The sequence below is a fragment of the Uloborus diversus genome, unplaced genomic scaffold (genome assembly GCF_026930045.1).
Source record: "Uloborus diversus isolate 005 unplaced genomic scaffold, Udiv.v.3.1 scaffold_1176, whole genome shotgun sequence".
Taxonomy (NCBI): domain Eukaryota; kingdom Metazoa; phylum Arthropoda; class Arachnida; order Araneae; family Uloboridae; genus Uloborus; species Uloborus diversus.
In genome coordinates this window covers 1-60,179 of record NW_026557850.1, presented here as the reverse complement: position 1 = coordinate 60,179, position 60,179 = coordinate 1, and the positions used below count along the sequence as shown (strand labels likewise).

At 33.7% G+C, this 60,179-nt stretch overlaps 1 protein-coding gene across 2 annotated transcripts; it reads right to left on the bottom strand.

Moving 5' to 3' along the window:
• Positions 1-15,427: 15,427 nt before the first annotated feature.
• Positions 15,428-43,701, bottom strand: LOC129232345 (ubiquinone biosynthesis protein COQ4 homolog, mitochondrial-like). Of its 2 annotated transcripts, none has more exons than XM_054866495.1 (7): positions 43,440-43,701; positions 43,127-43,264; positions 41,801-41,897; positions 37,946-38,048; positions 31,527-31,750; positions 29,666-29,843; positions 15,428-15,711 (listed from the first exon to the last, which is right to left on the bottom strand). In XM_054866495.1, the coding sequence occupies exons 1-6, from the start codon at positions 43,540-43,542 to the stop codon at positions 29,690-29,692; spliced, it is 819 nt and encodes a 272-aa protein (XP_054722470.1). In that variant the 5' UTR covers positions 43,543-43,701; the 3' UTR covers positions 15,428-15,711; positions 29,666-29,689. The 2 variants fall into 2 exon arrangements, with proteins under 2 accessions (XP_054722470.1, XP_054722472.1); XM_054866497.1 differs by having other exon boundaries at positions 15,428-15,587.
• Positions 43,702-60,179: the final 16,478 nt, after the last annotated feature.

The window sequence follows — 60,179 nt, the reverse complement described above, 5'->3', positions numbered from 1 at the left end:
ACAATGATTTCCTCCAAAAAGGGGCAAAAGACCCTTTTAGGAACATTCGCTTGCAACCAAAAAAGAAGATGCACAACTAGACCCCACTAGGAGTCCACGTAACAAATTTCAACTTTCTAAGACATACCGTTTTTCAGTTATGCGAGATACATACACACATACGCACATACATAAGTACATACGGACGTCACGAGAAAATTCGTTGTGATTAACTGGAGGGTTGTCAAAATGGATGTTTCGGGTGTGTGTACGTTCCTAGGTATATATCCACGTGTGGTGTGGTCGGGTCGGGAAAAAAAAACTCAACATTCATTCGGGGGTGGGAAAAATGGAAATTAAGGCCGATTTTTTAGTGAAATTTTTTTCGAGAATACAATACTTCCTTTTTTGTAAAAGGAAGTAAAAAAACAGAATTGCCAAAATAAATAAAAAGTTATTTATTAGTGTAATCCGGAAAACGATCCTTCAGTGTTTTGAAAAGAGTAAAAAACTACTTGAGAGATGCTATGCAGCAAGAACGGTTGTGACACTTGGGAATGTTGGCAATAGAAAAAACAGAAATCAACTTGGATCATTGTGTAGAAGTCTATTCCAGGCGAAAGAACAGGCGCTTAACATTATTTTAAAATGTTAATACTTAATTAATAACATTCAGAACATAATTATTTGTTTTGCTTTGAATATCTGTTTACGAAACATTACCTAGCACAAACAATAACTTTTAGTTCATGTATTCATTGTTTAGATATTAGTAAATCATTTGTTTTACTTTTACTGGTTTAATGAAATTATTACCAAGTGTTTGTAACATCTCGAAATACTTTGGGTTAAATAATGTAAGCCTAATTCATGTCAAACTGTTTCTTCTGGGCAAGTTATTGTGTACAAAATCCATCAAAATCTTAAGAGAAACGCGAGTTAGAGAGTTAGACTTACGTCAATTTCCACTTCCTATCTGCTTCAGTACACTCAAAACCAGCCCTAACAAAATTTTATACTTTTTGTCTTTTTCATTTTTTGCTGCCGCTAAAAGTCCCATGGCTTTTAGATGTCTTTTTTTTTTTGCCCCGCACCCCCCCCCCCCCCCCCCCGTCCATTTATAAGCCCAATTGCCGCCACTATAGTGCCTAGAAAGAGTAGTGTGCCGACCGGCGCTTTTTTCCCTGCGATTCTTGAAGACGAATTGTATGAAAACCGCTAGATGGCAGTGCAGTCGAGGTGCACGTTCAATTTCGCGATGTTTACATTAGTAGACGCGGGATTTTGTTACAATTTAGTTCCGCGTTTCTCTTTTTTACCTTTATTTCGTGAATATTTCATGAAACAGCGTTTAAGGCTTTTAATGGAGGTATCAAAGTTGAAAGTGGGTACAAAACATGTAAGGAAAAAGTTACGCTTTTTAAAGCTCCAGCAGATGAAGAAAAACTAAAGTGGAACTCGTTAATTCCCAGGTTAGATAAAGTTTTTGATAAATATTGCTCAATTTGTGCTCTGCATTTCGAAAAACATTTTATTGAAACGTATTTAAAGCATATTATAAATGGTGAGGAAATTTTGATTCCTCGGGGAAAAACCTTTTTGAAAGATGAGGCAATTCCGACATTTTTCCCAAATCTGCCAACATACTTTACTAAAAAATTACCAAAGAAAAGGTCCATCAGGAATTATGCAGTTAAGAAAAATGTTCCCTGTTTGAAAAAAATAAAACTTGATCTTTCCGCAGATGAAACTGAAATAACCACGTATAAATCTATTATAAATGAAATTGTTCATATTAATTTGCCTAACGAATATTGGGTTCGTATGAAATTTAAAAAATCTCCAAATATTGTAGTTTTTGTATATAATGTAAATTATGTGGAAAATTATATTAACGATAAAAAGATCATTATTGAAGTAGACACAAAGACAAGGATGTTTTCAAAACAAAATTTTACACAATTGACTAAAAATTTGATACTTATATTTTAAGGCAAATGTATTATCAGTCGAGATGGCTGAGGGCGCAGTTTGTTGTTGTTTTTAATTCCACTTGGGAGACTCAAGCCCCATTCATGTAGCCAGCATGAGTTTAAAGCAGAAAGGAGCGACTCCTGAATCAATGAGACCCCTAAATGAGAAAGAGCCCGACTTGGGCACGGTATATGGTAGCACCACCTCTACAGTTTATAGGTCTGGAGAATAGGTTGGAAATCTCCAGCAACGCTACGCCTGTTAACTGTTAGCGACCGACCATAAGACTTTCGGACAAACGTCATCAACGAGCACGTAAGTTCTATTTAAAAAAAAAATTTTTTTGAATTTCAGCCTTTTAAAATCCGAATTTCTCGCCAATTGGCTATGTTCATTCGCTCTTCCCATGTTACGGTTCCACGTCATGATAATTTCGTAATTAACTCGTCCATCTTATGATATTTTGCTGCGGAAACTGTTCTTAAAATTGAAATTAAAAAAAAACAAAATCGAATTTTCGAAAAATCGCTTCGAGGTGCACACCCCCGAGCTACAAACTAACTTTATCAAATTTCATGAAAATCGGCCGAACGGTCTAGGTGCTGTCCGCGTCACAGAGATCCAGACAGAAATCCGAACAGAAATCCAGACAGAGAGACTTTCAGCTTTATTATTAGTAGAGAAATAAGAGACGCGCAGTTATTGAATACTTAGGGGCCATTCATTAATTACGTAAGGATGATTTTGGCAATTTTTGATCCCCCTCCCCCCATGTAAGGGTCCGTAAGATTTTTCACCCCCCCCCCCCTCCTGTTCTTACGTAAGATTCCATTTTGTTTTTCAAAATGATAAAATAACCAATCTTGGAGTCGTTACATCACAGTAATCGTTATTAAATTAAACCTTTTGCGTAAAGAAATAGTTAGTGAAAAGTTAGAATCTAAACTAAATGTTTTTTCGACATTTTTTTTTTTTTTTTGTTTTTGTTTTGATGTAATATTAATTAAAAATAAAACATGCCATACACAATGCGACTCTTTTATTTTATTTTACAGTATTCATTCTTTGTAAAACAAATAAAAAAACATCTTATCCTAACACGTTTCTTACCTTCCAGACGCAAATGGAACATAATCTCTGCCAAATCACTTGTTGACCGCGCAATTTCTAATGTGAAATACCGACTTGGAAAATATTACGTAAGAATGAGTTTGACCCCCCCCCCCCCCAAAGGTACGTAGAGGCGTTTCCAACCCTCCTCCCCCTCGGGACCCTTACGTATTTAATGAATGGCCCCTTATATTCTACTATTTCCATTGAAGATAAATTAGCATAAGGTAATTTTATATTCTTCAAAAAATAAATGAACACCCATGTAACAAATAACACTTATTACAGAATTTGTCCTTTGCGCAGAAATAAGTTCAATCCGAAAAACGGGGCTTTTAAACTGCGAAATCAGCATGCAATCGCTGATTTAAAACGAGTCTGATTGAGGAGCATAACGTACTCCTCGAGCGTAGCGCCATCTGGATTTTCCTCAGCTCTGACCTCACTTTTTCCCCGTCGATCGGCACACTACTCTTTCTAGGCACTATACCGCCACTGACAAACAGAGTGCCCTACTTATAATTGCTATAAAAAGTAAATATTAGCTAAGAAACAGAAAATCCCTCTAATTAATCAGTTATTCAAAATTCTCCAGCGGAAAGATGAAATTAAAAAAAAAAGTGCATTTGTAAAGAAGGATTTCGTCAGCCAAACTTATAGAGGCCCGGAAAATATAGGATATTTTCTTGGCTGCATTTAGTTTGGCCAATCTGTTGTATACCTTTGAAGTTATTGATAACAAACCAATAAAATTATTTATTTAAAGCTCTTCTAATTGACATAGTTAGAGACTTCGGAAAAGGGTCCAATAAGTTTAGCTAATGATTCCCAAACTGTACTCTGAGGCTGAGAAAAATATTTTTTTAATTGAAAAAAGTTACTACATGCCTAAATCGAGGAAGCGATGCAGCCATTTCATGAGGCAAAGAAATGACTCTCACTTTCTCAAGTGATACTAATTTCTGCCTTAAATCCATACTCGCAGGGTTTGAGTATCCTAAGTGGCATTAATAAAAACAGAAATTAGGCATCAATTATGAAACCTATGTAATACTTTGCAGCACTCTTGCAGTGTACATAAGGGCAATGCAATGAAAATATACCAGTTTCATTTATTTTTGCCTGATAGTAATGATTAGTTATACTGTTACTTAGGGAAGGGTAGTATCGGAAACTCTTAATTCCAAAAAGGTCGAGCCAAATTTTGTTTAGGAAACTTAGTTTTTACATTGTATTGTAATAGTAAAACCAAATGATAGTTGTAAATTTAATGTTAACAGTATTTTGAGTTGTTTTGTAAGATTTTTTTTTAAAACTAATATTGCAATACTTGAATCTAATCAAGGAGGATAGAAGAAAGGGGGGGGGGGGGAGACAAATGTGCGGCACTTTCATAATTTTTATTGTCGGAGCAAAAAATATGCTTTATTTATCACAAACAATATAAAAAGCCATATATTTCGGGGGGTTTTCAACCTTTCCGTTTTTTATTTATTTTTGTTGTTAGTGAATGCATTTTTATAATGTAGAGTAGTTATTTATTTCCCCGGATTACCACACAATTTCAGAAGCTTAAATGCTCTTAATTAATGAAAAAGTATGTCTAAAACAGTGCTTAGTTAGAATTCGAGTATAAACATGTAACAAATAAATTATACTTAAAAATGTGGATGCTTTTAATCTTAAATATTGAACATTGTATGAAAGAACTACAGAATGTACCTAGTACAGAAAATGTCTTTATTATACACAATAAATATTGATATATTGAAAGTAAAACAAATGTATGACAAAAATTTTAATTTCTCAAAAAATACCGTTAAAATAGCCAAAAAAAGAAATTTAAATAGTTTTTTTATTATATTTCTTCAAGAGCTATCTTCAATAAGTTTAGTTAAAAAAAAGTCTGCCTTGTAGTTCAAGATTTATGTATTGCTAAAGTGAGGTGCAAAAGAAAACCTAATGCACACATAGTGATGTGGATCGGGTAAATACCCAGCGGGTAGGTAAATATTTTTTGGGTATTTACCCGGGTATTTACCTAAGGCCTGGGTAAATACCCAAAAACTGGGTATTTAATAAAAAATGCAAAAAAGCGAATGAGAATTTTTTTTTAAAAATCTAAATATGAAATAATTGGTAAAACTGATATATACATATGTATTACACAGTTTATAAAATTTTTATTGGAAGACTTGATGAAATCATGAAAGAAACATATCCTGAACCAAAGAACCTTTCTTTTCAATGTCATAATTGGAGAAGTATAAGCAATTCATTATGAACTTCAGGATTTTAAAATCACAATCTAGGTTAGTCATATCCAAAATGAAAAAAAAAAAAAAAAAAGGAAGCATGAGGGATGTTTGGAAGAATAAACTGAGAAGTTATTAAGAAACTATGGTGTTATTTATTTTATTGATATCTAAGTGATATCAGGGAAAATATAAAAAGTTTTCACATTAATAAACAAAAAAAAAAAAAAAAAAGCAAAATTTTCTTTTCTGTTGCCTTGCTCATTTGTATTTGCTCTCCTGTAGGGTGGGAAGGTAATTATTTTTTTGGGTATTTATCCGAAGGCAGGGTAAATCCCCTAGTAATTGTGCATTTTGCAAAAAATTTTTAGGTAGTATTAAAAGGTGATCTATTATCTTTTTTAAACATAAACCCTAAAATAAAAGATTAAAAATTTTAAATGAACTTTAAATGTTTATGTATATTATGTGTGTGTGTATATATATATGTGTGTGTGATACAGAATACACCTGAACAATTGAACTAAGTTTGAAGGAAATTTCTGCATAAGATATAGGTAAATAAATTGTAATAATAAATTGAGCGACATTTCGTTACATTTTGATGTCATGCAGGGACATATTACTGGGTTATAAAAGACTAGGACCTTAAAAAATTGATGTTTGCTTTTTTTTGTAACCAGTTAAGCTTTTTTTTCTTTTTGTAGAATGGCTTTTTATATCTGAAATTTGGCTATCAACATTGATTAGGCATATCCAACACATTTAATGTGAATATCATATTAGATTGCTAAGCTGTTTCACACAATAATTCTTTAAATATGTGATCAAAATACAATTTTTGGGCAAAAATTTATTGTTTTGTATATGGTTGGTTGTATATATACATAATGGAATACATACAGAAAAGTATTTTGGATGAATATAAATTTTTGAAATAAATACCCGGGTATTTACCCATTTTGGGTATTTACCCAGGTATATACCCTGGGTATTTACCCCTAAAAATAAATACCCGGGTATTTTACATCACTATGCACACATATCTAGGTATAACAGTGCTCGCAAAAGTGAATATTAGGAATTATTACGTTTGAAAAATAGCATAATATCTCATATAATAAATTTTAAATTTTGATTGCTATCTTTTAAAAACACTATTGTCAATAGACTAAGATCCTACACTTAGGCTGACCTACCTTCATCGTGTGAATAAACAAAACATGTTAGGGTTGAATGCCCACAACCCTAAATCCCTAAATTGCTCTTTTTGAAACAGTCCCCCCCCCCCCCCCGATAACTGCCTCATGTATACCCGAAAACTTTTTTATCACAAATCAAGAGTAAAAGATATAAATAAAATGCTAAAGTATGGTTGAGGTGACAAAATTATATCATGAGTGAAGTTCGAACTTTCAAAAAATTTTTCACCTGAAATAAATTTTAAAACCAAACGAGCTGATGTGTGCATCACATGACTTCCTTTTACTCCAATTTAATATCATTTCCCAATCATTGGCAATTTTAATGTGATTCAATTGTTTACTCTCTAAATATCACCAACAATGGCCAAATTGAAACCAAATTTTAAAAAAAATCGCTAAATTTGTCACCAAGTTGGCAACAAAACTTGGCGACCAAAAGACTGGCGATATATCGCCAAGTGTTCGACAAATTATAACACCACATGAGTTTAAATCGAAATTAACAATTATTTCCCACCAAAAACGGGCAAAAGACCCCTTTAGGAGCATCCGAATGCAACCAAAAAGGAAGGTGCACAACTAGATCCCACTAGGAGTCTACGTACCAAATTTCAACTTTCTAGGACGTACCATTTTTGAGTTATGCGAGATACATACACACATACGCATATACATACGTACATACAGACGTCACGAGAAAATTCGCTGTAATTAACTCGGGAGTCGTCAAAATGAATATTTGGGGTGTCTGTACGTTCCTAGGCATATATCCACGTGTGGTCGGATCGAAAAAAAAACTCAACATTCCTTCGGGGTCGAGAAAAATGGAAATTAAGGCTGATTTTTGAGTGAAAATTTTTTTGCGAATACAATACTTCCTTTTTTGTAAAAGGAAGTAAAAACTTTAAAATGAAATATAAAAAAATGTTTTTTAATTTTAAAGACTTATTTCTATAAACTTAATGGGCGCTAACAAGTATGAAATAAATTAAGTATATCGTTTCTGGATTAAAACGCTAAAAAATCAGTTGCTCTTAATATCTTTATATTTAGGGTAATTCTAAAGCAGTCAAAATAAATTAATTGAAATACATACTAAAAAGCCAAGAAAACCAGTTTTTCTGTTGTTTTCGAGAAGCTTACAGCCATTTTTAGCAGTTTTTAAACCTAGGATATAGGTTTTGATGTATTCCAACCTGTTGTTTATCATTTCAAAATTGACAGAAGAAACAGGTTTTTTGAGCCCAATTTGCGAAGTATTGTAAGAGTTTAAAATATCAAATAAATCATTAAAAATATTGATAAATTTAATGGTTGCATCAGAATCACTGAACTCTTCAAGATCCAATTCTTTATTGCAGAAATCTATAGCATCTGCAGTAGATTTGCTAAATGTTTGGGCTACCAACCTTACCTTTATTTTCTGTTTAACATAATTAATATAGGCTGGTCTCCACTTATTACCAAGATTCAACCCGTCATCTTCCAGAACATCATTCAAGTGTTTCACAAATTTCCAGTCAACAATATTATCATCCCCATCAACAAGGCTTCCATTGTTCCCCAAAGTATTCTGCACTAATTTTAGCATGTGATCAGGGTCAAGAAATACATAAGCATTTTTGCCTGTTTCAGGATGCTAAAAGTATAGTGTTAAAGATCCAGGCTCAAAACTGCAACCTAAATGTGACACAGTGCTAAAATTTGTTGACATTCCATCAAACGTTACAGACACAACATTCACTTTTACAGAATGTAAGATTTTGAAGCACTGAAGCAAAAGATTTTCTTCACTTTTGCTGATAATCCATCAGTAAGGAAATACCCTACTGGAAGTTTAAAATGGGCATTAAACAGCAACAACCATTAACACTAATACTTCCTTAGCAAGGGGCAAAGAGTCATCATCTGAAAGGTCATGCTGCAGAAATGTACCTATATCAGCATACCCATGAAATGAGTGACCATCAAATTCAACGTTTCCTGATAGACATTTCATCATATGCTAAGGAAAATATGAGTTAATTATTAACTTTCATCAGTTCTTCTAAAGCATTAATAGATTCCTTAAAGAAGTCTGGTGATGCATCCACTTTTGCATATCATTTAGATATTGTTCTAGCATGTGGTAAACAAGAGTGAAAAGTTTCTCATTCATATTCATATGCACATGGTGAGAAAAAATGTAAAGTAAGGGCAAATAACGAAGCTCTTTGGAGTACTTCTTCTGTGTTGGCTCTACACTACATTTTGCTACTTCATTCTTCATTAGTTCTAAACTTGGGCTGGCAGTCCTAAGCAGAGTTTCCAGAGAATCTTCATCCATAAAATGTTTCTTCTGAATTACTTTGAGTACATCTTTCATCGAGTTGATTGTCTGTCTTCTTCTATGATGTTGTAAGGTTTTCATTTTTTTCCTATACTCGCTAATTAAGGAAACGATTCTTCAAGTCGATGTTTCAACCCTTTTATGTTTTTTTCTTGATGAAACACAACATCCACATCTTTAATGGGTAATGTTGGTAATTTAATGGGTAATCAATTTTATTTATGAAAGTATTTTCAACTGCTTCCACTGCATCTAGAACTACTTCTTCAGCATCAATGAGTAATGGCCCTATATCGCATGACATAGAGGAAGAAACACCTTGCTCAAAGTGATTGATCAGTAATAAATTGTTCCTTTTCACATGAGATTTTCTTTTTTTTTTTTCAATTTCTGAAATAAAAACAGCAAAATAAATGTATGAGTTTAAAAAAAAAATTGTGAAAAAGAAATTATTGTGATTTTTCCCCCTTTTTTCCCTGGAAATAAGTTATATCAGGTAAAAATGTAAATGTGTTTAACAGTTGAAAATTTAAATGTACACAATGTTGTTTTTTCTCAGAAAAGTCTCTAACATGGAAAAAAGGTACATTTACTAACGATCTGATGTGTGCATCACATGACTTCCTTTTACACCACTTTGATGTTATTTCCCCATTATTGCAATTTTAATGTGATTCAATAGTTAACTCTCTAAATATCACCAACAATGAACAAATAGAAACCAGATTTTAAAAAAAAATCGTCAAATTTGTCGCCAAGTTGGCGACACAACTTGGCAACCAAAAGACTGGCGATATATTGCCATGTGTCCACCAAATTATAACACCACTTGAGTTTGCATCAAAATTAACAATGATTTCCCCCAAAAAGGTACAAAAGACGTCTTTAGAAACAATCGAATGCAACCAAAATGGGAGGTGAACAACTAGACCCCACTAGGAGTCTACGTACCAAATTTCAACTTTCTAGGACATACCGTTCTTGAGTTATGCGACACACATATGCACATACATACAGACGTCATGAGAGTTCTCTTTGTAATTAACTCGGAAAATATCAAAATAGATATTTCGGGCGTCTGTACATTCTTAGGTATATATGCACGTGTGGTGGGGTCGAAAAAAAAACTTAACATTCATTTGGGGGTAAGCAAAATGGAAATTAAGGTCGATTTTTGAGTGAAATATTTTTCCTGAATACAAAACTTCCTTTTTTGTAAAAGGATGTAAAAAATGGATTCTCAGATTAAAAGACTCTTTAAATTTCTGTCAATAATGATAGAAATAAGTTTATTGGCAAAGAGGAAACCATAAATACTTTTTTGTTTAAAAAAAATTTAGACAGATTTTTTTAAAAACTGAATCCAATTCGGGTCTTTCTTTGCACTTTTCACGCCGATTGCTTATGTATTTATTTTTTGTCTAATGATTTCTTGCTGGTGATAGAATCTGTATGTAAGTACCTGGCATAGTATATGTTTTGTAAAATTTTAACAAGTAAGTTTTAGTAAAGCTTTAAAAAATGAATACGTAAGTAAATAAAAATGAAGCATCACAACATCGCGATGTAATGTTGGCGAAGCATCGCAATGTAGAAATTCCTACATCACCTAGCCCTACAATGCAATTAGTGCAGTTTGAACAAAATGGTTATTTTGGTTGACCACAAGAAATAGAAATTAGAAAGCATAATGTACAACTATCCGAATATTTGTGATCATTATCTGTATATTTTAAATTTATTATTAAGTGGATTCTATGATACATGTTTGATTAAATATCTTTTGATACTCAAGAACTGACCTTTTAATAAATAGTTTAACAAAAAACAATCTTACTTTATGAAGGTAAGATGGAAAAGCTGAAAAGACGTTTGGTACTGCTTTTTCTTTATACGGAGAAGAACAGGATTGCTACGATCGATCTGATCTTCAGCAAAGTGCATGCTGCATAGTAGACTCACTGATGAATGCTGCCAGTTTTCTCTTCTACATGCAGCAATCCAGGCATCTTTTACACCAAGTTTTTTGGGAAATTTGAAAGAATTTATAAATTTTAAGTATCTTAAGCAAAACTTATCTAAATGGTTATAGAAAAAAAAGCAATTACATATTCTAAATCAGCTTATCTCAACATTTATTGATCCGCAAACCCTGGCTTTTTTTTTTTTAAATCGTGCACTAGTTGTGGTTTCTTTTCTTGTATTTTATTTTTCTTTTAATTATTTTTTGCCAACAAACAACATTTGAGAACTTTTAAATTAATTTGTTATGTTATCAGTGAGGGGTCCCCCCCCCCCCCCGCTTTTTTCGTTTGAAAAAAACACGGAGATGATCATGAAACATTCGTGAACATTTTTCGAGAACAACTGAGGTTTTTTCTTTTTCACAAAATAATTATAAGAATAGAGTACAAGCAAGGAAAAAAAACTTGGGATTAAAGAACTGCTTTGAAAATGTTTTAATGTTAAGAACAGAATTAGTAAATATTGTTATAACTGTACATAAGTAATAAACATTACTACAAAGCACAGAAAACTACAAAAATTAATCACAAAATTCATAATAGACCTCATATGGGATATTATTATAATAAATATTGTTATGGTATGTTCTCTCTACCTTTTGTTTTAATCGTTTAACCGCCGAACTATTGACGGAAGATCAAATTTGAGTAATTTTTTGAAATTATGTTTATTTATGTCTAGTAAATACAGAAATAAAATAAAATTTCCAGAAAAAAAATGTTTACTATGCTTTTCAGTGTGTTCCATTTTTGGAAAATTGGCGCTTTGCATGAAGTTTTTTTTTCAGAGAATTTTTTTAAACTAAGAGGTTTTGAATGCGGTTTTTATCTTAGCATACTTTATTACGGAAAAAATAATATTTTAAATTGCATTTATGTACATACCAGAATTCAGAAAATCCAATACAGAAATATCTAATGCCCATGATATGAAAGGAAGCATTGCTGGTGAAGTCGTTTGTCGCAATGGAACCATTTTTTAGTGGTATTTTTTTTGCACACCGCACAACGTCCTTGGGATGCAGATGCAATATAATGTCCGTCAGACATTCTTGATTGTTTATGTAAATGACAACGAGGCCCTGGATGACTTTCCACTCGTACTTTTCTTCTTAGGAGGTGAGTTGTTATTTCTCTTCGGAACTCTAAATGCTTCATCTTGACTTCGTGTAACTCACAATGAAGTAACCAACTAGCTACAACTGAAATATTCAGAGCATTACTAAAAAGATTCCACCACCATTTTTTACTCCTCAAATGAGGTCTGTAGCTCCCTAAATGTTTATCCAAGACGTCCACACCTCCCATTCCTTCATTGTATCTCTTGAGAAGATGAGGTTGTGGCACATCTATTTTGCATTTCGGCGCATTTGAGTAACGTTTTACAGATGCAAGTGGCTCATGTGTATAACAATTAGATGCTACTGTAACCACTGCATTATCATTCCAGCTGCACATGTACACTGATCCATCAGATCGATAGTCAAAATTTCCTCGATCTTCTTTAGAAAGGGCTTTTTTGGATTTCAGTGGACAATGGCCAGTTCGGTTTTCACGAATTGTTCCTGTTGCTCGTACACATTTTTTTGATAGCTGAGAAATTTAGTCATTTGATGTAAAAAAGTTATCAAAGTATACTTCAAACTTCATGCTTAGACGTGTCAGTCAAAACTGATAATAGATCATTTACAACTCTGGATCCTACTTGCACATCAGGGGATCCTTCTTTTTTGCCTGAATAAATCTTCATGGAATATGGGTATCCACTTGAAAAGCACAGCATCCAAATTTTGAAGCCGAATCTTATTAGTTTTCCTCTAATAAACATTTTACATGAATGCCGACCGTAGTAAGGAACCATAGATTCATCTACGCTCAATTTTTCATGAAATACACCAAAGTCATGAAGGTTTTTACACAATTCTTCGTAAATAGGGTATACTTTTCCAAATTTGTCATTTTGTTTTAATTCATGGTTGTCCATCAAATGAAAGTTGTTTTTTATTTTTCGAAAACGATTTCGAGGCATAACTGTTGGTACAATTGGCACAGATGTATCTTCTGCACTGCTCCAATACATATCTTCAGAAGGAACGGAATGGTACCCACTCAATAGCAGCAAACCAAAAAATTGTAGGATTTCATCTCTGTCAACATCTATTGATTCTCCTTTTTGCAATGCATACAAATTTGTCATATTTGCTAAGTGTTCAACACACTGCAAAGGTAAAAAATTTAAAAAATAAATCAATTGGAGATAAATCCACTATATTTGGAAATGTGTGTCGAAGCAGTTCAATACCTTCTGACAAAATCAGTTTCTGAAAATTAGCTTTCTTCTCCCAAGTTAAATCCATTTTCATTCTTTTTCTACTTTTATTTCCTGATAATTCCAACTTTTTCTTTTTTTCCATTTTCATTCGCTTTTTACTTTTATTATCTAATGATTTCAGACTTTGTTCTTCCTCCGATTTTTTTGTTAAATTTTCACGAGAGTTGACGGAAAAAATGTCCACCTGTCCACATACATCAATTGGTGTAATAGGTTGTAACTCGTCTTCTAGAATGTCTTCTTCCTCAGTGATATTGCCTGGTTCATCAGGGGGTAATTGGCATATATCTACATCTGACAAATCCGAATCTGACAATGTCTCTAAATAAGCCACAGCTTGTTCTACAGTAAGAAATCTTGCAGACATTTTTTAACATTTATGAACAGTTGGTATGCATTAAACAGAATTTCGTTTCGCTCAAAAACAAAGCTAACGAATTATTGAACTGCATTTAAAATATGAAGAATAAACGATCACTAATATTATTTTTTATTATCACGTGACAATGCAGCTGTCCGAGCAGTTGTGGATTCGGAGCCATATAGTCAGTCAAACAGTACTGTTATTTTCTTTGCTAACGAAACATCATATCCTTTCAAAATATAAACTTACTTGGTTTTGCCAACATCTACATCAGAGTACATTCAAAATGAGAAGAAGAAAGAAACATATATTACGAAATATGAAATTTCCCCTTTGAAGTCGAACGATTTACTTCTTGGAAATTTGACTCCATAAAAGCGACAATGTTCCAAAATTAGAACATGCTATTTTGAAGGGGTACACCTTTTGGAAATACACATTTCTACAAGCATCATAAAATTACACATTCTTGGCACATTTCTACAAGCATCTTAAAATCATACATTGAAGTATTTTTCACAACTATAATAAATATCATCACATTTTCTGAAAAAGCCAATTTTTGGTAAATTTTATAAGAAAAAGTTGCAAAAAGCTAAAAAAAACACTCATCTTTGAAAAATCGCAATAAATAATTGAAAATATATAAACAATCAAGCAGGAAATCAAAAAATACTTTGAAATAAGACTAAACTGTGTTAAAAAAAACTTGTTTAACATTATTTCTTGGGAAAATTTTCAGTTAAATATGATGTTCCGTTTTAGGAACATTGGCGGGTAAACGGTTAAGGAGAATTTTTTTGAAGTAGACAAGCAAAAATCGCTGAGGACCAGCTGGATTTTTCTGTAAACCAGTGCTGGTCAGCTGGTTAAGAATCGCAGTTCTAAACTATTCACTTTATTGTTACTAAATTAAGAAATGCTTTTCTAAAACATGAGGATGCCAAGTAGCAGTTTTAATAGTGAAAATCATAAATTTGAAAAGATTGTAGCAGTTCTTTCAACAGTTGCAATATAAGTAATTAAATAAATAAAAGTTAATAATTAAATAAAATAAATGAAAAAAAGTATTCTGAAAATTCCAACAAAAACAAAGCATGCATTAAAAATTTCATATTATAAAACATATTATAAAAAGTAATTTTCTGATCAAATTGAATTTTATGCATTTCACTTAGATTTATTTTAGCGAATTTTTTTAAATGAAAAAACACGATATAAAATTCAAAAAATATGTCAATGCAAAAAAAAAAAAAAAAGTCATATTTATGTACGTTATTAGTGCTTTATACAAATCTAAGACACAAATACTGCTAAAATCGGAAGCTCCTATAGCATTGTCATTTGTGCATTTTTCAGCAGCACAGGAATATTAACAACAATGTACTAGGATCACTAAACACTGTAATTGTAATAAATTTGCTACAAGTTTGTGGTACAGCAAAAAATTATATAAGAATATGAAGCTAAGTAATAATTTCAAGAGCATTTCAGCCACATATCTTTGTTGGTATGTGAAATCAATCAAAAGGTTTCAACAAGTATTAAAACAAAAATTGGAAACTTACTTATGGAAAGATATTCCTGGAATCTTCTTTCCCGGTCTGTTTGTACATCCGTACGCACAATGCAAGAAGGCATATTAATTAAATGAGCAGAAATAATTCACTATTAAACACAGCATTCTAGGCAAAATAGCACTGATAAAGCCTTTTAAAGTCGAATGTTTTTGGTAGACTTCCTCTGGTAAAAGATCAAAAATAATTGCAGTACATTTCAACTCAACCAACTTATTTTACTGTTTTTCTTTAAAACACCAGTCTTACTTTTATGTAGTTAACTGCAATGTTTTTTATTTAGTATTTCAATTTCTTTACAAAAATTAAAAAATCAAATGACAAATATCTCATTCTTTGGCAAGTTTTTATTGCTGTATCATCTTTAATAACAACATTTGCAGCTCTTTGCATCAACTCCTGTGCTACAGATCCTTGTGTCGGGTATCCATCCACATTCTGCAAAAACGAAAATATACTACTCGTTTTTACATTATTATTTGTACATATGGATTGGAGCATGTTGCCTTTAAGATCATAACATACTCCAAAAAAAAGAACATCTAATCTCAATAGCCCATGTCTGAAAAGGAAAGCAAGATATAGGATAGGTTATGGAACAGTATGCAGTTTTATTATAGTATAGCTATTATAATTCTATGTTTTATAACCTCTACATTACAAATTTTCATCTTTTTACGGAGTAACTTTGGGAATGAGAAATTTTCAATGTTAAGAAGAAGCAAGTTTACAGCTATCTTTTGGCTTTGGTTGACAAAAACCTAACTATACAAAATGTTTATATAATATTTGTTTCACTATCTGTTTGTTTAGTAACATTTAAAAGCAGTTTGAAATAACATCTGTAATCTTGAGTTTTACCAATTAAGTAGAATGTATTGTTCTTAATGACATGCTAAATATAATATTCCAGGATTGATATAAACTCATTTCCCTTGTTGTTTCTAATGTTTTTTGATTTGTGTAAAGAACTGTTGTACAGAACGCCCTCTTGTGGGAGAAACACTTTGCCAGAATGAGAAAGCGCGAGAGAGAGACGGGAGTCGGATGCTTGAGCGAGTAGTGTTCCAGACGGGAACTCTGTATAGAACATTATGTTATGGTTCCAGATGGGAACATTCAGTGTTAACTTTTGTGGTTTTGTGTTTGAGTGTGTTTGTACTTGTATTTGAATTAAGTGTGAAATTAAATGTGAGTGTCGTCAAAGAGAAGGACTTGTCTTTTTTGTGTAAGCAACGAGAGTTGGAAGATCTATATTTACATGGGGGCCCGTCCCGGATCGAATTAGGATGGAATTAGTATAGAATTCGGATATAGTTCCGGAAAGTCTCAAGAAGTGGCCGTGAGTACTTTTTACTGATTTATTTTTACTGTGTGTATCCAAGTTCTGTAATTTTGAAATATGGCGTACCTAGCCAGAGTTAGAAAAAATGATCTTCTTACTCTAGTTCACGAGCTTGGGCTGACAGTATGTCAAAACCCTAAAGTAGCAGATCTAAAATAATAACGAGTGATAAAGAATATGATGAAGAGTTTACTAGAGCTATTCTCGATCGAATACAGGATGAAAAAGAAGAAAAAGCAAAATTGGAACTCGAGGATAGGGAATATGAATTAAAGAGATTAGAATTAGAATCTAAACAGCTTACAAGTTTAACACCGTCACCTCAAATCGACATTTCTAAGCTTATGTCTCGTTTCGATAAAAACAGTGACTTGAGCATTTATTTTTCATTATTTGAAAAACAAATAAGTCAATTGGACATTCCAAAAGACAATTGGGTAGTTTACATTTTAGGCCTTCTACCATTAGACATTGCTAATTTAGTAGCGCGAGAACCGGACCCACAAGCCAGCGATTATGAATATGTTAAAAAGATCTTATTAAAGCGATTTAAACTTTCACCAGAGCAATTTAGGCAGAATTTCTTCACTCATAAAAAAGAAGCAAATGCGTCTTGGCGTGATTATGCTTACGAATTGAACAACTTTCTTGAAGAATGGATTAAGGGATTAGACATCGACAACTTTGAAGAATTAAAAGATCTTTTTGTTGTTGATCAAATTAAGAGAAGAATTCCGTTTGAAACTAGAAATCATTTTGTTGAGGAATTGCCAAAATTAAATAAAGTAACCGATTTAGTAAGTAAACTAGATGAGTATGAGACTGCAAGATTTCACCTTAAAAAACCGACTTCAACAGATCCAAAATCCTATGAAATTCAAAATAATTTGAAATATGAAGGTAAACTCAAACCATCGTCAGCTCGTTCGCAAGCAAGCTCTTCAAACCAGCACATCAAATGTTTTGGTTGCAATGCTATGGGTCACAAAATTGCTCAGTATCCTAACAAAGCAAGGGGAATTAAGTGCCAAAAATGCAATTTTTGACACCGGATCAGACTTGTCAATTGCCAAATCCGATTTTTATGAGCATCTCGGATATTGTTGTTGATAATTTTAAAATTCATGTGAAACTGTTTGTTCTTAAGAATCTTTGTTGTGATATTTTAATTGGAATGGATGTAATTAGCAAACTTAATATTTCATTGTTGGGGTCTACTTTAAAGGTTCTAGGATTGCGAGAAAATTATCCAGTTAATCTTTTTTCCATCAATGTATCCATGTCAAATCAGCTAGCAGAAAAAAGGGATCAAAGCGAAATGACCTTGGCAGGGAGAAGAAATGATCCGCTCATTTCAGTTGAAGAGGGCATAATTAATTCAAAAGCCGAAGTGCAAGGTCAAAGTTTTGTAGCTGAACCCAAGGAGGGAAAAAGGAGAAACCCAAGTGAATCTTTAGTAGTGGGTGTAGAAGATATTGAAATAAATGATAGTAAATCACAAAATGATTGCGTCAACGTTTTAGCTACACTTGTTAACGGGATAAATATTCATGAATTAGATTTGACTCATATTGCTAATACACAGTTGAGAGCAGAGGTCTTAGAATTAATTAAGTGTTATAAACCACTCAAGATAAAGAATTCCGAAGTGAAAATGAATATAATTTTGACAGACGATAAACCTGTTAATTTATCTCCCGGAACAAAAAATTGTTGATGATCAGATTGAGGAATGGTTATGAAATGGAGTCATAAAACATAGTTCTTCAAACTATAGCGCCGTTGGTATTATGTCGTAAAAAAGACTTATCATACAGACTATGCATTGATTACTGTGACAACAAAGCTTGTCACAATTTTCACAAGAAATGGATTTTACACCATAAATCAAATAACGCCACGCACCCAACCTAGATGGCAGCACGGGAAGGATGCTTCAAGAGAAAACCAGTTTCTCTCCCTAACTGAAGAGAGAGATTTTTTTATTACCTTTGGCTGGCGTCTCCCGCTAGGATGGCGGGAAAGATTCTAGGATGGCGGGAAAGATTCAGATTCGAGAGGAGGCCTGGAGAAGAAGGAAAAAGAAATCCTCCGCTATGATTATTGTTTAACAAATAACTTTATTTTTTAACTTAAGTCATCATTATTTAACCAAGGAAAAGAATAAGGAAAACGGGCATCTGATACTCTTCGAAGGAGCTGAAAGCTTGACTCTGTGGAAGATGAACTCCGATCCCAACGGAATGAAACCTGCAAGCTACAGGCCCTGGTGGGCAACCCCCTGTTTGTTTTATTAAAGATGAATATCTAACCTCAAGGAGCCGGCAGCCCTTCCTGCGCCCGGAGCCCTCATCTGGAAGAACATTCCAAAATCCGCTCATCTACGACGGGAGACGCCAGCCAAAGGTAATAAAAAAATCTCTCTCTTCAGTTAGGGAGAGAAACTGGTTTTCTCTTGAAGCATCCTTCCCGTGCTGCCATCTAGGTTGGGTGCGTGGCGTTATTTGATTTATGGTGTAAAATCCATTTCTTGTGAAAATTGTGACAAGCTTTGTTGTCACAATTACCAACAGTTAAACAAAAAAATTATAAAGGATAAATTTCCGTTGCCTTTGATTGAAGATGTCTTGGATCATCTTGAAAAAGCTAAAGTATTTACAACGTTAGATTTAAAGAATGGGTTTTTCCATGTTGACATTGACCAGAAAAGTACCAAATACACTGCCTTCGTGACAACAAAGGGTCAATACGAATTTTTGAAGGCTCCATTTGGTCTTTCCGTATCGCCGAATGTGTTCCAAAGATATATTTTTGATATATTCAGAGATTTAATGCGCGACAACACAGTCATTATTTATATGGATGATTTAATTATTCCATCAGAAAATGAAATAGAGGGACTTATTAAATTGAAACGAGTTCTTAAAATAGCTTCCGAGTATGGAGTAGAGTTCAATTTCCGAAAATCTCAGATTTTAAAGAAAAGAATTGAATTTCTCGGCTACATAATAGAAAACAACACAATTCAACCATCTCCGACGAAAATACATGCAGTTCAAAAATTTCCTCGACCAAAAACATTGAAGCAAGTTCAAAGCTTTTTAGGCCTTACAGGATACTTTAGGAAATTTATTCCGCATTACGCGCAGATAGCCAAGCCCCAAGCGATCTTCTGGGAGGTAACAAACCCTTCAAATTTAATTGTGAACAAGAAGAATCATTTGTTAAACTTAAGGAAATGTTGATGCAGAAGCCAGTTTTACATATTTTTACCCAAGGAGCCCTTATAGAATTACACACGGACGCTAGTAGTCATGGGTTTGGAGCAATTTTATTACAACAATCGGAAGAAGGACAATTTCACCCAATTTATTACTTCAGTAAGAAAACATCACCCGCACAAGAAAAGTATTGCAGTTATGAATTGGAGACCCTCGTAGTAATAGAAGCTCTTAAAAAGTTTAGACACTATCTACTGGGATCAAGATTCAAAATAATTACATATTGTAGTGCTTTTCAAAAGACATTGGACAAGAAGGATCTTACCCCAAAAATAGCACGATGGGTAATTTTCTTACAAGAATTTGATTTCGAAATTAAACATAGGGAGGGTGAACGAATGAAGCATGTTGATGCTTTAAGCCGTAATGTTGCTTGCGTAGTAACGCGTTCGCAAGATGCAATTACAACACAGATTACAGCCGCTCAAGAACTTGATGACTACGTTAAAACGCTTAAAACACTAACTGAACAAAACGGAGAACAAAACGGTCATTTTCTTAAAAATAGTGTAGTGTATAAATACGAAAACGGTAGAGAATTGTTAGTTATACCTGAAGCTATGAAATTGCAAATTATACAAAACATACACAATCAAGGACACTTTTCCGCATCGAAAACTGAGGAGGTACTTAAGCAAGACTTTTATATTCCTAATGCACGAAAATTAGTAGAGACTGTAGTAGCTAATTGTGTAAGCTGGTATCTTATGCAATAAGAAGCGAGGAAAAGGGGAAGGAATGCTAAACCCAATCCCTAAGAATAATGTTCCCTTAAACACTTATCACTGTGATTTTATAGGACTTCTTCCGTCCACAAACAAACGGTACCAGCATATTTTTACAGTGGTAGATGCGTTCACAAAATTTGTATGGTTTTATCCAGTAAAATTCACATTGTCTCAAGATGCTATTGAAAAACTGCAGTTACAGAAAAATGTATTCGGTAGTCCATCGCGGATAATATCTGATAAAGGTCCAGCTTTTACATCTCAGATGTTTGAAGATTATTGTACTGATGAAGGTATAGAGCATGTTAAAATAACGACAGGAATTCCTCGTGGGAACGGACAGATTGAAAGAATTCACGCAATATTAATTCCAGTTCTTTCAAAACTTTTTCTCGATAACCCGCAGCACTAGTACAAACACGTAGCTACAGTTCAGAGAATCATTAACAGTAGCACAACCAAGAGTACTAAGTTTACACCATTCGAACTTTTAACCAGAGTAAAGATGAAAAATAAAGAAGATGTGAGAATTCAGAAGTTGTTAGAAGATGAAACTGTTAAATGTGTTATGGCAGACAGAGAAAAACTACGAGAAGAAGCTAAGAACAATATCTTGAAAATACAGCAAGAAAACTGCCGTCAGTTTAATCGAAAGAGGAAAAAACCTCGCGAGTATAAAACAGATGACCTAGTAGCCATCCAGCGCACTCAATTTGGTCCTAGATTGAAACTGAAAATGAAATTTTTCGGACCGTATCGTGTGACAGCAGTGAAGCCTCATGATCGCTATGATGTCGTGAAGATTGGACACCACGACGGACCAAACAAAACTAGTACAGCAGCTGACCACATGAAACCCTGGTCTACAAATATCCTTTAATGTCATGTTTAATTTGTTTTTTCTTATCTTTTCAGTTTTTCTTTTAAATAGATGTTCTGTAGATGTGATGCTGACGAGGACGCCAGTATTGCAGGATGCCCGATGCTGTGAACTTTCATTTTGCAGTGTTGTTTTTTGATTTGTGTAAAGAACTGTTGTACAGAGCGCCCTCTTGTGGGAGAAACACTTTGCCAGAATGAGAAAGCGCGAGAGAGAGACGGGAGTCGGATGCTTGAGCGAGTAGTGTTCCAGACGGGAACTCTGTATAGAACATTATGTTATGGTTCCAGATGGGAACATTCAGTGTTAACTTTTGTGTTTTTGTGTTTGAGTGTGTTTGTACTTGTATTTGAATTAAGTGTGAAATTAAATGTGAGTGTCGTCAAAGAGAAGGACTTGTCTTTTTTGTGTAAGCAACGAGAGTTGGAAGATCTATATTTACATATATGAGAATAGTAGGGTAACATTGGTACAAAATCAAGTTTCCTACTGTTTTTGATAGGGATAAAGCACTGTTCCAATGTTACCCCAATCAATGGGGTAAGATTGGGACAAATTATTATTATTATTTTCATCAAATACCATAGCAACTAGAGTTATTCTTTTGCCATATCTAGTAAGAGGAATACTCATCTGACATATTAACGCATTTTAAGCCTCTTTATTTTGAAAATAAAGGTGGGAAAAGAGTAAAACTTTGAAAAGTGTCTCAAAGTTACCAAATCTTAATGTATTATGAAATGTACTGTAGTAGCAGTAGACAAACAGATAATTTAAAACTAACAAGCTGGTGAGAGCTGAATTTCAATCTTGGTTACAAAAAGTTCCCTAGTTGTCAGTATGGACCAAAGGTCTCTTTCTTATACTGCTGTGGGAAGGTGAAGGGAAATGAGTTTTTAAAATATACAAACATGCCATTTTTGATTTCGCTAAAAATTTTACAGTGGTTTCTTTGGATGACTTTAAAAGTTTTTTTTCTTTTCTTCCAAAAAAATTTTTGTGACCCACAAAAATACCGAAAGTCGGTCCTGACTTAAGGTTTTTCTCAAACCGACATTTTTTAATATTTAATTATCTCCGCACATTGAGCATCAGCAAAAGTAATCTTTGTGATTACAACATGATATTTAGGTCCTCAAATGAAATATATTGTAAATTTTATGGCTGATCTTCAGTGGAATCTGGCAGGGATGGCGAAACTGTGCAGAAGTAAGTGAAAATGTCATGTTTGAGGCCTCTTGGTTCCAAGCACTGAGGTCCAATCATAGTTTCTGGGCGCAATTTGTGTAATAATATATATAAATTATTAAGTAGCTCATTAAATACATGGTTAAGGCTCACTGCTGCAAAAAATAGCAGTTTTGTCATCAAAATATGATAAAGTGTACTTTTAGAGGCCTGTATCTCAGTGCAGAGGGTCAGTATAGAACTTGACACCTGCATTTCAAACTAGAGTGTATGTTTTTTCCCAAACAAGTAACAGAACTATGGGCAATGGTCTTGCAGGTTCATAAAATGCTCATCAAGATGAGGAAACTGCACACGAGTTAACGACGCATCCAGTTAGTTGTACTCTAGGTATATGCTTTGTCTTGCATTTTTTTACTGTCCCACTAGTTAGTTAGGCAACCATACCCTTGTTTTATAATGCCAATTATTGCTTTTATCATAAGTAATAAAATATGACTTAGTAATTGTTTGCTATCATGGTAGTTAAGTGCAGAGAAAACAGTTTTTGTCACTACAGCCTAAAATGGAAAAAAATAAGTCATTATCAAATGCAAAAGCTATCTTAACTAAAATATTTAAAAATATACCTAAAACACCTTCAAAAAAGCATTACAAATTTCTTGTTTTTACCACTATAATAACCTTTTTTTTACTTTGCTTCCAGTTATAATGTTATAAAGTATGCGAGTAAGCATAATCAGTCTACTTGCAAGTTTATAACTCTTTTAAAAGTCTATACTCTTTTTTGATCATAAAATTATGAACGATATTCGAAATGATGAGCGATTTCTGGTACAAATTGTATAAAATAAATCTAATCAACTACTTATACAACTACTTTTGAAATGAAATATAATGTGAAAAATACAAATTTGCATGAACCTTGTGCATTCTGTTATACCCCTTTCAAATTAAATCTCAATAATCACCATAGTGCCAACCCTGAGCGAAAGTTTAAACGCGGATATGTTGATTGAATTGAAAACTGAAAAGTACATTTGTTTCGAAATGCGTATTGTGTTCTTGAAAAGAATTTGCCCATAGTTCTGTCACTTGTTTGTGAAAATACATACTCTAGTTTGAAATGCAGGTATCCAGTTCTACACTGACCATCAGTGCACTGAGATAAAGGCTTATGAAAACTGCACTTTTTTAGCATTTTTGATACAAAAACTGCCAATTTTTGCCAGCGTAGAGCGTGAGCCATGCAACTAATGAGGGTATTGAATAATTTATATATATTATTACACAAATTACTTACAAAAACCATGGTTGAGCATCAATGCTGGGAACCAGACGGCCTCAAACATGGCACTTTTTATTTTTTTTTTTTTTTTTTTTTGACAAAGTTTGCCGACCCCTGAAAGGCTGTACTGAAGCTCAACCACAAAATTTACGGTACATTTCAATTGAGGTAATAAATTTTATTTTGTCAACACAAGATTTTTTTTTTGGCTGATGCTCAATACACAGAAATAATTGAATTTTTAAAACGATTTGGAAAAACCTCTACGTCGGGCTCCACTTTATAAAGGTTTACAGGTCCCCCAAATTTTTTTTTGGACGAAAAGGAAAATATGTTTTCTAAAATCTTTAAAAGAATCTAGCATAAAAGGTGAAACTGGCAACTGAAGAAGAGTGGCCAGATCAACAGGTTTTTACTGTAAAATTATTTTTAACTTGAATACTGAGCATTTTATGAACATTTGAACAATTTGAAACTTTGATGAAAAATAGAAAGACACAGAAAATTAAAAACACTACATTAAAATGTTTTTTTTTGGGGGGGGGGGGAGATTAATTGCCTCATAGCACAGCATTGGAAAAAAACATCCCTTTCATCTCACTGTTTCAGTCTGCCCAATGTCATGTGATGAAGTCAAGTCATGATCCCAAATTTACATGGAGCAAATTTGTCAAGCTGTCCAGATGCATATATGTCAAGGTGACCTATGTTGTTGAGATCAAGCATTGAGCTTTCTAAAAAACTGAAGATTTATTTTTTGTATCAAATTTTAGTGTAATCGAATGTATTCAAAATAATGTCTGTTACTGTTCATGAAAATTTTCCAAACAATTGCATGCAAATAAGTGTAAAACTCCCAATAGGCAGAGCTAAAAGAGAACTAACAAGCAGATACCAAACAGCTTGTTATGACATTAAGAGACTGCAGCTTGCACAAAAACTTTTTAAACGGTAATGATAACAAATCATTTAATTTGCGCAGTCATTATTCAAAAAAATCATCAATCAAGTCAAATTAAAAAATCATTTAATATACGCAGGTTTTATTTTACTATTATAAGGACAATACAAACGAGAAGAAAAGATATTTCTACTCTTGTATTTCTAAAAAAAGGTTGCGTTAACATCATTCAGTCAATATAATTTCGGCCATACACATATCCATCCAGTTTAAATCTGGAATTGGATATTAAAGCAAAAGAAAACTTGATTCTTTGACTCAGAAGTTTTACAAGGCATGGCCAAAGTTGCCTCCAATGAAAACTTAATCACTTATAAGATCAATGGTGTTTTTTCCTACGTATTTTTACATAGTAGAAATGAAAAATATGAAACGTTTTTGTTTTCAGAGATATTTTCTAATCTTAAGAGAAAATTCTACAATAGTAAATGTTTTTCATTTCATTGTAGCAATTTGTTCTAACTTGGCACAAAGATATCCGTCCTATGAAGAGAGGTTTATGTTTTGATGTTTCTAGTTCAGTAAAGCATGCTCCAGTAGTATTATGGAATTGCCATGGAATGCAAGGCAACCAGCTATGGAAATATGATCTGGTAATTCTCAGTTACTTTTGCAATTTTACAATAAAATTATACTGTGCATATATATACCGGGTGATAAGAAACTGAGTATACATTTAAAAAATTAATAATGCACGGAATAATGTACAGTAAACTCCTGATTATCAGTGGAATTGGATGGTTCAAATGCCGCGAATAATAAAAATTGCGAATAAACCTCAAAAAGGCTAAAATGAGGGACAAATATGGTAAAAGTTGTCTCTTCTCAAAAACTTAACTGTGTATATATTGATGCATAATACTGTCTTCAAATAGTGAAAATTTGTAAAGCACGGTAAAAATGTTTTGTATTTTTGCACAACAGAACTTAATATCAATAAAGAAAAAGTGTATGTACAATGAAGTGCAATAAATAAATAAAACAAAAACAACTGAGTTAATTTACAATTTTTTGCAAAGAGACAGTCATTGGTATTTGCTTTTTGCTGTTCCTGATTGTTAAATAACTCGCAGATAATACGCTCACAGAAAATCGGGAGCTTATAATGTGTAGATAGGATAAAATTGAAACAAATGCTTGAAATAACATGGGGTTTTCATGTAAAAGGAAAAAAAATATATGTTAAGACATTACAGTTGGATTTTATCTTTTAACATCCCTACTAATGTCTGTTGATCACAGTTAACTTCAGGTTTCCCAAGAGCCAATAATCACATAGAGTAAGATTTGGAGATCAGTCCGGCCAAGAGCATGATGTAAGAGCTAGCTTGGCATGCAGTCATCATGAAGGGAAGTGAGGAAGAGATCTTTTGCAAATCTATCAGTACCGAGTGTGTCGTTATCCTGCATTAAAATCCTGTGATTTTTTTTTCGTGGCGACAATAAAACCCCACATCATTTCAAGCATGTTTGTTAATTTTTACTTATCTACTACAATGTTATACCTTCGTAAATATCAATGATACTTCCTCGAAAGTATGTGCAATAATTATACATAGTAAGCTAACTAATTCCTAAAATTTAAACCTTATTCTCAGCTATTTAGGATGAATGATGATTGAAAAACATTTTTGTTTTCCTCTATTTGTTACTGATTCCCGAAACGCAAAGGTGATATAACTTTTATTGGAAAATGACAGCTGGAGCGTATCTTCTATGTGACAAAAGTTACAAAGCAATTGGTCTCTTATTTCTTGAGAGATCCTTAAAAATGTGAATTTTTAAAAGTGTCCCAATACTTTTGGTCATATAGTATATATATACTGTATTACCCTGCATTATCTGGCATGCCGGAAAAAAAGCAAGCTTGACCAGCATGCCAGAAAATTCAAATTTTCCGGCATGCCGGATAATTCAAGGTTTATTTTTCAACAAAACAAAAGTAAATTTCCCCAATCAGTTCTAATCAAAAAGCAAACCACTGTAAGGGGGAAAAAAATCCCGAAAGTAACTTTCTTTTTTAAAAAAAATGTGTATTGCATATAATACGTGCTTGTTACTTATAGTAGGTCATTATTAATTGATTTGATTATATTCCAATATAGTAATCAACTCAGAAGCAATCATTGTTATTGCAATTTGTTCATAATTATTTTAAATAAATTATTTTAGATTCCTTTCAGAGAGGTAAGATTAATTTTTATTTATTGAATTAGTTGAGCCGAAGTCTTTAGCATTGGTTTAGCGGCGGTAACTTACTGCTTAAATGTTTGCTTACTTAGTTTTAATTTAGTCTTATAAAATTATTCGTTATTAAATAATGCATTTCTCGTTAATATAACAAATGACATTGTTGTTAAATAATTTTACAAATTAAACTGTTTATTAATACTAATGAGATATGTATAGAACTTTAATTCATTTTTAAGCTGAACATATTTTTTATAGTATTAATTTTTTTTCCTGACCGCGATTTTTCTCGGCATTCCAAAAAGGAGCAGGCAAGTGTTATTGAAAATCTGGTGACCCCCAAATTTTGCGGCATGCTGGATAATGCGGGGTACTATGGTATATACACACAGTCTGACCTTCATATAAAGTTCTCCTGCATATAAGGTCACTTTTCACGAGTCCCTGCTCATTGAATCCGAATTCTATGTTATAAAGAGTTGGATATATGGTCTTAATACTATAATGGTTTATAAAATTATTTTTGTCTGATTTTTTTTTTTTTTTTGAGTAGTTTAGTGCTACAGGGATAAAATTCCAAGAAATTTGAACAGTATGTAATCATTCATAGGCATTTCTCCTACTAAACTAGTATAAAGTGCAGATAATTCAGTTAAAGTGAGTAAAATGACAGACACTGAAAAGTAGTGATGACACGAGCACATTGTCATGATATATTTTTTCTCCCAGCCATGAAAGAGCTCAAGAAATTTTTCAGAAAATTCTTAGACAACATTCTAAGACAAGTTAAAGAAAAATTGTGACAGTTCTGTATTATGGATTATTTTAAGTATGGTAAGTTGTACAGCTTCAATCAGAATTGGAAAATGTTTAAAATTATTAATTTTTCATGAAGTCGAATAATTTCAATTGGTTACTTAATCAAATTAAAAATTATAATCTATTAACATTCTACATCAAACACTGAATATTTCTAATGATATAATACTATTTAAATTTGTTTAAGAAACAACTGATGAAATTCAAATTGAACTTAACATAAATCCTAAATTATGGTTAAAATTAACTCCAAGATCAGAAAAAGTCCAATTGTTAAAATTAATTTCAGTCAAACAATGATCTTCATAATTAATTCTTGTACCAAATGTTATGCAATAAAATTAATGAGAAGGATTAATTTTTAACTATTTTCTTCCAGGTACAGCAAAACTTGGTTCATTTAATTACAGATAATTGTTTAGATTGTGACATTATTACTCAAGAAATTTTTATGGACACATGTGAGCGAAGCAAAAAGACTCAAAAGTGGAAATTTGATGCTATTAATGTAACTGCTGTGCTAAATTGGTGAAATTGCCACTTGAGGCATTTGTTTGTATTAATAATGGTGCTATTTTTTATTATTTAAATATGCTAAAAATTTAGATGCAATGAATATATATTGTAAGACGCGATCACATCTTTTGTAGATTTTTATAACAATTCATTCCCATTAAAATATTTAAAAATATATCTCACTTTTACTTTTTAAAAAAAATTACTAAAATAAACACCAGAAGAACTTTTTATCAATCTACTTAAGTGAATAAACCCAATAAATGAAAGCCATAAGACGTTAGATATACTAATCAAAGTAGCAGAAATACCCCGACACTCTACAGGCATAGCAAATTCTTGAAAAGTCTACACTGTTTCTGAACCAGAATGAAGAAACTAAAAATATATCTGCTTGCAAGCTATTTTTGGATTTTTAAACTACTTTTCAGAATACTAAAAACATTTCTGCTACTAGGATGAGTTATTTTAGTTAAGATAACAATTTACAATCAAATGCAAATTAGCAAACACGTTAACAGGAGATTGTTTCTACTACATAAGAAAAAAAATTATTGTTGCCTCAGGGCAACAGTAGAATATCAGCAAATGTCTTACCCATGTTAGATATCTTACTATTACTATGAGGTGAAGATGTCTAAAAAGCTTAAATTTATTTCTTTAAAATTAAAACTTCTTTAATTCTTTCTCATTCAATGAACATAACCTGCTGTTTCAAAAGAATCAAAAATCTAATGAGATTGCTTTTTAATATAAATATTTTCATCTATTTTCCTTTGCTTTCTCTCTCAATTGTTAATGTTATTTATTCAGGTGAAATGATTTTGAGCACATAGTTATGACATCTTAATCTTGAAATCAAACACAATAGAAAGCTGAGTAGATTTGTGGTATTAAGGAAATCAGAAACTAACAGTGCTTTTTGTGTAGCTTTTGCTTTCTTTACTAACACTAATATAAACTAACTGAAAAACTAATTTTCAGTCAAGTTAAATCTTATGAGCAACAACAATGTTTTTGTGCTAGTGAAAATGGAAAACTAAACTGAAACTTCAAAATTTTCTTTCAATGCACCACTGCCAAAAAGTACAAAACAAACCCTTAAAACTATGTCCCACAACAACAAATAACTTCAATTATATTTTAAAAAACTATATCAAAATTTAAACTGATGTAAAGCTAGTTCAGCAAAATTTGAACTTCAAAACACAATTGGCAAAAAATAGTTTCATTATTAATTGCTAAAAGAAAAAACAATCACACGTTTACACAATAAAGCACAAAAATTAAAACATAATTTATTTACGACTCAATATTCACCTAGATCCTAATGACAGTGGCGTTTCAGAGAGGGGGCTCAGGAATATTTAATTCAGTTCTTAAAGTGGTTATATTTTGTTCCCATCTCTTTTCAAAATAAACATTCATCAGAAACTTGGCTTTATGTCCGCATTCCAGTGCCCAAGGAAGGTATGTTTCTACATAGAGTTTTCTTTGTCTAGAAATTAAATTAAAACTTTAATATTGAACATTGTTATTATTTTTTTACAGTCTATTATACAAGGTGCAATTATACAAGGTGTTATTATACAAGATGTTTACAGTTACTTATACAATGCATGTCAAAGTTGACAAGGTACAGTCAATTACACAAGGTGCCTTGCACTAATAAAGAAGTATCTTATAAAAAATATTTCAGATTTAAACATACTTTTTTTTGTACTTTGATCCTTATTTTAAAGGTTTTTTTTTTTTTTTTCTGAATCTATATACACTTCTATGACTGCAACTTTTTAAGTTTTGAGAAGATTCCGATGATTTTCAATTTTGTGCCAGTCATTAGTGCAACCTAAGTTTAACCTCTGGGTGATGAGGTTTTACCATTGCGGTCCTTATGTGGGTCTAAACTTTTATACTAGGATGGGCAATACGTAATTAAGTCAAGGGTTCTGGGAGGTTGACCCTCAAAATATCCTTTGCTGTACCCCTGAAGTTGCCCTCATCTGTTGTAACCCATGATATCGAATTCATTATTATTTCCTTTAATTTGTCAATGTTGAGGACCAGTATGCATTGACAAAACATCATAAGTACAAGAAAGCACTGAGCTTTTTTTTCTCAGGTGCTATTTTCAGTTTTTGATATTAGCGCCCCCTACATCATTTTAGCTATTATATATATATATATATATATATATATATATATATATATATATATATATATATATATATATATATATAACTAAACAAAAGAAAATCAGAAAAGAATAAAATGAAATAAAATGGAGTAAGTCACAAGCCCAATGTTGCACAAAGCAGTCAAACAAACAGCCAGGTAAATATTACAAAATGCAACCAGTAAACGCATAAGGGATTTACAAAATTAAACAAATAAGAATACTAAAACTAATAATAAGACCAAGTTGATGAAGCCAGAACTCCTTAGCAGTGGAACCTTCATCCTAAGGTCAACAGACCCAAAATTTTAAACTAAAAACTAAAGTGAGGATGTTCAGTTCCGAAAACGCTAGCATTCAGTAATACATAGGGCTAAACACACCGTATTCGAAAAATGAACACGGATTTCCTGGAACTAGGACTGAAAACTATACACTGGGGTTTCATCTCGACTATTAGAAGCTAATGGCTATCAATGATAGTCCTCCACCGTACCACCAGCAGAAGTTCAAAGGTCTTACCAAATATTCCAGGTGAGAGCTCAGTACCATGTCCTACAAGTCAGTGTTCATTCCAGTCGATAAAACGAATGGATCTATTATCCTTTCCTCATCCTATCTATTACTTGCTATCATCAGATTTATTGGTGTCTGTAACTGGGGATCGGATCTTTTTTAGAATTTGAGCAAATAAAAATAGAATTAACTAATTCAGATGATTCAGAAGCAGCCAAACGTTAGATAAGATGTAGTTGCATGACAGAAAAAATTTAAAAAGTCTAAATGCATTGAAAGGCTCAGAAAATTAAGTTAACCTGAGAGCGATGTCTTAAGCATATCTGTTACTGGTGCTGTTACCCTAAACCTGCTTCATGAATCCTGGTAAACTGAAATTTTACATAAACAGTTTTACCTTTTATGTTGCTCTGAAAGGATAAAAAAAAAAGATTCATTTATGCTTAATAAATATTTCAATAAATTAGATGAACACAAAGGTACATTTACTTTGGCCGCAATTGAAGAGGACCAAAAAGAGCTCCTGCAGCACACATTGGAAGACCAGTCTGAATCGCTTCAACCCATTTCACTGCAATTTCACCAAGTATATTTGTTGGCATACAGAGTAATGTATGAACAAAGTCATGAACTTCTCTATAGCGCTGAATAATGTAGGCTAAATCAACATCGTCAACAAAATGCACAGGTTGCCTTGTATCAGGAGTAACTTTCTATTGAAAAAAACAATGCATGCAGTCTCAATCAAACAAAAATAAATAGTTAATTACACAATTCATAGTTTTGCTGTTTAACTTATTTGCAAAATTTGCAACAATATACATGGCAAATGAAGCAGTGCAAAAAAACCAGCATTATAGTAAAAATGCTAATAGGTTTTTAATTAATGCAACATTGCTTTATTATACCACACTTAACAAAACAACTTCTGCAAAATACGAATTTAAACTAGTATGTTGTGGCCATAGCAAACTTTCTTCTATAACTATTTCATGAATTTTTGGATCTATTATATAATCGCTACTACAAAATTCTGCTACTTGCAAAAGCGAGAGGATTCCAATAATTAGGAAATTGGTAATCTTAATTCATTAGACTTAAATTTTTGGCACTAATGCCAGTGGGGGGCATATTTTTCTTTTGCATGCAAAAAAGAAAGAGTAGGGAAATATCTACCTGCATCATGCTACCATAAAATAACAGGGTTATTAAAATGAAATTTCTTGCACAAAAATTTGATGACTGGGCCGATTTCCCAATCATCATAATGTCCTGGCAAAAGCTCATTTGTCTTTAATTAAATCCTGCAAAAGGCTTTCACGAGCAGATGACATTTTAATATGAATTATCTTTCATATTGTTTTATTAATTGCAAAGAGCAAAAATTAAAAGTTCATTTCAAACGTTTTGCTTATTTGAATTATAAGCATTTCATTTGTGAACAATTAGAAGATGGCAACTGATAAAATTTTAAATCATTGAGATTTTTTGATCATCTGTCTTTAATTATATGGAATGAAGGGCTTTCTCGTGCAGATGAGAGTTTAATATGAATTATCTTTCACATTGCTGTATTAATTAAGTTACTTTTATTCGAGCAAATGTGAGAAAATATCAGCTCCTTTGGAGTGATTAATGCTAAAATTGAGTCAGCGCCCATTTCCGTGTAGGCCTACATTTGCAAAATTCCATCTAAAACGTAGCATTACTTTTTGAGCTATAGCACTCACAATAAACAAGAAAGAACATTTGATTGCACAACACCCTTTTGAGCTATTGGTGTGAAAATCCAATCAGCAATAGTACCCTCTAAGGTCTACACGTCCATCTCTTTTTGTTTTATTCTCTTCATTACTTCTTGAGATACAGCAGTCACAATTAAAGAGAAAAAACATTTCATTGCTCAACTCCCTTCTAAGCTATTGGCACCAAAATTAAATCAACACTTGTACCCTCTAAGGTCAACATATGGACCAAATATTGTTTGATTCTGCCCATTACTTCTTGAACTATAGCAGGCACACATAATGGAATAAACATTCGATTGTTTCACCCCTCTTGGAGGAATTGGAGCTGCTCTAGAGCAGCTACAAAAACGGGTCACACATATCTATGGTTATTTGCCAAAAGTTGATCCAGAATTTGATATGTCTAAAGATCAAGTTAAGCAGAAAAAATATGAACTACCAAACATGCTATAATTGAAAACTTTCATATAATTCTTCACAAAAGATAACTCTACTTATCATGTGTTGCTATATCAAATTTGACTTATCAACTTTTGACAAACAAACATAGATATACAGAGAGACATTTTCTAAAAATGTGTGTGGTCAAAAGGGACTCAGCACACCTCAAAAGGTGCAAATCCTTCAATTTTTCTCGAATTTCAATACTTTCTTCAAAAGGATCTTTCAATAAGAGTGGGTAGATGTTGAAATGGAATGAAACAAGTTGTATGTGAGGTATTAACAAAAATTTCTTTTTAATTAAAAGGCCCATGCAGACCTTTTTGTATGGCATATAACATCGTTAAAATGTGTACCCCAGCTTCTCACGGTGGCTCAGGTCTGAGTGGTCCAATTTTCAATGAGTATCCTGCATAGATCCAGTGGGTATTGAGCGATAACTTCTGTTATTTGAGCTTTAAGGGCATTGGTCGATTGCAGCTTATTTGTATAGCCCAGTGACTTCAGGAAATCCCACAAGAAAAAGTATAGCTAGGTCAAACTGCACAATATTTGGGACCAATTAACATCACCTCTGCAAAGATAACCATTCTCTCAAATTGTTCATTGGGACATAGCATCAACCTGTTGGAATACCATGTCGTCTATGTCCAAATCGTTCAATTTGGGCCAAAAGGAAATTAGTTGTCATCGTTCTTCATTGCTCACTGTTAACGGTGATGACCTCATCAACTCTTTTTTCAAAAAGTACAGACCATTGACATCCTCCGCCTAAAATCCACACTAAACAGTAACTTCTTATCGATTCATCGTCACCTGGTGAACCTCATGTTGAATGGCGTTGTCTAATATGCGGCTGTGAAGGGCTACCACATCTACTGTAAAAGGAACTCAAGGAGTACAATGCTTGGAAAACTAGGGAGACTGGACCAAATTTTTGGTTTTTTCTTTCTTTTCTTTTTTTTTTTTTTTTTGTAGAAGTGTTAGAACAATATCAAAAAAATATACATAAATACTTTGCCATTTAGCACATTGTTATGGCTGAAAATAATAGCATAATTTTAGGTAGAAATGGTACAAAAAATTATATTCTTAAAATCTGCAACTGGGTCAAGTGTCCTTAGAGCTAAGGACACTTGATCCAACACTTAGGGAGACATGACCCCCCTCATGAATGTAAGATGACTCATAGATATTGAAATAAAAAATGCAGGTTTGATGATGTTTTTTGTTTAAATAAGTGATACTTGAAGTGAATATACATCATGTTCACTCTTTAGGTGAAGCGGTACATTTTTTTAAATTAATCTTACTCCATATCAGCAGGAAAGCAGAAGTCGAATTCAAAACTTTATCAGGTCAGACCAAAGCATTATTTTGGTTATTTTACTAACTAATAACCCACTGGGCTCAAAGATTATTAGTATTTTAGTTATTTGTGAAATAAAAACATTTTTATGCCAAAATGTTATGTATCAGAAATTAATTTTAAAAAAAAATCAGGCCTTCATATTCACAATGTTAGAGTTATTGCATAAACGAGCTGATGTGTGCATCACATGACTTCCTTTTACTCTAATTCAATGTCATTTTCTCATTATTGGCAGTTTTAATGTGATTCAAAAGTTTACTCTCTAAATATCATCAACAGTGGCCAAATTAAAACCAGATTTAAAAATAAAAAAATAAAATAAATTTTAAAAAAAATCGTCGAATTTGTCGCTAAGTTGGCGACAAAACTTGGCGACCAAAAGACTGGTGATATATTGCCAAGTGTCTGCCAAATTAAAACACCACTTGAGTTTACATTAAAAATAACAATGATTTTCCCCCAAAAAGGGGCAAAAGACCCCTGTTGGAGCATCCGAATGAAACCAAAAAGGAAGGTTCACAACTAGACCCCACTAGGACTCTAAGTACCAAATTTCAACTTTCTAGGACATTCCGTTCTTGAGTTATGCGACATACATATACACATACGCACATACATACGTACATACAGACGTCATGAGAAAACTCGTTGTAATTAACTCGGGGATCGTAAAAATTTATATTTCGGGTCTCTGTACTTTCCTAGGCGTATATCCAAGTGTGGTCGGGTTGAAAAATAAACTCAACATTCATTCGGGGGTGAGCAAAATGGAAATTAAGGCTGATTTTTGGGTGAAATTTTTTTTAATAAAATAAAATCATTAATAAAATCCTAACTTACAAAATTTTATCTATTCAAAAATAAAAATTCATTGAAAAAACATCAAATTAAACAAGGTCACGACTCCCTAGTTAGCTTGGGTCAAAGCTCCTTAGGTAGCTTTCTTTTGTTTTCCTAATATTTTTAGCAACTTAGATTAAAGTTAGATAAAACTGCTGTAATCAATAGATATCAAGAAAAGTAGCTAAAACATGTATACATTTAAAATTCAATCCCTCTAAAATGGTAGTTAAAATCTAAAAAATTACAAAATCTTCAAACTTCACTTTTACAGTGCAGTATCATTTAACACTGAATTTCTTAAAAACCACTGATAATTCTGAAATGACATTTCCCTGCAAAATACTGTTGTGTGACTGGTCAACCAATAACATGACTAAAATTTTCCCTAAATGTTCTTTTCATGGAAAAGATACTCATGTCTTATGTCTCCCTATGGGTCAAACCTCCCTAGTTTCCCCTAAATGTGCTGCTCAATCATGAAACTTGTCATGGTGATTAGGCATGAGCGACTGAAAAATAAACAGCAGATTAGAAAGAAATCACCAAAGCAACAAAGCCACCACAACAGGCTGTCAACATCTACCCTCTCCAATTGAAAGACACTTTATGTATTGGATATAAAAGAAAGTAAAAACAGATCATTAGTTACTGCATTTAGTGATTTAAAAACAAATTTATAAAAAAGTTTGCATAAATTGTACATTAAGTTCAAAAAAGGGACAATTTGACGTATTAAATAAAAAGTACAAAAATAACTGCCTAATTTGCAAGAAATATACTTCAAATGACATCATAAAGAAATCAGACATGTTCTTTAAGCGTGGCTGGGTTCGTAAAGCTATCTAAAACTAATTAGGTTACTTTCATACAATTTCATGGAAATATAAATCAAATGTGGTAAAAGCTAAAACAACACTGAATAATATTCAGCATTTACATCTCTTATTTCTCGGAACAGTTTTTTTTTCAAGAGAAAACCAAAACATTGTTTTGTTCAGACAATGAAAGCAATCCCACTATCAGAATTTACAATGTTAAAGTAATTCAAATAATGTATAGAAGGGAAACATTAACTTTGAATGAAAACATAAGCTTAAAGCAAACATAAAACAGGAGTTAAAAATTGTAGGAAATGAGATCTTTTGAAATTGACTAATTTACAATGTCTATTCAGTCTGCTATTTGTGTTATTGATATTAGCTAATTGAGCTTTTCATACATAATGTTAATAATTATTGACAGATAGTCTATATCAGAAGTCACAAATGAGCAATAACTAAGTTCATATCAAAGAGGTGTAGGAGCTAGGCATGATAACCAACTGCGCTGAAGCCAGCATACTCTGGATATTTAGATTGAAAATAAGAGCTAGTGGATATTTATTTGTCTCAGGTACAGTAAATGAGCATTAAAATAGGTAAGATAATTATAAAAATAATGAAAGAAATTAACTTTTAAAGAAGAAGTAAATTTGGACATTGATTTACTGCACTACTTTTTAAACCATTAATTATTTTATTATAGTTGTGTTCAATCAACTGTTTCTTTAGGTACACATGTTTTTTATTTTCATTTTAAATTTCCTTCATGCAATCCCAGATGAGAAAAATTCAACTTTCCCTATTTTTATCACATACCTCCATTTTTTTTTCATTATCTGGTGATGAATATAAGTAGTTTCTGCCTTAATATATACTTTTTTCAGAAACTAAGATTTTTTTTTTTTTAATTCCATTTTTAAAGCTGTCAAAGTCTGTTCAGTTTTGAATGTACTAAATTGAACTATAGTGCTTCAATTTTTACATATATTTACTATAAATGTTTAAAATATAAGTTACACCATGAACAAAGATTGGAGAAGTATAAAAAAAGGTTTCTGCAGAATGCAGAAAAATTCAATGCAAAACATTTTAAATACACACACACAAAAAAAAAATCTTAATGAAAGTGACTGATGTAGAACCTATGTTTTAAATACAGAAATAAGCAGATTTTTTTTATTATTTTTATAAATATAATGATTGAGTTGGATAAATTGAGCTTGAAAATTTATTTTTTGGTACCTTATTCTGCAAAATGTTTTGTTGTGGCATTGAATTTTATAAAAGATTTACTAACGAAAAAACACAGAGCAGCAGTAAAAAAGTATATCCAAGTTAAGAGAAGTTTAATTTCCTTTTCTCCTTTAAGAAAGGGATAATTTGAACTTCATATTTAACTAAATCATTTTATTATTTTTATCATACAGAATTCTAGTCATGTAATCTTTGTATCCTCACAGGCGTACAAGACAAAACTACTATAATATTACATTACTTAAAACAATGCACTATTAACACTAATTTTGAATTTTTAAAAAGATAAACTTTTCTATATTAATGTATCAATACCTACAAAGAACATTTGAATCAAAAGTAACATTTAAACATTTAACACATTCCATTCTGAAAAAGAACTTATAAAAGCAAACAATCAAAAATAAAGATAAACCAATTTGAACTTACATTATCATTCAGAAATTTCATGTATGCATGACCAAATGTTCCTACTGGGAGTGATTTCAAGTATTGAAAATCAATGGTTTCAGAGCTTATTCTTGGTCGGTCACTAAAAAAAATAACAACTTATGATTTTAACAAATGTGTAAAGTACTAGCAATAAATCAGTCAATCCTTTCTGAAAAACTAAAGGTATAGCAGAATGTGACTCTCTAAACCATCATTTCAGAACTACAAGTATAATATTTAATTTTAAATAAACTAAAATTAGTAACAAATGTACTTATACAGTGTATTTTTTGTTTACTTTAAAATTATAAATGTGCAAAATTTCAAGCATTGCTGAAAACATTCAGCCTGTCAAGAAGAAAATGAGTCATTACAGACTCATTTCAGCATTTAGTTTAAAAATATTTTTCTTTTTTTTTCTTGAGAAAAATAGCCAATTATTCGGACTCAAGTTTTGAGCATCTCAAGAAGTATGAAAAGTTTTAAAATTTTGCTTTGGGTCAAACTATTTTCATATTCTTTACTATTCTAACAATATACAATACAACCTCAATATCTTGAATCTCTCGGGAAGAGAAAAAAATTGAGATATTGAGTTAACAAGGTTTAAAAAAAAAAAAAAAAAGTGGGTAATTTCTACAATTATGTACATTTATCTATGTACTATGCGACCACTTTGCATAACAATTAACAAGTTATTCTTTAACATTTTGCTAGATTTGAAATTTATTTATATCCTCATTTTGATGCAATGAGATCTAGTATTCATTTTTTGACTGATTACTAGACATTGTTAAACTGGATCGTTAGCTGCTTCTGAATAAGCAGACTACCAATTTTTCATTTTTCAATCATGTCAGTCATCATAGTTTTTCTCAATAGCTTGATGGTATTTTGTTATTGTAAAAAATGTTTTGGAAAGGTGTTTGAAATGGACAGCAATGTCAATTTTTTTTTCTAGGTTACAAACTTAAAAATTCTTATTTTACCTTCAACTAATAGCACATTCAAAAGCTTTTTGATTGAAAATTGATGAAAAATGGACCCCCTGTTTTTAAAATAGGCAATGTGTTCCCAAGAAAAGCACTAAGAATCTAAAGTCTGGGTAAAACACCGAGATAAAAAAGACTACAGTGCCAACTCATACCGAGACTCCCTTAATATCTCGCATCAATCCTCTAGTCTTAAAATTTCCAAGAAAAAGGGTGACTACAAGCATATGTCTCCAGAATTGGTTCTACTACAAAAATTGCAGAGGAGAAATGGCAATTAAAACTTTTTTGGAAGGAAATTTTTGGCATATGAAGGGTTTCAAAAAATGAATTTTGAGATAACCATGTGAAAGCATTTTAATAAATCAAATTTAGAAAACAAATAACAAATATAAAATTAACAAAATTTCGAGTTTCAGTGCATAAGGAAAGGAAAGTTAGGCACAAAACACCGATTGTGTAGAAGATTTGGGGTCAAAACTAAAATGTGCTAAAAGAGTCAATGCAAAAATGGAACTGATGTGATATACCCCACCCTTGGCGACTTTTTCCTGTTGGCGCCAAGAAAGCGTCGCCAAGAAAACGATGTATGACGACATATGTCATACATCGTTCTTAGCAATGTTTTTTTAGCGCCAACAGGAAAAAATCAGATAAAAAAACATGATCAAAGCACTTCAGAACACAATATATATAAAAACAACATAAAAGCACAACAAAAAACATCACGAATATATGCTTCAAAAATGTACAGGGCCGGGGTTTTTTGTAAACATATTAAAATACAATGAAATAAATTATTGTATTAATTACAAGTCGAAATTAAAGCATTAATTTTTTTTTTCATCATTTCTCCGGGATACGAGCCCTCGGTCTCATAGTACTTTCGTAATGAGACCTCGGCCCTGCCTCGGTCTCATTACGAAAGTACTATGAGACCTCTGGCTCGCCAGGACCTCGCTCGGCTCGATCCGTTATCCCTCCGACTGTTAATATACATTACAGTCGGAGTATGGTCCCAGTTATGTATATTTTCATGGAGACACCCAAGGGTGGCTCCTTCCGTTCAGTGTACAATAATGACACAGTTTTAAGTGTGAAATATGCACCATTATGTGCGAAAAGAATTAGTTCACATCTGTACTTCCCAGGTATATTCTGCAGGGTTACTAGGGCTACCGGAAAAAGTTTTATCGCCAACGTTGGCGATTTTCGAAATGAGCTAAAAATTCTATCCTCGCCAAGGGGGGGGTATATCACATCTGTACCGCAAAAATTGTATGCGGTCATCAAATACTACACACTGACCCTCTTCCCCGGCCAATAAATTTTGAGCGTTGACAGTGTAGAGGGGAAGACGTCCCCCAAAACCTCTCAGCCGCTTCACATAGAGGGGGAAGAAAAACGCTACAGCTTTCTCTCTCTCTTCCGAAAGCTAGAAAATTTCTGTCTGATGAGTCCTCTTAAAAGCCTTTGACAAGAAAAACTTGACTGCACATTCATTTTCTGATATTGATGAAGAAACAGTAGATTTTAGTTCTGGATAGTGGTGGCTCGTGCCTTGAAAAAGTGAGGGAGCCAGATCATGGGTGCACTCGCCTCCACTCCCCCCACCTCCCTTGGTTTTTGAAAAAAACGAATTTAAAAAAATATTTTTTTAATATTTAAACTTTTTTTTTGTGTTGTTGTTGTTAAATTAATAAAATTAAATTTATTTTTGCAACTAAATTAAAAATGTGAAGAAGCAATAACTCTTAAGGTATATTCAAAACTAATATGAAAATAATCTAAAAAATAATGATTGCTTCTCTAAATTGTCGTTATAGTAAACTAATTACTTGAAGACAAAGAGTCAAGAAAGGAGCAAACGGTTTAATCTTGTGCACATAAAGGCTTCTTCCTTTACTGTTGTTTATTTTACATAGCTTGAATCGCTTAAGAACAGTCAAGCTATGTAAAATAAACAGCATACAGGTAGGGTAATGGTCACTGCAAATCCTGCTGTAAATATTGAAGTTCAATGCATTGGTGTTGAGGGAAAGAAACACACACACACGTTCAGATAACCCGCGACAACATATAATCCACACCTCATTGATTTTACACTTTTTAACAGATAATCTGTGGATTATATGCAGGATAATAAGGTACAATCCTTTCTTGTTTTGAAATTTCAAGCACGTACGTACAAAAAAAAAGAAAAATAAATAAGTTATAAAGTGCTGTCTTCTAAAAAAAGTGAGGGGGCCCGGGCCCCCTCTGGCCCCTCCCACGAGCCGCCACTGGTCCTAAACCTTCAGTTTCTGCTCATAAGTCAGAAATCAATGTCAATGGCAATGTTTTGAGCTTTTTTTTTCCTTACAACTGAAACTATAGATCAGCATGTTGTGTATTTGTTTGCAGTAGTTGACTAAAAAATTGGTGAACACATATAAAATCCAAAAGCTTGCAACGGAAAATAACATCTTTCTTAAATTCTATACAGAATTTTATAAAAATTAATAAACTTTTATAGTTAGCTTATAATTCAGTATAATATAATTGATACATTTCACTCCATCTCTTATTACTAATGGAAACATTGTGTTAATAAGAAGTTCCTTATAGAAGTATCTTAGCAAATTCCAACTTTTTTTTTTAAATCAGATATAGCCAACCCTTGGCTATAGTCATCTCTCAAGTCAGTCTGTTGAAAGTACGTCATAGCGAGTTTTAACTGTAGCATGGGAAAAAATAGGAGTTTTTTATGTGTGAATCATATTTGTTATAATTATAATACATAAATCATGCATAAAATTGAACTGAAAATAAAGGAAAGGTGGAAGCACTTTTCTGAACAAAAAATAAGCAAGTAACAAACCTTAATATGGCACTACCTTCAACGTCTTGAAGCATTATATCTCTGATTTTCTTAGCCGATAAATATCCGGTAGTTTCACCTAATACAGCTACCATATCTAGAAAAAAATATATTTTATTTCATTTATTTAAATAAAACTTAATAATAAATAACTGATGGTGAGCATTTTCAAAAACAATTAAAAAGATATGCTGAAAAATATGAAACTCGACTTTATATGCAAGGCTTAATTTCTGAAAAACAAATTGCCAAAGCCCAATATAATCTTCAAAGCCTCTTTCCATGTATAAATAGTCTGCATTCCATGGTGGGAACTTCATGCAAATTAAGCGATGCTGCTTACATAGGAAAAATTTATTGATATAAAATGAAAAATTGGGCCGTGGTAGCCTGATCGATAAGGCATTGAACTCGGGACCGGAGGGTCTCGGGTTCGATCCTCACTGGTCAAAGACCCACCGTCGTCATTAATGGTGAATGGGCAACGTTAAATATCCTCGTGGTCACAATGTCCTCCAAGGGAAACGATACCTCTGGGGGTGCCGGACTAGGAAGTTATTCGGCTCCTGGCCTGGTTCTAAATTGTCTCTCCAACTGTCCATAGATGGCACCACCATCTATTGTGTTGTCTTTGTACTGTCCTGGAAAAACAAATCCTGGAAACATTGTGGATTAATAGAGGTATAAGTTTCCTTAGTGGAATAGCAGAAACCTCAATCTGTGTGTGTGAAAGAGAGAAATGAAAAAACAAGCAGTAAACGAGATTTTATCGATTGCTAAGCATGCTGCACAGACACAAAAGACAGCACCTTTACTTTCTGAATAAATGAACCAACCTCTTTTAGTTTTCTCTATTCATCATCTGTTTCTCAAAAATGTTTTTTGATGAAAAAAGAATTACAATCTGAATAAATTCTTTTGAAATCATTGGTGTGCAATTTTGACCAAAGCCGTGTTTCAAAATCCAAGCTTTAGTTTTGTTAGTTATTTTAACATGCTTAAAGCTGGATTTTCGTTCCCCACTGAACTTGAATGCTTTGTTCATTAAAAATTTTTTTTAACTTTAATCACCTTTTGCAACTGGTTTCAAACATACATACAACCTAATACTCACCTTGTTTTGCTTATATTGCAACAACCTTGCGTTGTAAGCAAAACGCCTTGTTTTGCTTACCAATTGCGAACCCAAGGAAAGTGATTTGAAAAATCAATTGCCTGACTGAACATTCAGAAAGCCATTATAAAAACAGCAGAAATACACAAAATTCGTTTTTTCTTTTTTTTTTTTTTTTAGTAGCTGCATTTAAAGGGGATAATGATACTCACCATGACGATATGGATCACTTATTGAAACTACAGACGACCCCAGGGTAAGGAGAATCTTCTGGATGAGTGTAGTAGGAATATGACTCTGGTATAATGCCGTCCTCTGCATTTTCCCATGCAACGAAGGCTCTTCCTTTTCTAAATACAAAATGTAAAGTAAAATTTTCTCTGCTTTCAAAAAACTATGCAAGAAATTATTACCACACTCATACACTAAAAATAATTAAAACAAAAATTAAGAAAAATGACAAAACTATCTTTGTCTATGAAACTATTCAATCATTGCATTTAAGTAGTTGTTTTAAAATTTTACCAGGGTGTGAATCATGTCCATGAGCAGAACAGATTAAACGAACATTACTGATAACTCGGTTAACTAATCCCATGTTAAGTTTGTTGACAAACATTGCAGTCATAACGGCGTTTTTTAGTTTTTACTCGGCAGAAAGACAGCAATCAGTCAAAAACTGCACATACACTTTTTGGAAGAAAATGCTTTTTTGACAAAAAAAAAATGGTTTAGAAAAGGTTCATATCATTTTACGTAATTTTGAACACACAACCAAATTCGCAGCTTAGTTTGTATTACATTAGGCTGACTGAGAAAAAAGAAGGGGAGAGATTTCTACCAAGAGTTTCTCCTCTTTGATATGACAGACGGTAGCTCTGGCTCAAGAGGCTCAACGGACAGATTCACAACGCGGATCAACGCGGTTGGAATATTTTCTAGCTATGAGCAGGGCCGATCCTAGCAGGTGTGCAGAGTGTGCGCCGCACAAGGGCGGCCAAAGCAAGGGGCGGCCGCAGGCCGCATCATATAGTTCTTATAATCAAGCAAAATTTCTCAAGAATTTCTCACAAGATAACTTATAATAAGTAGAATAAATATGCTGATTTTTAAATGTTCAATTGTCAAACCCAGACAACCACAATTGTCCCTTAGACATCCAAAAAGGTCCATGGCATATCTAAATATCCATTGGATTTGCCACACAGCTGATGGATATCCATATCTGGTTATGTCTATGGATATGGATTTCTGATATATCTTCAAGACATCCAAACGGTTACATGTTTTGGATGTGGATATTCGGATAGCTTATGGATATCCAGATTTTGGATATGGATTTTCGCAAGTCGTCTAGCTATCCAGATTTCTACATGTTTTAGATATAGATATTTGGATAGCTTGTGGATGACTATTCAATAACCTGAATGTTTAAAATAAATATCCATCGAAGTCTCATTTATGGATATCTGCTAGATATTTGACTGTTGGATATTACTTGATTTGTTTATATTCAGGTCTCTGCGGCAAAATTCTTTTAATTTAAAGTTTTGTTGATGTGAGGTGAGTTTTTTTTTAAATTCATTTCTTTTTAAAGTGTGGTGAACTGAGAAAACTAACACTTCTTCTAAAATACGGCGTGAGTTTGGTGGATAACAATTTTGTACTGGATACTTTTCTTTGCTGTAACTACATGAATTAATGTAGATGTTCTTTTCTTAGATAAGTGTTTCAGATGCTGCTGATTTTTTGTGTTTTTCAAATTTTAGAACATTTGTTGGTCAGCAAAAGGTAAGTGTTTGTATGTTACCTACCGCTTTTCCGTTTGATTTGAATGTCGGCCATTGCTACTTTGTTTGCTGTTTTAAAAATTTAGTGGAGTATTAAACTGTTTTGACGTTTTTCTTTTCTTTATTGGTATGTTTCTTTGTTTCTGGTAAATGTATTTTTTTTTACTCAATGATAATTTTTTACTAATGAGGAATTAAGTTCACAGGTACCCTAACTTTGATTTCTGTTCGTGTATGTTCGATCTGCATTTCTTCCACAATGTTAGCTTTTCATTTTTTTAAATATAAAAATCTATCTTGCACGTAGACTAGGTTATTAACTTAGATTTCTTTGCATGTGTTGTGTTACTTTGCTGAAAGAATTAAAACTCTAAAGTTGTTTTGTGGAAATGTTTAAGTCTTATTTTCTAGAAATTTTTATGTTTATGAATATTCAGTTGAACCATTCAATTTAAGCATGCATTCCCCCAAAACATCTATCCAGTTTGTTAATTTTTTCAATTGCACATTGCTTGAATATGTGTTTGCATTATAAAGATTGCATTTTAGTCTTTCCCCTTGTTGTCGGATGGCACAAAAAGGCCCAATGTTGGGTTTATTATTTGCATTCATGTTTTAGCACCTCATCATTTACATTAGCAAGATGTGCACTACTATTAATATTATTTCTCCCTAAAAGCTATGAAATCTCAATATGTTGGAATTTTGGTTTTACCAATGTATTACAAGTGTCTCACTTACTCCTCCTTAATAATAAGCATTTTTTGGCATGATTTTTTTTTCAATTTCCCGATTGTTTTATTTAAATTCAAATGGTATTATATTTGCTTGAACACTCAGCCAACTGTTGACTAAAAAGTGATTGTGTTTAAAAATGCCAGGTTAATGAGAATGCATATGTAAAATTTTTCTCCCAGGTGTTTTCATCCTGCCAGAATGTAGATGAGTTTTCTGGATTTGACGGAGTTATTAAGTATCAAGTTGTTGGAAATCTACCATATTAAAATTAGCGTAATATTTTATAAGTCTCTGAATGCTGTAAATTTTGCAGCAATTAAATATGAATCCAAGTTAGCCAACTATTACTCATAAAAGTCTGACTTTAAAATTCACATTGTATGTATTTGATGTGTAGGTTTCACTAGTGCCGTACCAAGTAGCTCTTAGTTTGAGTTCAGAGTATCAACCTTGCTGACATACACTTTACCGAGCACTTAGAATGACACTAAATACTCATAATACAATGTACAAATTATTCTTTTGCAAATATTTAATTATTTTATAGTATGAAAGAGAAAATAAAGAATGAGAATGAGAAACATCCGGATAGGAACATTTTACAGCGACCCTACCTAATAAAATTGATGTAGTTTCTTTTTTATGTTCCTTCTCTGTCAAGCCAGTTTTTTTTTTTTTTTTTTTTTTTTTTTTATTGCAGTATCCTGTGTTTGTCAAGTATGTAAATATATAATTCATAAATTGTTATGAAAAACAAGATAGCAAATATTTATTTCTTTATTTTAGCAGAAGAAAAAAACCAAGCGGAAAAATTACTGAGAAAAACATTCAGGAGGAACTATTTAAATTAATGTAGTTTCTCTTTTATGTTTGTTCTCTGTGTTTTCAACATCTTTTAAAATTATATCCTTTAACACTCAAACATATAAGGTAAGTATATCTTATAATTTAATAATTCCAAATGTGAAAACACATGCTTTATGCAGCATCAGTCCATTATTTTTGTAATTTTCTCATTTTTTGAATTAAAAAGTTTTCTTGGCTGTTTTTCAGAACAAAAATTAGAAAAAGGAGATATTTAATTCAAATATTTTGGAACAGTTTGGACTTTTTGGTGAAAAGGCCTTCACGGCAGTTACATCTGCAATTGTGGTTATGGCTGCAATTTTCTTGAGTATTGTATACTTGACTGCAAGCTTACTTGACAATAGAGAAATAAGATGAGACCAAATGAAGGAAATAGTTCATTGCATCTTTTCCGATATTCGGGTGAAATTATGCTCTACCATTTAGAAATCAGATTTGTTCGTTGAACCCACGCATACTACCTTTTTTAGTCATAATTTCTGTCAATCTTTAAATATTTTCAACTTTACGAATGAAGCAGCGCGAAACATTAAAACCATTTGAATCAAACACGCCAGCCAGGAGCAGCTCATACACAGGTGGTGATCTCTTCTTATTTGTGAAGCAGGTAGGGTGAGGAAGCTAGTAAGTGTGACGTTTTATCTGTTAACTCGGTTTTTCTTCTGTGTGTCGTGATGATGTCACTGTCCACTTAAGTTGCAGGCAAGTATAGTTCCAAATGTCATGATGTTATTGTAATTGAAATTCTAAAATTTTGCATTAAATTCTAAGTATTTTTTTCTACTGTAATATGTATTAACAAAGTTCCAGATGTTGCATTGGCATTGCCAAAATAAGTGTTTTTATAAATTGGTTTTCTCCCAGTATTAATCAAAATTAGGGCAACAGATTCTGCCATGAAAGTTGTGATTAAAAATTATTTGCGGCACATCAAAACCTGACCAGATAAAATCAAATAAATAAATAATAATAATAAACCTGAATTTTTGACATCTTGAATTAAAATTAAGCTTTTTGCAATCATGAGTGTGCATGTGCTGGTGCGTGTGTTTACGTGTATGTGTAAAGATATGTGAAGGTTTGATGGCGTGTGTGTGTAAAGACCTGTGTGTGTTTGAAGGCGTGTGTGTGTGTAAAGACGTGTGTATGTTTGAAGGCGTGTGTGTAGGATACAGAAGCAACCGCACAGCAGGAGCGGATTCTGGTGGTCAGTGCTGCTGATGGAGACCATGCTTGCTGGAGAAGCAGGACCTGAGCCAGTCAACAGTGGTGCTCCCGAGGCTCCTTTCCAAAAATCAAAGGACTAACATCATTTACCAGTGAAGTGAAAACAAGAAGCAATTCGTGATTGCTGAAAACAAACATAGATGTTTTGTCCCTGTCAAATTTTCATGCAATTGTGATGTTTTGTTTGTATGCATTTTTTAAAATGTTAGTCAATAAAAACATTTTACAGTAGTTTTGATGACATTAAAGCTTTTTTCACTACGTAGAATTTAGTTTTAAAAAGTAAAGATTGCTGTGTGTAACTCATGTAAAGGAAGGAGCATATAAAGGTAGGTCATTTTGCCTAGGAATATCAAATTTTTATTGAAGTTCAGTTTTCAGATTTGAAATTCGACATCTTTTAAGAGATATGAAACAAAATACATATTTTCATATTTGTCTATTATTTTTTTCTAGATTAAAGATGCATTAATCACAATGCATCATAATATTTTAGTGTGATAGTTAATTTTTTTTGAACACTTATCAAATAAACTAAACTTTATTAAGTATTATGCATTGTGAGAAATCCTTTTACTTATAAATTATATTTGAGCCACGAGTTTCTAATAATATATTATTAGATGTAAAATTTCAAATTGGTTGCAAATAAAGTGAATTACTAGGTGAATAAACATATTTTTTTGTGTGTGAATGGGGGGGGGGTTGCATATTCATTAGTAAAGCTACTTTAAATTACCAAGTATAATTTAAAAGATTTAATCAAATACAATTTATGACATAAAGTTTATAAAATATATAAAATTGCAGTAAGGAGGTTATTGCTTAGAGTTAGCAATTATTATTTTATCAGAATAAAGTAAAATATAAGTGCATTTTAAATTTGACATTAGTCAAAAAAATTGATGTAGTTTTTTTATTTTTTGATCAAACTACTATAAAGTGTATTAAATCTATAGCATTTAATAGCTGAGTAAATATAGGTTGCATTTTTAATATTAAAAATGCTAAATTTTTCTTAAGTAAATATTTTAAATGAGTAGTAGTGAAAATATATAAATTTTAATAATCTCTATGTTTTTTTTTAATGATTTAGTATTTAAAATTTTAAGGATGCATTTTATGCACAGATTTATTTTGCTTATAGACTTAGTATACAAAGTAAACAACATGGATATTCTAGATATCTATAAACTATCTAAATAGCTATCTCCCATAGCTATCTAATCCACGTAATCGACATAAAACGCATATCTCGTGGATATCTATCGCAAATCCATAACAACCATTCAAGATCATATCATATCCAAGAGAGATCCAAATATCCAGATCTCCCTGGGATGTCTTTTAAGTGCAACCTTTCTGCCTTCTGGTGGATATTGACTTGGATATGTAGACCAGGCATGGATATCCAGTGGATTTGGTGATGTCTACTTGCTTTATCCAATGGATCTCTTATAGATGGCTTTTGGATTTGGTTGGTTGTCTGGGAAGTATGTGTCGATTTTCCAACAGCATAGCATAGTTTAAAGAAAATAGAATGTTAGGGAACATTGTGTTGGTTCATCGTCCATTAACATCTACTCTTAACACACATGGTCCATTTGGTTGCAAAGTTTGTGACAGAACCGGTAATCAGGCAAGGATGCAGGGATGGGGAAAGGCCCACTTCTGAAGCATGAAATGGTGCAGTCTAAAAGGAGCACCGAGGGCGGCCACTAATGTTTCCCCCCCCCCCAAGCTTTTATAGACCTAAACAATGAAGACATATTTTATTTATTAAGAAAAAGCTATGCTGATTAGATACTCACGCAAGCATTTCAAACAACAAACTATGTAACAAACTCGGTGTTTAACTATCGTGGATGCGTGGGGAGAAAGTGGAAAATTACGACTCCCTTTTGAGAGTAACATATATGAATGACCAACTAAAATGTTGTACTTTTCCCGCTTTGAGACAATTTTTCTGATTAAAATCTTGAATGAACTGCCCGGCTTCAGATCAAGTAGGAGGACAGGGCCCTTTCCCCGGCAAGCAAATTTAAATGTAGCTCCAAAACGAAGATCCAAAAGGATGCCATGACCTCCTTGACGAAACTAAAGAAGGCTTAAAATTGCGTTTCTAGGACTTTACTTTTGGAAAATTTCGCTGGTTGAACATTGATCTTAACGACTTAATTAAGTCTCTGATTCATCTCTTCCACTTTAACTTAATCAAACATAACCTATGTGCCATGCCCTAATGTTGGCTTCAAAATCCAAAACGTGTTTTCAGACGACAGCCCTTTTTATCATCAAACGTCATGTAAAATTGCGTTGGCATTTTTCGAAATTTTTGCAACTGAGGGCCCCGAAATCCATTCTCAAACATTACTATCAAAGACAGTCTCAATTAGCGTCTTTAGAGAAGCCCCTAACTTCCACCCCCTCTCACTTAACGTATTGAAAAGCGAATTAAAATTGCGTTTTTCAAACATCAGTTTCAAGAACTTTTGGGGAAAGACCCCGGATCCCCCTTTTCTCCAACCCAATCACTATGCTTGAAAATTTCGTTTTTAGACGGTTCCGTGGAGCCACAGCTTCCTGCCTAAAGTAGCCTGAAATTGACTTCAGTTTCAAAAACACAGTTCGTGAAGGCACACTGAACCCCCACCCGCTCTTAGTCCCATCGTTATCGAACAATGCTTAAAATACGATTTTGGGACTTATATTTATAAAGAATTCTGGAGGAGAACTGCCAGACTTATGTAACTTTTTACAGCGCTAGGGCATATCCATCAATCGTCGAGGTGAGGTGAACAAAAGTCTATAGTTATATTTTTCAGTTTTTAATGTTAAAAAATATCCGAATGATCCATAGAAGCTTCCCAGATTTGTTAACGTCGCCAAAGATAATATAAAATTGCGATTTTAGAAATATCCGCTTAAGAGCTCCAAAATTCTTCCTTCCCAAAAATAGCCCATAATGAATTTCAGTTCCGAAAAATATTTGGTTCGGAATATTTTCACGTTTCCCATATTGTTTTCAAATCTAGCCAAAGACGGGATTTTGAAAAAATAGTGCCGAGAAATAACCGGAGGATAGCCGCCAAATCCGCTACCGTCACCAAAGACGGCCTAAATTTGCGTTTTAAACTTATATTTCGAAATCTTTCCATGGGAGACGATTGAATCTACGTCCCTCTTGCAACGTCAACAAAAGACCCCAACGTCAAACCCAAAATTGCGGGTTTAAAATTTCAGTTTCGAAGATTTTTCGGGAAGAACGCCGATCCTTCCTAAGTTACGGTCTAAAAAAAAAACTTCAAATTGATTTCAATTTTGAAAGAATTTTAGGAAAGAACTGCAACATTACTTTCACCTAAAGTTCCTAAAATTGCAGTATTTGATGTCAATTTCGAAAATTTCTCCATGCACCTTGAATATACTTGACTCTTTTATCCTTGCAACCAAACACAACTAAAGATTAACTAAAAATATTTTTCATACGCAAATTTCGATAATTTTCTTGGAGCAATCCTCCTCCCTGAACCCCTGACACCTCCCCCCGCGCTTCCCCTTCCTCCGTCCCTTCTCTGATGTCACCGAAGAAAGACTATAAAATGCGTTTTCACGACTAGTAAATTTTGGTATCTATTAATTTCTTCAAAGATATAAATTGTACCTAAGGAGTTTCTTAATATGAAAAATTTCTTCCTTTTTATAAGATCATTCTTCTGTCCCCCCCCCCTTTTTTTTAAATTCGAACTTCGCATAGAAGTTTAAAGAAAGGTTTATATTGACGTTAGTCAAAATATGCAAATTATTCTTGAGGGGCGGTACATTAGGTCTTTGCACACGGGCGGCCGACACCCTAGGATCGGCCCTGGCTATGAGAACGAATAATTTCAATACTAGGTAGGTTGAAGTCTCGAATATACCATCGTTTTCATGTATTTAATGGAGGAATGGGGTAGTGATGGATCGAGATCTTTTGATAATCGAGATCTCAAGAATCGAGTACTTCTGATAATCGAGTGATTGATAATCGAGATCTCAAGAATCGAGTACTTCTGATAATCGAGTGATTGATAATCGAGATCTTTTTAAGTCGATTACTCGATTAATTGATAATCGAGATCTTCCGAATCGAGTACTCGAGCGATTGACTTTTCGAGATCTTCCGAATCGAGTACTCGAGCGATTGACTTCTCGAGATCTTTGGAATGGAGTACTCGAGCGATTGACTTTTCGAGATCTTTTGAATCGAGTACTCGAGCAAATGACTTCTCGAAATCTTTTGAATCGAGATCACGAAATGTTTTAAATCGAGATCTCGAGATGTTTTAAATGGAGATCTCGAGATGTTTCAAATCGAGATTTTGAAACGTTTGAATCGAGTACTCAAGTATTTCATTTTCTGAGCTTTTACAGAATTGAATTGACTGCTACAGTGCCCACTAAAAGGGGGCGGGGGCATGGTGCAGCCTGGGCCATTGGTCGGTTTTTCAGAGTGTTTTTTATCTCATTTTCGGGAGGAGTGGGGGCACGGTGCAGCCTGTGCCGCTAAAATTTTTAGGGCCAGTTTTTTGAGAAGGTTTTTTTAATCTCATTTTTGGGAGGGGGAAGGGGGTCCATGGCGCAGCCTGCGAAACAAAAAATTTTTAGAAATACTTTTTTTAGAGGTTTTTTTAAATCTCATTTCGGGAGGGGGGGAGAGCTTTTTCTAGGCGGATGCTCCGTAACATTTGAGATGCTTCGCCATCGTCCTACGAAAGGGGGGGGGGTGGACACCCTTGAATTTTGGAATAGTACTCACAAGCTCAATGTTACTCACAAGGGTTTTAAATACGTTTATTCCACAAGACAACACAAGCACACGATACATTCAGCTTACAGCCATTCTACATCAAACCCAAAAACCCCCCTTAGTCTCGAACCCCGAGTCCCCGATAAGACGCTTCCTCGGATGATGCCAGATGCACCAACTTACATTACATCTCCCCCTAAAAGTGTTCAATCAGTCTGGACGGCGCATGAACAGTTCTACCGCTCCGAGTCTTATATGGTATTTTGTCAGGAACGCCACTAGGGATGCCACTAGGAGAATGGGTAATGTCCACTGGATTACTGGTGGAATCTTCTTCCCGGGAGCTGCCATACCCCACTGTAGAGTCAGGAGCACTGTCCTCATTCATAGGAGTGTCTTTACTATCCCAGGAGAACGATTTTGGCACCGGTGAGGGATGGAGGTACCTGCGGTTCCTTCTAAGAACCCCTCGCGGAGTCTCGATTATATACGATCTGGGAGCCTGGTGAGCCGCTTTTACCTTCCCATATGTCCGCATGTCAGACACCCACACTTGTTCGCCTATGTTCAGTTGTGGAAGTTGTCTAACTTGATGTTGTCGATCGAAGTAAAATTTCTGCTTCGAAATTCTTTCTTCTTCCTTTTTTTGTAAGGATTCCTCATCCAATGCTCTCGGTTTCAGCTTCACGCTTAGTGTGGGAATCGGTGTCCTCAAACATCTTCCCATTAGAAGCTCAGCTGGACTATGCCCATTTTCGAGTGCCGTGGCTCTTAGTGCAAGCAGCATAAGATAAGGATCCTCTTTTTCAGCTTTTATGAAGTGTAGCTTGAAGTTTTTTACCATAGATTCAATGAAACCATTACTTTGAGCATGCTTGGGACTAGATGTTACAATGGAAAATTTATATTGATTGGCGAATTTCCGATACTTAGAATCTATTATTGCTTGGGAAAACTGAGGGCCATTATCACTTCTCACCACTTCTGGAATCCCGTGGCGTGCAAATATGGACTTCATGTGGTTAATGACTGCTTCAGAAGAAAGGCTCTCTAACTTTGCCACTTCAATATATCTGGAGTAGTAATCTGCCATAATAAGATACCAATTACCACTTACTTTGAGAAGATCAGCTCGAACCGTTTGCCAAGGTCTACTTGGAAATGCTGATGGAAGCAGGGGTTCTTTGAAATATATTTGATGTTGAATACACTTGTGACATTTTGAGACGAGATTCTGAATTTCTGTTGATAAACCTGGCCACCAAACAGACTCGTGAGCTCTGGCTCTGCATTTTGTTATTCCAAGATGACCATCGTGTATTCTATTTAGAATTTCTTCTCGCAGTTTTGAAGGTATAATAATTCTAGAATCTTTCATCAGCAAATCATTTTGAACAGAGATTGAATGACGATATGCCCAGTATTTTAGACATTCTTCAGGTACTTCATTCTTGTCAGGCCAACCATCTTTAGAAAATTTAATTAGGAGCTTGCAGACCGGATCATCTTTCTGTAAAGACCATATTTCTGCCAATCTGGCATCTGATGATGGAAAATTTTCAACAATCATTTGCACATAAGCTGTTATTTCTTCACTTAATTCTTCCTTTCCTTTTTCCGGTAAGGGACTTCGAGACAATGTATCTGCAATGATGAGTTTCTTCCCTGGAGTGTACTTGATGGTATAAGAGTACCGCATCATTCGCAGCTTCATACGCTGGAGCCTAGGAGTTAAATTATCTAATGGTTTAGACATCATAATGGGCACAAGAGGCTTATGATCTGTTTCGATGTGAACTTCCATCCCCACAATGAAATCATGGAATCTTTCGCAGGCCCACACGATAGCCAATGCTTCTTTTTCTATCTGCGCATATCTCTTCTCTGTGTCGGACAATGTTCTAGATGCGTAGAAAACTGGACGTAAATTACCATTGTCTTTCTGACAAAGAACAGAACCAAGACCGTAGGACGATGCATCTGCTGAAATGAATGTCTCTTTCGTTGGATCATACAAAGCCAATTCAGGAGTTTGACACAGTTTCTCTTTAATTTCTTCGAATGCCGTTATTTGAGAGTGCCCCCAAATCCATGCTACATCATTCTTTAACAACTCGTAAAGAGGTTTCGCAACATCTGCAAACTTTGGTATAAATTTATTCAGAAATCCTGCCATCCCTAAGAATCTTTTTAATTCCGTCACGTTCCTAGGTGTTGGAATTCTAGAAATAGCTTCTGTTTTTCCTGAATCAGGTTTGATACCCTTTTCCGAGATAACATGTCCAAGAAAAGTAATAGATTCTCTTGCGAACTGGCATTTTTCAGCATTTAAAGTCCACCCCGCAGCTTGGAGTTTCGAAAGAACTTCACGTAGTCGTTGATTATGCTCCTGTTCGGTCGCCCCAAAAATTACAAATTCGTCCATGAGACCAACTACACCAGGACCTTCTTGAATAGTTTCACGAATTCTTTTTTGGAACACTTCCGGAGCCGATTTAATTCCAAAGGGCAAACGCTTGAACTTAAATCTTCCGAATGGTGTAATAAAAGTAGTTAATTTTGCGGAATCTGGATCTAGGCTTACTTGCCAAAACCCTGCATTAGCATCTATGATACTGAACACTTTAGCATTACTAAACTGACTCAAACTATAATCGACTGAGGCCATGGGAAAATATTCTCTTTCAATGTTTCCATTCAAGACAGATAAATCGACACAAATTCTTATATCACCTGATTTTTTTGGAACAATAACCATCGGTGCACACCATTTCGTGGCTTCGTCAACTGGTTCTATAATTTCATTTTTTGTCATGTCATCTAATAGCTTTTTCAATTTACCCCTCAGAGCTACTGGAACTCGCCGTGGTACCGAAACTGCATAAGGCTTAGCATCTTCCCTTAGCTTTATACGGTATGGCATTTCAACTTTCCCAATTCCTTGAAATAATTTAGGAAATTCATGCAGGGGATCTAATTTTGACTTCAGTTCAAAAATTCGTTGAATGAGATTTAGATTTTCACTTGCTGTACAACTTAACAATGGGTGTTGCAAATTATTGACTATATACACCTCATCTTCATAACTAAAATTCTTGTTCTTTAGTTTAACATGAATTATCCCAGCCAAGTTCAAATTCTCCCCATCGGGACCACAGATAATTTTATTTGAACTTTCTAATCTTATATATTGTAATTTTTCTTCATAAACAGTTTTGGGAACCACCGTCACATCTGCCCCGTATCAATTTTGAACTCCAAAGGTGTATTTTCCAGCAATATTTTAGCATTCCAGCGATTTCCTGGATGATTGTGTTTATTGTTAGTGTCCGTTATGTGACCTATGAAATTCGAACTCTCCGACTGTGTTTTTTCAATTTCATTTACACGTAATTTTGCCTTACACACTTTGGCATAGTGTCCTACTTTTTTGCAACGGTTACAGATAGCTTTGCGAGCCGGACAGTCTAATTTGGTATGTTTATTTGGTTTACCACACCAGAAACATGCATTTGTTTTCGTTTCTGAATTAGACGAATCGGCAGCTTTCGAGTTTTTAAATTGAGTGTTATGTTTATATTTCTTATTCTGCGGTACAGCAACTCTGTTAGCCACTTTAAACGATGTAGAATTATCACTCAGAATGTGTTGTTGATTCTTAATTATCTCCGCTTGGCGGACTGTCGTAATTGCTTTTTCTAGAGTAAGCTTTGTATCTAGTTGTAAATTTTCAGAAACTTTCTTATCGCGAATACCGCAGACAATTCTATCCCTAATCATTTCTTCCTGAAAACTAGCAGGAAATTCACATGAGGATACTAATGCATACAAGGATGTGATAAACTGTTCTACCGATTCACTTTCATCTTGTGTTCTCGTATAGAACTTATATCTTTCGTATATTACATTACGCGTAGGAATAAAATAAGATTGAAATTTCTCTTTTACAACATCATACTTTTTGATATTTTCTTTGCTTATTTGAAACGATAACAAAATATCTTCAGCTTGCGAGCCCATTAGATAAACCAAACTGTTTACCTGTTCTACTTCGTCTTTCGTCGTTAGGCCTGACGCCGATCGAAACCGCTCAAATCGATCTATCCATTTTTGCCAGTCGTCAGGACGAAAAGAGAATTGTTCAGGCGCAGGTATTTGATACATTGTTGTTTAAAACGCTGCCACCATGTAATGTTACTCACAAGTGTTTTAAATACGTTTATTCCACAAGACAACACAAGCACACGATACATTCAGCTTACAGCCATTCTACATCAAACCCAAAAACCCCCCTTAGTCTCGAACCCCGAGTCCCCGATAAGACGCTTCCTCGGATGATGCCAGATGCACCAACTTACATTACAGAATTCCCGAGTTGTTTTCGCAAGGGTGCGCTCGAGATAGGAATGTGCCATTAAGCCTATCATTTAGGGGTATAATAAGGGGTGAACCCTCCTGGCTTTTAGAAGTTATTGTATTCATATAAATGAAGTTTTTAGTGTTATTCGGCATAATATGCAACGCGTTGGATACTCCTTGAAAAATTCTAATTTTATAATTAAGTGGGTCTAGCTTTTTGTTGTTTTCCGATAAAATGAGCAAATACACCCTTTGCCCCCCCCCCCCCCACTCTCCGGAAAAGTTCGAAATGCAAGCCTGTTTTAGGAGGTCGATTTGATAGATTTTAGTCTTCATTTAGGGATCGCAATCCTTGTGGGATCCAGGTTTGACGAGATTCCCTGTTAGCTTGTCAGAAACTAGGAGCCCGGCATTTGGGCGACTCGGATCAGAGTAGTATAAATTTTTATAGGTTTATGGGTAGCGGCTAGAAAACTGGCAATGGGCCCGCCTTGACTCTTGGTGGCCCTCAGGGGGTGCTCCGTGGCGATTGAAGTGGTGCGCTATCACCCCCCCCTCCCCTCCCCTTCCCTTTCAATTTGTGAAACGGGTTGATTTCTCGATTTTTAGTTTTTTTACATGCATTTTGAGTTATTTATTCGAACGGTTATGCATTTAAACTTATGGTTCTCAGTTATCACGTGATTATTTCGAACGATTTTGTGCTCTCAAACACGAAGTTAATAATATAAACAAGTAGGGGAATCGTTGCTCTGCACAAAAGGACTCATTTATTCTTGTTTATTGCTTTGCGTTTTTTTTTTTTTTTTTTTTTTTGTGTGTTCTTGTTGAGAGTAGTGGATTTATATTTATCTGACTAATACATGAGGAGGGAGGGTAAAATATTTCTTTCTGCGTTTTAAAGCGGATTGGGATTCCCGGCGAAGTTCATGATCGTTCCCCCCCCCCCCCCCCCCTTGATTCGCTCTTTTTTTTTCATTCGCTGACTTGGGGAGTATGTAATACTAACTGTAAAAGTGTAGGGAGTGAAGCTGAAAAGTTTCTGAGTGCATTAAAAAGAAATATTAAAGTTTGTCGTGTGGGATTAATTTTAGCTTCCACTCTTTAGCCCAATTTTTTAATAAAAAAAACATATTATGCAGATTATCATTATTATTTTTTTTCCAAGTTCCATGCGCAAGATATTTGTGACTTCTCGGGTGCGTAGCATTTATTTTCGCGTGCATAGTTAAATTTAAGTGTTTTGCTTGTTTCACTCGCTTCTGTTTGTGTCATATTCCTAACATTTTCAATGTCATATTCCTCATATTTTCGTAAATTTTGATTAACATATTATTTACTCAACTTAAAAATTTGAAGTCAACTGATGTGCTGATTTTTATGAGATATTTTTTTTTTTCGTAAAGTTGTGGCAAAACTGCTGAAAATGCTTAGGCTCGCGACAGTCTTATTTCGGAACTTAAGGTTCCGTAGCTACGCTTCATTTTCCTCAAAAAGGTTTAAATTTATTACCAACTTTCTCTGAAGAGCAGATTACGTATTCCTTTTTCAAATCATCCGAGACGCTCAATAACCGAACATTCGACAACAAGCAATATATTATACAAGGGTCCCCACGAGAAAGAGAGAGAGAGCGGGGAGGGGGGGGGATCCATGGCGTAGACCGCGCCATTGAAGTTTTGAAGCGGAGAGGGTAACTTAAGAGGGCTATTAGTCTTATTTTAGGGGGCTCTCGTTCTGGGAGTTCTCCGTCGCATTTGAGGGATGAGTGTCATCGCAATGGGGGGGGGGGGCACCACTGCATTATAAACACATTGTGTTTAAACGTTTCATAAACTTTTAACATGGTTATCCCAGCGTTAACAATCGTTTTAAACCGTTTACCCCAACGAAGTGTGCTCTCTGAGTTACCCCATTCGAAAGAAAGCACTCGAGAAGCAATGCTTCTTTGTCAATGTGTTCAAATATTTGCTTTGAGAAATGATTAATGAATTGAAAAGATACTGTCATCGTTGCATAAATTGTTTGAACACAATGTGTACGGATACTGTTGTCGATGGTTTAGGGGAGAGCGTCATGACCCCCCCCCCCCCCCCCATTTTATCTACCACTCACACAACACATGCTCTTCCATAAATCCCCTCAAATGATAATTAACAATTTTCGTTCGAAAAATATCGTTCGATTATTAAGAAATTTCTCAATTATCGAAAATTTCACGCCAAACATTCAACTATAACTCGAATTCGAATAAAGCAAGCGAAAAGCAATCTTTTCGATTTTAAAATCATTCCAAATCTATCCATCCCAAGAGCGAAGGCACACCATCTATGAAGCTCTTCCCCAAGAGCAATACCCCCAAAAAAGATAAAATCCCCTAAAAATTACAATCCCTCAGTTTGTGTCAAAACTCCCCGCTCCCCCCCCCCCCCCCTTTCCTCTTATTTGCACCAATACGAATGAATTACACGAGAAGTAAACCACGTGTTTTATTAAGAAATAAATAAATACCTTTGTGCCGAGAAGTAACATGAAATAACAAACGTTTTGTATCCCAAACATAGAGAGTACTGCAGAAACGTATTTTGGAGTTTTAAGGTAACCTTTTTTCTACAAAATAGTAGGCTTTTGCATGTAAGGGGCCATTCATTAGTGACACAAAGGATGATTTTGGCAATTTTTAACACTTCTCCCCCATGTAAAGGGTTCATAAGATTTTCAAATCCCTCCTCCTATTCTTACGTAAGATTCCATTTCGTTTTTCAAAATAATAAAGTAACGAATCTAACATCACTGGAATCTAAATTAAATTCCCTGTTATTAAATTAAACCTTTTTGTGTAGTGAAATATTTATTAAAAAGTTGGAATCTAGACTGAATGTTTTTTTGACATTTTTTTGTATATGATGAGATACTAATTAAAAATAAAACTTGCCATACGTAGAGCGATTCTTTTATTATATTTTACATTATTCATTCTTTGTAAAACAAATAAAAAACACCTCATCCTAATACGTTATTTATTTCCCAGACGCAAGTGAAATATGTAATCCCTATCAAACCACTTGACCGCGCGGTTTCAAATGTAAAACATCGACTTGGAAAATATTGCGTAAGAATAAGTTTGACCCCCTCCACCCCCAAAGTATGTAGACATTTTTCCAATCCCTCATCCCCCCTCGGAACCCTTACGTAATTCATGAACGGTCCCTAAAGACATCCAGTAATGTCCTAACATCCACAAACTCACTATTTTCCGTTGAAAAAACGGCTCCTTGAAACCCCAAAACACGTGTCTGTAGTAATTTGTATATTTGAGCTCTAAAACGTTTATTATTGCCTGTTACACTTGTATCATTACCCAATGGTATAGTCGAAAGTGAACGTAAGGGGGAAGACGTCCCCTTAGGTTTTCAACTTAAGTATTCCCCCTCTTTACCTGAAATAAAATTTTAATGTTAATGCCACTCAAGTTAGAACCTTATTAGCGCCCAC

Coding starts and splice junctions, on each gene's coding strand:
- LOC129232345 (XM_054866495.1), bottom strand. CDS start 43,542: ATGACTGCAATGTTTGTCAACAAACTTAACATGGGATTAGTTAACCGA. Junction 43,265..43,439: donor TGGACATGATTCACACCCTG/GTAAAATTTTAA, acceptor TTTTGTATTTAG/AAAAGGAAGAGCCTTCGTTG. Junction 29,844..31,526: donor CCTCTTCAATTGCGGCCAAA/GTAAATGTACCT, acceptor TTTAATTTCTAG/ACAAAGAAAACTCTATGTAG.